We start from the raw sequence: 69,166 nt of genomic DNA, 5'->3' as shown, positions 1-69,166 counted from the left end.
CACGGGGCTGGACAAAGTCTCCCTGGTCCAGCCTGCAAGTGGCCTTCAGGAGAAGGCCGATTTTTTAACATAGAGTTAAAAAATCAGACGTATGACCCAAAGTCAGCAGAACCCACATAAATGTGCAGATGCCACAGAACCGAGACCTCACTGCAGCCTGGCAGAAACACCCCCTCTCCACCCACACCCAAGGCCTTGGGCATCCCCAGAGACAGCCGTGACCCTCCAGGTCCTCCCAGCACGGAGGGTGGGGGAGTCTATCTTTGTCATCGTCCCCGTTCTGGGATGTGTGTTGGGGAGTCGTCCGGCTCCGTAAGCTGAGAGATAATGCTCGGGACCCGCTCGTGCTAGGGGCACTTCCTGGGATTGGCACCCCACATTCCTCTCCCTGGCTGGCTGGCTGGGGAGAGAGAGGCAGAGGCAGAGAGAGATGGACAGAGACTGAGAGACAGACAGAAAGACACGAAGAGAGAAAGACAGAGACAAACAGAGAGACAGAAACAGAGACAGAAGAGACAGAGAGACACAGACAGAGACAGGCAGAGAGAGACAGGGCAGGAGGGAGGAGCTGGGACCTGAGCACCCCAGGGCCGGTTTGGGTACTCCAGCTCACCCTGCACTCAGCGACATCAGGGTAGCACCCCCTGGGTTTTCAGAGGCTTCTCTCCGGAGCCTGCTGCCTGGCCTTCCAGAATCTTCCGGTGTCTCCCATACACGGGGTGCAGGAGGAGGGCAGTGGTGTGTTTGGGTTTTGTTTCTGTCAAGCATTCTCTTGCCCTGTGGTGCTCAGGGCTCCTGGCTCTGCTGAGGAGTCACTCCTTGCAGGGTCCGGGGATCCTACGTGGTACTGAGCGGCCTCAAACCCGGGCCCTGCCCACCCCTGCAGCCTTCCCGAAGCTCCTGTCCACGTTGGTGCCCGTGCTGTCACCTACGCCTCAAGCCCACGCGCCCCACTCTGCACTGCCAAAGCCGTGGGGGGCTCTGGAGCCCGGAGTCCCTCAGCTTGGCAATAACTTGCTCCTGTTACAAGGGGTACAGTCCTGGATTTCCTCGTCACTGTCACTTTCACTGTCATCCCGTTGCTCATCGATTTGTTCGAGTGGGCCCCAGTAACGTCTCCATTGTGAGACTTGTTGTTACTGTTTTTGGCACATTGAATACGCCTCGGGTAGCTTGCCAGGCTCTGCTGTGCAGGCGGGATACTCTCAGTAGCTTGCTAGGCTCTCCAAGAGGGGCGGAGGAATCGAACCCGGGTCGGCCGCGTGCAAGGGAGACACCCTACCCGACGTGCTATCGCTCCAGGGCTGATTTCCTTGAGTTCCCTAAAATCCTGGTCCTGCAATTTCCCCTCACTACCCAGAGAAGTCAGGGGGCCTTTCTGGGAAAGTGCCGAGGCCCTTGCCCCGAGGGAAAGCCCCTCTCTCTTATGTTTTTGTTGGTCTGCGTTAATTGGCTGCTGAACTCGATCCCATTCCCGGCTAGTCGAGATGAAAATGTCGCAGTTTCTCTACAATGCCTACCAGAAATTGGTCTCAAGACAGAACTCAAGTGGGGAAAACCAGGCCTGGCATATCGAGTGTCTTCCTGCATCTTTTCACAACAAGGACAGGCTGAAAATGAAGCCCATCCAGGGGGGTGGGTGGACTGGGGATGCCACCTGGTTGCCTGGATCCAGCCTTTCCTGCAGGTGGTCTTCTATCAAGGCACTGGCACGGCTGCCGCCTGCTGCCGTGGAGTGTGCTGGCAGGGATGTGGCCCTCCTGCACAGCTGCAGTGTCAGACTGTGGCGTTTCTGCCCCCGGCTTTGCCCTTTGGGCTTCTGCACCCTCCACGAGCCACCACCCCTCAGCTCTCTCCAGCCTCGCAGAGGGCCACTCAGTGGACGTGTGTAGCTTCATTCTGGCAGCGCTGTTTTCCTGTGCCGCTCAAGAGCACCCTGCTAGGCCCCCAGCCCCTGGGCTCTGCGCCGGACGCCATGGGCGGGCAGCACCTGGGAGGCCTGGCTCCTGACGCTGGTCATTGTTGTCCTCGCATTTGTCTTCCTTGAGTTCCTGCCAAAGGTTTACATCTCATTGGCTCTAGCTCAGGATACATCGGCGGGAAAAACTGCCAGCCTGGAAATCGTCCGGGCACCTGCTCTGCGCCTGGATCCCACCCTCCTGTCCCGCGAGCTCTTGCCAAGTCAACATTCCCGGAAGGGAACATCTCAGGCATTGCTGCTGCTAAAGGCTGGTGTGATGGTTCTCTCCGCGAGATGAAAATGGGGCAAGCAGAGTCTGATGGAAGCAGGGCCCGAGGCTTGACGGGTGAGGCCCCAGGCTGACAGTGCCAGCCGGTCCCAGCTTGGAGCAGGCCTTCGCTCTGACCTGGGGGGGCTCCCTTGCTGCCTCTGGCCACGTTCCTCTCGTGCACTCCTGAGTTCCATGGCTGCGGTGGACATCAGCCGGGACGTACCCAGTCAGAGGCGCCTTGGCCCCGCAAGCTCCCTCACAACAGGTGACGGCTTGCCCCTGAAGGCGAGAGTGTCAGAACTCACCATCCGCCGGCTTCCTGGGGGGATTTCCGCTAGATCAGAAGCGGAATTGTTCTCTGCATTTATAATTATTCCTTGAGGTGCTCTGTGCTGATCTCTGAGCACTGTGCAGGGGAGGGGAAAGGATGGGGACAATTAGATAAAGGGAACAGAAAGAAGTGGGGCGTCTAACTAATGCCTGTGCAGGGGCACATTAGCGGTGATTAAGTGGCCCCCAGGGCCCTGCTGGGGACCGAGTCAGGATGCCGGTGAGGCCCTCAGAGACAGACAGAAGCCGCCTTTCCCTCCTGATGTGGAGTGGCGTGCATCGTTAACGTCAGACAGATGGGTTCGGAGCACTGAACTTTGGATTTTCCCAAACTTTTTACACTTGGGTTGAGCCATTTCGGAATGAAAGGAGACCCAGCACGGTGTGGACGGGCAGTTCCCCGAGCCAGATGCCACCCTCAGTCAAGGGGCCGAGCGGAGCTGTGCAGGCCCGAGCCGGGAACAGGGCTGAGTGGGGCTGGGCAGGGTCGGGCAGGGCTGAGTGGGGCTGAGTGGGGAGCAGGGCTGAGTGGGGCCGAGCAGGACTGAGTAAGGCTGAGCGGGGAGCAGGGCGGAGCAGGGCTGAGTAAGGCTGAGTGAGGAGCAGGGTGGAGCAGGGCTGAGTGGGGCTGAGGAAGGCTGAGTGGGGAGCAGGGCCGGGCAGGGATGAGTGGGGCTGAGCGGGGAGCAGGGCTGAGCAGGGCTGAGCAGGGCTGAGGAAGGCTGAGGGGGGAGCAAGGCAGAGCAGGGCTGAGTAGTGCTGAGTGGGGCTGAACAGGGAGCAGAGCTGAGTGGGGCCGAGCAGGGCTGAGGAAGGCTGAGCGGGGAGCAGGGCTGAGCGGGGCTGAGCAGAGCTGAGGAAGGCTGAGCGGGGAGCAGGGCAGAGCAGGGCTGAGTAGTGCTGAGCGGGGCTGAGTGGGGAGCAGGGCTGAGTGGGGCTGAGCAGGGCTGAGTAAGGCTGAGTGGGGAGCAGGGCGGAACAGGGCTGAGTGGGGCTGAGCGGGGCTGAGCAGGGAGCAGGGCTGACACACCCAAGAGCTGGGCTGCTCCTCCCACTTCTCCCTCGCTCCAGGACCAGTGGGGCCCAGGGCGTAGCCCAAGCGTGATCTTGGGGAGCTCCCCTGAGATTTCAGTCGCCCTAAGGGAGTGTTTCCGCCCCTGTGGGCGGTCGGAAGGGTGAGGGGAGCGGAACCCCTCCCACTGACTTAAGTTCCGAGGTGCCCTTGAGACTGGAGGGTGGCAGAGTCTCAAGGACCAAGAGACACTCTTGTCCTGTGGAGACGGCTGTGGCTGTGGCCGCCCCGTCTCCACGCTAGCTGAGGGGCGGACTGTGCTGTCAGCTGCCTCTCGGAGGCGTCATTCCAGCTCACTTGGCAGGAGCCGCACATTCCACGGGCACTTAGCAAAACAGCACATTGAAAACAAATAAATATGGTGCGCCCGGGAAGGGGCCGCGGGCAACTGTCCGGGCCCTGAAAGGTCCCTTTGTTAACATGCAGCACGGCCCCGGGGACGAGGCGGCCCACTCCAGGCAGCAGAGAGGAAAGCTCCAGAAGGCCAGTGGGAAGCGGCCCCCTTCCAGCCCTCGGTCACAGATCGGAAGTGAACTCGGACATCTCTGTCACGTCTGCGGTTTCTGGAATGGGTCGTCTGGGCCACGTGGCTCCTTCTCCAGCCCCAGGACCACAGTGCGTCAGGGGATGGTCAGATGTGACCCCGGCATGGACTCTCCCTGCAGGCCCTGTGGCTTCCCACGTCCCCGTCTTCCTTGTGCTGGAGCAGCTCTGGGGTCCCGGTCAGAAGGCCTGCGTGTCTGATGGCACCTGGGTGTCTTCAGGCCACCACGGCGGAGGGACCCTCAGAGCACAGTGAGTCCCCATGAAGCAGGGCCGTTGGCTCTGGGATCCCTTAATCTGCCGCGGGTCTGTCCACTCCATCCTCGTCCTTCTGGCCCAACTGTGCCCGGTGTGGACACTCATGTTTCCGCTATGGCCTCGTCCTGGCCATCCCAACTGAGACAGAGCCTGAACTCTCTGACGCCAGCCCCCGCCGTGCCCTCCACCAGCACCTTTCCTTCCTGGGGCCCCGGGCCCTTCCTGGAGGTTCCCTGTGAGGGTCCCAGGCTGTGCAGGCCAGGGATCCCCGGGGCCCACCAGGGCTGCTCTGGTGACGCTTGGTGCTGGGAGGGACTGAGCAGCCCCATGCAAGGCTGCACTGAGCCCCTGGCCGTCTCTCTGGCCTGGGGGTCCCCAAGAGGGCTCACGGGCCTTGGGCCTTCCTAGGGGGCCTCCTCGGACCCTGTCCTGCCCTGTGGTTCTCCACGTCTGCTTCTCCAGTGACTGGGTGCCCTCTTCACCTGACTTGCTCTTCCGGAGTCCACCAAGGTGTCAGCGTTTGCTCGAGTACTTCCTGTTCAGCAAGGATGTCCAGCACCTGTGGGCTGACCCTGTGCCTGGCTCTGACCCCAGTTTCCTTAGTTCTGTTGCTGGCATCCCCTCCCTCTCCCCAGGCTCCCCACTCGGGCCAGCAGGAGACGGTCTCTAACCCTCACTAGCCGGCCCAGTGGGTCCTGCCGTGGATGGCTCAGGGGCGGCTGCACTGCGCAGGGCCTGAGGATATTAGTTGCAATAAGATTCTTTTAGATCTGCTTTGGGATCACACCCAGCTGTGTTCAGGGATCACTCCTGGCAGTGCTGACAACAGAAGTGGGGGTGGCTATGCGCAAGGCAATCTCTCTCCTTGGCCCACAGTAAAATGTACCGAGCCGGTGGGAGGGGAGTGAGGGAGAGAGGGAGCATGGCTGAGCACACCCGTTACAGTCTATTGGCATAATTGTGTTGTCTTTTGGCTACGGTTGTTAATCGCTTCCTGACTTACCGTGCCCAATTTATAAATTAGATGTCATTGTACTCCGGTGGTTTCAGGCATCTGCTGGGGTCAAAATGTCCCCCAGATAAACGGGGAGCATCTGTACATTGTGAGGCTGTCACTGTAAGGAGGGGAGGGGGAGGGGCAGTGCGTTTACCCACAGGGGGACTCCTTCAGCACCAAGAGGAGACTGAGAAGCAGTCTCAGCTCCTGGGGACCAGACTGGACTCTGTGTGTGTCAGTAAATCCCTCACATTCCTCCCTTTGCCTGAGACCCTTTTGGGGTTGGCTGCCCCTCCCCCAGAGCTGGCCAGTCTGAGGGCCCTGAGGCGCAGGGAACCCACATTCCAGCATGAACCATGGGTGGATGTGCTGAGTCAGGTGTTGAAGGGGAGGTTTGGGAGAGAGAAGGATGCTAATCGGGGAATGTTTTAAATCATCACAGACAAGTGAGTGACAAAATTGTGCTGAACTTCAATTGGATTCAAATTCATTTTTTTCCCTTTTCCTTTTCTTTCGGGTTTCTAGTGTTATACCACTCGTAGTTTTTTTTCTTTCTTTTTGTTTTTTCGACCCCACCTAGTGGTGCTCAGGGCTCACTCCTGGCTCAGCACTCAAGACTTATTTGTGGCGATGCTGGGGGACTCTGTGGGGTGCAAGAGATAGCAGATGCAAGGCCAGTGCTCTCCCGGCTGTGCTCTCTCTCCAGCCCCAGCGCTTGTGGAGGGTTTTTTTTTTTTTTCTTTTTAGGTCAGACCTGGTGATGCACAGGGGTCACTCCTGGCTCTACACTCAGGAATTATCCCTGACGGTGCTCAGGGGACCATACGGGATGCTGGGAATCGAACCTGGGTTCGCTGCGTGCAAGGCAAATGCCCTACCCACTGTGCTATCGCTCCAGTCCCCAGCACTTGTGGAGTTTTTTTTTTTTTTGGTTTTTGGGTCACACCCGGCAATGCACAGGGGTTACTCCTGGCTCTTCACTCAGGAATTACCCCTGGCGGTGCTCAGGGGACCATATGGGATGCTGGGATTAGAACCCAGGTCAGCCACGTGCAAGGCAAACGCCCTACCCGCTGTGCTATTGCTCCGGCCCCAGCACTTGTGGAGTTTTAAAGAAGCTCAGGACCCAGGGAGAGTTCGATTGTTGAGTGCCTGCCTGGCAGGCCTGAGCCACCGAGTTTGGTCCCTGGCACCACCCCCCCACACGTCTGCTGGTTGGGATTCAGAGCCGCAGCAGAGCATCTGATGCCTGGACACTGCACCCCAGTGCGAGCAGAACCCCCAGCTGGCGCGTGGACATCACAGTCAAGGCAGCAGGAAGGGCAGGGAAGGAGAGCGGAGAAAGACATTCAGGATTAAATACTTGCTGGTGCAGGATCCCCTGGGGAACACAGCGCCTGAAATGCAACTCCGTCTTGTGGGGGGAGTTTTATGGCTCTTGCTATTGTTATTCAGAGAGAAAGCGACCAAGAATGAATTACTTGTGAACTTCGCTGCAGTGGCCCCACTCTTTTCTCTTTTCTGCAGGAGGCAGGATAATTGTCTTTCCGGCAGGCTGGTTCCCTTGCCTGGGGAACTGACTGCTGGACCATGCGGCTCTCACCGGGGCAGGCATGCTGGTGAGCCGCAGACCCCGACTGCATGGGCCACCCTGGCCAGCCCCACTGCTCGGGACCAGAGTTGTTTGCTCCTTGGCTGCAGGAGGTAGAACGGAACCGCGCCTACATTCGGCCCCCACGCGGTGTGAGGGCGTGATGTGGCACTCCCTCTGCACTGAGAAGTCGTCAAAGGTGCGCAGGTAGAGCTCAGTCTCCGATGCTGGGACTGGATGTGGGGGGGTGGCCACAAGGCCCAGGAGGGCAGGTCACATGACAGCCGGTGCTCTGTTCCTCCGACCTTTGCTCCGCACTCAGCCTACAGGGCTTTGGAGTCTGCGAATCTAGATAGAATGTGTTTGCACAGACAGGTCCCTTTAGCAGGAGACAGCTCAGGGGTCAGAGTGATAGTGCAGTGGGGAGGGCCCGGGTTCAATTCTCAGTATCCCTTATGGTCCCCCCAGCCCACCTGGAGTGATCCCTAAGTGCAGAGCCCAGAGTCAGCCCTGAGCACTGTCAGGTATGGCCCGAAAAAACAAAACAGAACAAAAATAAAGAGGAAAGTTCTGAATTGTAACAAGCACGCAGATGTAACCAGGATGCTGTGTGGAAGCCAGGCCCACTACCAAGTGCCCCAGCCCCTCTGAGGTCACCCTCTTTTCTGTCCCCACATCCTCCTCTCCTCCCCAGTGCCTTGGAATAAACTCAAGGCCGTGAGCGGGGCTGTGTGTCCTGTGGGGAGGACACTCGGGCTGCTCTGTGCCTCCCACTTGGAAGAACCAAGGCAGGCGTTACTGGCCACACCAGCCTTTCCATCTGTCCACTGCTCAAAGTCCCTTCTGGGCCTGGTTGATGGACAGTCTGCACGCGGGCGCCAGGTCAACATTTCTCTAGGGGGAGAAGCAGGCTGTGGTGGTGGGTGCGGCTTCAGGTCTCTCTCCTTGCAGCCCTGCACTGCGTCCGGCTCCCCTGACCCTCAGAGGAGGGTCAGAGGAATGCAGGGGCCAGTGGTGCTCCCATCCTGACTCATGGCTGACCTCCCTTCCAGGGGATAATTCCCACTAGCAGGTGCTTCTCAAGACCATGGCTCCTTTCTGAAAACGTGTTTATTTTGTTCTAGTGAGGCCTGAGTTTTCTACCCAAACACTATTGATTTCTCTCTTTCTCCCTCCCTGACATTGTGTCTGCCCTGTACTCGCACCCAGGGCTGGATGCTGCATCCAACATCAGGAGGGCTCTGAGTTGTTGATGAATTTAGGCCTTTATCCATGTAAGGTGGTGCTCAGGGGTCACTCCTTGTGGGGCTCCGGGGGCCATACATGGTGCAGAGGACTGAACCCATGTTGATCGCATGCAAGGCCAGTGCCCTCCCCCAAAATCCATGCTCTGAAAGTGTGGGACCCAGTGATCTCTCACAAGGCAGCCAAGCCATATGGCCTTGGGCACAGCCTGACAGCGGAGAATCCACCGCCCCCAGGGAAGCCCATGTCGGTGCAGCCCTTCTCCCCACACCCGGCCTGCATCTCTGGCGTGCATGTTCACAGATGCCCACAACTGTGGGCAGGGCCACTCCCCTGAGGCAGCACAGCCTCTGGCTGGTAGAGATCTGACAGGCATTTACTGGCCTCTGCTCCGCCGAGGGACCTGGAGCGGTTCCTTCTGCTGCCTTCAGGATCCAGACGTGACTTTTAGCCGTGTGTGAGTGAGTGTGTGTGTGTGTGTGTGTGTGTGTGTGTGTATGTATGTATGTAGAGTGGAGTATGTGTGTATGAAGTGGGGTGCGTGTGTATAGAGTGGGATATGTGTGTATGTATAGAGTGGTGTGTGTGCACACAGGCGCATGTATGGAGTGTGTGTGTGCCTGTATGGAATGGGGTGTGTGTATAGAGTGGGGTGTATGGGGGCTAGAGTAATAGTATAGAGGGTAGGGCGTTTGCCTTGCACACGGCCGACCCGGGTTCGAATCCCAGCATCCCATATGGTCCCCTGAGCACCGCCAGGGGTAATTCCTGAGTGCATCGCCGGGTGTGACCGAAAAAGCAAAAAAAAAAAAAAGAGTGGGGTGTATGTGTGCGTTTGGAGTGGGGTGTGTGTGTGTCAGGGGGGTACTTACTCTGCTTGGATTGTCTTAGTTTCTTGGGTCTGTGATTGAGTAGATTTTATTAGGTTGGAAAATTCTTGGCCATTATCTCTTCAAATATTTCTTTCTGCTTCATTTTCTCACTCCACTTCTGGGATTTCTGTTACACATGTGTTAAATTATTTGACATTGTAACATTTTTCCCTTAGACTATCATTTAAAAAAAATGTTATTTTACTTTTTCACATGGTATTTCAGTTTGGATCAAGTCAGTGGCTGTAGACAAAGTTTACAGATACTCTCCTTGCCTGCGTGGAGCTTACAGCAGGAATTTCTCTGCTGCTTCTTTTGGTGATAGTATTTCCATTTGAGTCCTAATTTTCATCTCACAGTAGAGATTCCCATCTGTTCCTGAATGTTGTCGCCCTTTCCTGTAAGGCCTTTGGCGCATGAGTCATCGTTATTCAAAAGTTTCCATCTTATCATCTTGACACTCTGTCTCTTGGCTGTGGGCTCATTGCTCACCGCCCTTGTGTCATGATCCCAGAACAAATGCTGGGTGCTCAGGTGGTGGGTAGTCTGGATGCTGGAAATGGTGTTCTGTGTCTGTGCAAGCAGGCACAGACCGTGCATGTATGTGAATGCACATGTGTGGGCATGTGCTATACACACTGATCGGTGTGTGAACACATGTGTGTGCCCGTGTGCCCTCAGCGCATGCCCAGGCACTACAGATGTGATGGTGCTGGGCCTGGGGAATCCAGCGGACGGGAAGCTCTGGGGGAATGGTGTGCAAAGGGGTCCCAGGGGGGTTGGTCGGGCATTCAGGGCTGTGGGGACTCTGTCCTCGTGGTCCCATGTCCAAAGCGTGATTCTCACCACCCACCTCTGGTCAGCAGGAGGGGGACACTCTGGTCTGAAGCTCGGCCTTCTCTGTTTCTGAGTTCAAGTGCCTTTCCTCAGCCCAGAGGCAGTTTCGTCTCTGCCTGGGGGGCTGCCAGTCACCCGCACAGAGGGTGCTTCTTCCCCCGATGCCTTTCCTGTGCCAGGCAGGAAGCAGGGGCCTGCCCCTGTCGGGGGGTTCATGTCGACATGGTGGCATGTCTTTGCCCATGGGGCCACTTTCCACGGTGCCCACTAGAGGCTGTGTCCAGGAACCTGTGAGGAGCCATTGTCGCTGGGGGTGGAGGGACTGTCCTGCTGCTGGTCCCTGCACACGCACACACTGGTCCTGGCAGGGCCACGCATGTTACGTCACCGCGAGGTTCCCGAGAAGTCTGAGGCATCAGGCGGCCGGGAAGACAAAGACATAGACCCGGGTCTCCCCCCTCAGGCCCGGAGTCCCGAGTATGGGTGTTGCAGGGGATACGTCCTGTCTGAGTGCTTGTCACCCGCACAAGTGTCAGGCTTGGCACGGGGAGGGAAGGACAGACAAGTTATTGCTGGGGTATGGGGGGGGAGGGCAACCCCTTCACCTGCTACCCCTCCCAGAGGCCTCTCATGGGCCAGGGGACATCACACCTGCCTCCACCTGTCCCCCGCACCTGATACACCCCAGTCTTCACACCTGCACAACACACACCTGTGAACAGCCCCTCCCCACACACACACCCTGAGAAGCCCCCATCAATGCTTTGCTTCTTGTCCAGGACCTGGCACAGCTCAGCAGCCAACCCTCGGCCCGGGCTGCTCACATGCCCAGCTCAGCAGCCAATCCGCGGTCGGGGCATGCTCACGTGCCCAACTCAGCAGCCAATCCGCGGACGGGGAATGCTCACGTGCCCAACTCAGCAGCCATCCGCGGCCGGGGCATGCTCACATGCCCAGCTCAGCAGCCAATCCGCGGTCGGGGCATGCTCACGTGCCCAGGACCGGTCACGGCTTCGCAGCCTTTCCGCCCCCTTTCTCTCGCACTGTGGTCAGTGTCCACGTAGCGGCCGCCAGACGCTGACCCCTTTAACGTGCGCCCCCCCCGGGTGTTCTTTCACCCCGAGTGACAGTTCTCCCTCCCTCAGGCGACACCTGCCTCAGGAGCGCAATGTCTGCCGCCTCCACAGGCCGGCCGCTCTGGGCTGGATGACACGGCGCAGGGCGTGGGGAGGTGACAGCGGGCGGGGGCGGGGCCGGAGGGCAGTGCTGGACATGGGCCCACGTCGAACCCGGGACGGGCTTCCTCAGACCTGCCGCCCTCAGGGGAGAGTCTGAGCTTCGTCCCTCACAGGAAGGCGGGGACGGGCGCGGCCGCAGGGACTCCCCCCCCCCCCGCCCCCATCTCCTGACCGGAGCCGGCAGCGAACCGCGTCTGGGTGGGGGGCACCGGGTCCGAGAGAAGTGGAACGGGGAAGCCGTGGGGGTGGTGTTGCCGTGGAGACGGTCCCAGGGAGAGATCTCCGGGGGGCGGGGGGCGGGCATGCGGCTTTCCGGAGGGAAGGCTCGGGGGTGGGCAGGGAGAGCCCCCGCCTCTGCCTCGAGTCCGCGGGGAGGGGGGCTCGGCGGGCGGACCCCGGGTCCCTGGGACCCTCGGGGAGGGGGGCTCGGCGGGCGGACCCCGGGTCCCTGGGACCCTCGGGGAGGGGGGCTCGGCGGGCAGACCCCGGGTCCCTGGGACCCGCCGGGAGGGGGGCTCGGCGGGCGGACCCCGGGTCCCTGGGACCCTCGGGGAGGGGGGTTCGGCGGGCGGACCCCGGGTCCCTGGGACCCTCGGGAAGGGGGGCTCGGCGGGCGGACCCCGGGTCCCTGGGACCCTCGGGGAGGGGGGCTCGGCGAGCAGACCCCGGGTCCCTGGGACCCTCGGGGAGGGGGGCTCGGCGAGCAGACCCCGGGTCCCTGGGACCCTCGGGGAGGGGGGCTGGGCGGGCGGACCCCGGGTCCCTGGGACCCTCGGGGAGGGGGGCTGGGCGGGCGGACCCCGGGTCCCTGGGACCCTCGGGGAGTGGGGCTCGGCGGGCAGACCCCAGGTCCCTGGGACCCTCGGGGAGGGGGGCTCGGCGGGCAGACCCCGGGTCCCTGGGACCCTCGGGGAGGGGGGCTGGGCGGGCGGACCCCGGGTCCCTGGGACCCTCGGGGAGGGGGGCTGGGCGGGCAGACCCCGGGTCCCTGGGACCCTCGGGGAGTGGGGCTCAGCGGGCAGGCTCCAGGTCCCTGGGACCCGCCGGGAGGGAGGCTCGGCGGGCAGGTCCTCAGGGTGGCTGGTCGCTGTCCCTGCTGCCCTTGTTCTGCTCCAGTCGGGCTGGGAAGAGGCGAGGTGTTGTCTGGCAGTGTGCTCCGCTCTTCAGTCAGCTAAGGCTGAGGAAGCCCCCGCCCGCCTGGTGGGATCTGTGAGAGCCGAGCTGAAGGCTGCAAAGCCACTTCCCAGCCAGGGGTAAGGGCCAGGGGACAGCGTGGCCCCTGCGTGGAGGCGGCCAGCGGGGGCCTCGGCCCTGCAGAGTCTGCTCACCTTCGACCTGACTGTTTTCCTCCCAGTGGAGAACGAAGGCGCGTTTTTATCCTCTTTTGGAAATCGCTGGATTTGGGACTCGATTGCCATTTAAAGTCAGGACGGAGGAGAGAATAATGCCCGAGCATTTACTGGGTGTTATTTCTGCCTCACAGTCGTGATCTCAGTGGGATTGACAGGCTCCAGCCTCACGGGCAGCTTTAAGACCTTAGAACATGTGACACCCTGTGAGAGCCACATGGAGGGGGCAGGGCGAAGAGTGCCAGAGCCAGTTAGGGCACAGGGCCAGTGAGGGGTCAGGGACCTTGAGGGGTATGGGGCCAGTGAGGAGGTCAGGGTCAGTGAGGGGGCAGGGGGCAGTACCAGTGAGGGGGTCAGAGTCAGTGAGGGGGATGGGACCAGTCAGGGGAAAGGGAGTCAGTGATGGGGCATGAGGCCAGTGAGGTGAGGGTCAGTGAGGGGGGAGGGGGCCAGTGGTGGGGGACAGGGCCAGTGAGGTGAAGGCCAGTGAGGGGGACGGGGCCAGCGAGGGGGTCAGGGTCAGTGAGGGGGCTTGGGGCAGCGAGGTCAGTCCTCTGTGTATTCAGGTGTTTCTAGGAAATTGGATACAGGTGTGGTGTTGGGGAAACTGAGGCAAGGGTGACTGAGTGTCTGCTCTTCTCTGAGCACTTTCCTGGAGGCTGGGAATGGTGGGGTCCTGCCCTGGCGGCTTCTGTGAGTGCTGAAGGGGTTAAGGGCCGACGCCCCTGCAGGGGCTCATCTGCCTCCGGCTCCCCTTCCTTCAGGGCCCTTCGCGGTTTCGGGTCTGTTGTGCAATGTGTGTTTATGACCAGGCGCTGGGCTGCTGGCCGGGCCTCTGATCTATAGCGGCACACCCAGGCCCAGCGGCCGCCCGTGCTCAGGATCATTCCCAGCTGTTCGCAACGGGCTGGAGTTAGGACCCGGGAAGGCGGCGGCGAGGTGGGTGTGGGAGAGCGAGCCCGGACGCCTGACCTCAGCGTCTCCCCACCCACGGAGCGCAGCAGAGGTGTAGACAGACCAGGGGGCGGCCACAGAACGCTGCTCCAGGGCTTCCCGCGGGGACCGAGGAGTCAAGCCGCTGTCCCGGCTGCCAGAGCTGAGAGCCAGGAGAGCCGCGGTGGCAGCGGCCCGGACGGGGCGGGAGGCCTCCACAGCCCCGGCCATGTGTCCAGGGAGCCGGGCTGAGTGCCGGGTTCCGGGACACGAGAGGAGCGGCCACTGCCACTGACCACTGCTTCTGCGGCCCCTGTGGGGATGGGCCCCTCTGGCCTCCGGCTGCAGAGATAGAGTCACGGCTGCCTGGGCCATGGGGACACTGTTGGCCGCCATGCTGGTCCTTTGCTGTGCCTGGCAGGTGCGTGTGGGGCCGGCACCAGGCGGGGACCCTGCCTCGGCTGGACCCCAGCTCACGGGCTGTTTTCATGTGTGCAGGTATGCGGGACCCGTGCCAGGCCACCCCCCCATCCAGGTAAGGACGCATGGGGACCCTAGGGGACAGCCTTGGTCCCTCCTGACAACTCTGTGCCTTCAGGACCCTGCTGGTCCCACCAGGAGGGAGGGGCCGGGCCCCTCGTGGTCTGGGGTGAAGGTGGGGACCTGCCGTCTCTGCCCTTTGCTGTGGCCACACTCCTCAGATTGGCAGGGAGCCCAGCTTGGTGCTCCGCGCCCTTCCCTGGACTGTGTGCTCCTTTGCCGGGAGCCATCAGGACTGTCCCTGACTCAGCCCCAGGGGAGTGGTGGGTCCCGGGGCCCCTGGGGGTCTTGTCTCAGTGAGCATCCTGGGGCCATCCATTTCACACCACAGCGTGTGTGTAGCTGGACACAGGTGGACGTGCTGTGACGTGGCAGGGGTTAGGGTGTTCCCACACCTGCAACCAGAGCCCCGCAGGGGGATAACCTTTCTTCTAGCCTTGTCCACTCTGAGCTGCCGCCTAGAGAGGGGAGTGTCCCCTGCTATCCCCACAAAAGGCCACCAGCCATATGTGTTCCGCTGATCTGCTAGCTGTGGGCATCCCCCTGCTCTCCCCGCTGACCCGCCGGCTGTGGGCATCCCCCTATTCTCTCCACTGACTGACTGCTGGCCATGGGCATCTCCCTGCTGTCCACGCTGACCAGCTGTGGGCGTCCCCTTCTCACCGACCAGCTGCTGGCCATGGGCATCACCCGGCTGTCCCCTCTCACTGCCTGCTGGCCATGGTTGCTAGCCCAGCCCCCCCTTCCTTCTGGTGCCCCAGCTCAGCTGTTACTGGGCAGGAGGTGAGGCTGAGGCATTGCCCACCATCCTGCCCCCGGTCACTCTGTTAGATGTACAGAGTGGGCTTCCAGGGCTGGACTCTGCCACTTTGTGCGCACGTACCCTTGTGAGCTCTCTGTCAAATGTGCACAGAGCTACACATATGCACACCCCCGCTCACACCCACCCCTGCCTGACTGTCACACATGAGCACACACATGGCCACATGAGACCCCCACTTCTTTCTCCTCCCCCACCCCTCTTTCTGCGTTCTCTGGTTCTCCCTATCCTCCCTCTGCTGTGGGGGCCTCAGCTCTTCCTGTGTGTTCACGTCCTGCCCTCCCCAGCAGCCCCTCTCAGACCCCATGGGCACAGAGGTCCTGTGACCCCCGCCCTGGGAGTTTGGAGCAGACTGAGGGCCTGTACAGGGCTGACCCTGAGGACCATCATGAGCAAGGCCCAGTGCTGGAGTTCCCCCACTTTCCTGCTCATGTGCTCCCCACTCTGCTGCTAGCTGGGGAGGGGGGACCCAGGAGCTCTGTAGCGCTCTGAGCCACGTCATCATCGCCTGCACACCTGCTGCCCGTGGGGACGCCTCTGTGCTGTGCGCAGGGCAGGCCCTCATGCCCTTGCCCAGGCATCGGGCCGGGGGCACCGAGCAGCCACTCTCTGCCCTGCCAAAGACCTGGGCAGCCAAGTTGGAGGTCAGGGAGGCTTGAGCACACCCGTGGGCAGTGCCCACAGCTCTCTGCACTTATGTGGTTTGCAGAGGGGGGCAAACCACGGGTGGTGACGGGCAGGCTGTGTCCTTCCTCCCTGCAGGAAGGCCGCTGGGGCTGCTCACAGGAAGGCTGGAGCTGTGTCCTCACGGGGCTCGGCAGGTGGAGTTGCGCAGAGCCGGAGGGGTCTCTGTGGACTGTGACCATTCTTTGTCGTGTTTCTCTGTTCTCCTGCCCACGTGGTCTTTGACAAGCAGGGGTTCAGGGAGCTCTGGGTGAGGGTCTGGGCTGTGGACACTTGGGCCTGTGAGATGTGGGGACCACGCAGAGCAGGGAGACGGTCTGACGCAGGACACAGGCAAGCCAGATGCCTCAGACCTGAGCCCCGGCGAGGGTACCATCCACAGGCTCAGCCAGCCAGCGTGAGCCCCTAGACATCTTTGGGACCAGTACTGTGGACACAGCCCTGCACTGCCCAGCAGACTCCAGGGATGAGGCCTGCCCACACTACTGTAAGGGAAAAGGGATGAGATCCAGGAGCCTGGAAGGAAACTGCAAAGAAGGGAAAACTGCCCCTCGCTCTCCTTCAGGAGTGTTGATATTCCTAACACCATACACCAAACTTTCGTTGGATCAACTAAACATCAGATGTGCATGAGCAGCTTTGCCTAGGGGCCAAGGGCAGCCGTGGCAATGAGGTGGCTCTCCTGTTTCATCGGGGGCTGCTGTCCACTCTTGGCAGACTTCAGTCCAGATGAACCGGTCCTGGCCACTTGGCTTCAGGGAGGAAGCCAGTCTCACTTGCCAAACAGCGAGATTTTCCTGTTGCAAGGTCATGGTAAGGTGGGAGCAGTGCACCCTGCATGTAGGTTGGGGCAGGGACCATGCGCCCTGAGTCCAGCTGCTTTGGTCCCAGAGCACTGGACACCGCTGCTCTCATCAAAGAGTTTCTGTCCCTTAGCACCTGGGACATTCTGCGTTTGATCCCTGTACCGCAGAAATAGAAAATGACAATGTCTATTGCTAGCATAGATGTTTGGGGAGATTTCAAATGTAAAATAAGAATTTCAGGGCTGGAGGGGCTGGAGTGATAGCACAGCGGGTAGGGCGTTCGCCTTGCACGTGGCCGACCCGGGTTCGAATCCCAGCATCCCATATGGTCCCCTGAGCACCGCCAGGGGTAATTCCTGAGTGCATGAGCCAGGAATGACCCCTGTGCATTGCCGGGTGTGACCCAAAAAGAAAAAAAAAAAGAATTTCAGGGCTGGAGAGAGCACAGTGGGAAGAGCGCTTGGCTTGGACTAGGATGACCCAGGTTCAGTCCCTGGCACCACACATGGTCCCTGAGTACCTCCAGGGGTGATCCCTGAGCAGTACTGGTGTGGCCTCCTCCAAAAAATCTGGGTTTCTTGGGCCAGAGAGATACTCAGTGGAGACCAGGTTTCATGCCAGTTCTCATGGTTCCCTCAGCACCAGCACCCCCAGGAACGACCGCAGAAGTAGCCGCTAGGCACTGCCAGGGGTGGCCCCAAAGCCAAGTCAGCAGACGACGAAGCACTGAGCTGTGCTGTGTCTTGCCAAGATGGGTGGTGGCCGCTGACCTTCCTGCTCAGCCTGCTTGGTGTTCTGGCCGGTCCTTTCACAGGCCACATGGGTGAGCTCTGCGTGTTCTCAACTGTGGCCACCAGCCCCAGCCCAGCCCTGCAGCCCACCCCTGCCACTCCCCTGGTCCTGCCTCCATCCTGACCCAAACGGCTATGCCAGGGCCTGGGCGTCTATGTTTGACCCTTGGCACCCCCCACCCCCACCCTGACGCCTCCTGGTGCCGAGAGCCCCTGCCTTGCCGTGAGTGAACCTGACCCTGCTGTCCCTGTGCCAGCCTTTTGCCTGGCCTCTTAGGCGGGCTCTCCACGGACTCCTATGAAGACGAGGACATGGAACATCTGTTCTCTGTACAACAGATGTTCTTTCCTTTCCGGTTTTTTTTCTTTTCCCCAGATGAATTGAATAACGAGTCAGTGATGATGTTTTCTTCCCTTCACAATGAAGATCCCAGATTTAGGGAAAAGTGGCTTTGTAGGAAAGGAAATAGCTTTTCTTCTCGTCCTGCTTGACTCGCCCTGGCTCGTGTGTGTGGGCATGTGCAGGGCGGGGGCCGTCTCATACATGCTAGATGGATAACATGCCGCATTGCTGGCAGACAGGAAAGAAGGAGAGGAAAGGTTTTGGCGTGGTGAGAGCCCCGAGGGTTGGCTCTGGTGGGCAGGTAGAGGAACCGCTGGCCGCTGAGGAGCATCAAGGAGGCACTGGCCACAGCCTCACCCCCAACCTTGAATCTGATCCCCAGGGGGTGGGAACATGTTCCCCCACATACCTCCCCTTTCCCCACCCTAAAGCCACAACTCTCGTCTCCAACAAGTTCCAGAGTCAAAGTAGCAATAAGAAGGGCAGGCTTTGTCTCCCTGACTCGCCCACCCCATTGTCACCCGCATGGGTTTTCATTTCATGTTGCCTATTGGCTGGACGACACCGTGTTGTGTGTGTGTGTGTGTGTGTGTGTGTGTGTGTGTGTGTGTGTGTGTACCAGATCCTCCAGGTCACTACATGCCAGTGGGTGCTCAGGTTACCTCACGAGCATTGCTGCCGTGGACATGGGTGTGTAGGATAGATGCGTTGGCATTCACATGCTCTCAGGAGCTAGTTCCCGGGGGGCCATTGTGGGACACTTTCTAATTGTTGGCTGAAAGTGGTGGGTTTCCAGGGGTGCTGGTGCTGATCTGGTGAGCCATCGCCAAGACGTGGCTATAGCCAGCCAGCTCCCCCCCCCCGCCCCGCCTCCCGCAGCCCCCTGTGTGCAGGAGGGAGCATGTATTGTATCGTTTTTTAGATAAAATTTATCAAGAATCTCCCCCCCCCGATTTTAGAATTTTAATGGCAATATCTATACATCACAGTGGATTTCTTCTCAAACAGACAATGTATAGTTTTAAGAAAATAAAGTCCTAGTTAATGTGAAACTAAAAAAAAAATAAAAAACAAGTTGTTTTGGGATTGGACCTAGGTCAGCTGCATGCCCTCCCACTGTGCGCTCTCCGGCCCCTATCTTGATTTCTTACTTTGGTACAGGCTCAGGAATGCTTCTAGTCAAATCTCTAACCTGTTTCCTTCAGATGCTTTTACATTTGATTGTAGTGCTTAGAATTCAGATGCTGTGCACCTCACTGGGGTCAGAGAGTGTAGCGGGTTCTCACTGTTCCCGCTCTCACTGCTGAGCACTTCTGCACTAAAGCAGCATCTGGGGACCACAGCCAGAGTCCAGTGGGGAGGGCGTTTCCTTGCACATGGCCAACCTGGGTTTGATCCAGAGCCCCTCCAGGAGTAATCCCTGAGCCCCACCAAGTGTGGCCCTCCCCCCAAATAAAAGCATCTGTACCCTAAATTAGATCTTTATATATTGTTGGTGATGTTCGTGGGTTTTTCTATCACTGCTCTGTCTGTACCTGATGCAGAATATTTTTTCATGTCTTTTGGCCATCTATGTCTTCTTTGAGGAAATTTCTGTTTATCTTGTCCCTGCATCCCACCCTTCACCATTTTTTGGATGGGGTTGGTTGGTTGTTATCTTGTAAAGTTCTATCAATGCTTTATGTATATTTAATATTAACTTTTATCAGATGAGTGGTGGGCAAACACTTCCAGTCTGTGGGATGTCTTCATTTTTATTGTAATTTTTTTTTTTTGCGGTACAGAAACTTCTTATGCTTGCTAAATTCTTTTATTGTTTGTAATAGTTTTTTAGCAACTAAATTCCTTTCTCATTTGTAATAGTTTTTATCTTCAGTATCAGGCAAATTTAATTTGAGAATAATGACTGTGTTATCTCTTTTTTGACAATGTTTTTACGACGAGCAGCACAGCGAGGGGTTTATGGATGCTCACTTTCTGGGATCTGGATCATGGTGATTTAGTGACCGAATCAGTGCTTGTTCTTCTTCGAGTGAGTGTTGGAGGAGGAATCCCAGACAACTGTGTACTGGTGGCTCGCAGAGCGGGTGGCGGTGCGGCCAATCCTGGGACAGGGGCATTGCCTGGGTCACAGGCCGCCTGGGAGGGTTCTGAGGCTTGTCGCAGAGGAGAGAGCAGCCTCTTCCCTGCAGCCGCCTCTATCTCCTCACAGCCCAGGGACCTCAGGAAGCGCAGAGACAGCTGGAAGTTGCAGGAGGGATTGGCTGAGGACACCAAGCCGGGGAACCTGAACTGGGAGCCGTGTCAGAACCCCCATGGCAGGCATATGGGGGAGGGCCTGTTCTTGAACCCGAGCTCAGTCCTGCTCGAGGGTCCTCACAACTGGCTGCCATGACCTTGACGCGAGTTTCCTGCCCTTCCCACCTGTCCAACCCTGTGTTGTCTTCGTGGGCACTGCTGCCCCCCTGTTGCCCCTCTGCTGCCCCAGCACCGAGCTGGCCTGTTGGTTCCTCTGAGGCTGTGTAAGAAAACTTTCATCCACTTTGGATTTTTTTGCACAGTGAAAGAGCCTGGCTCCGGGGGCCTGGGAGGAGCATGAAGCCAGCCAGCTCAGGTCCTGGGTCTGTCCCCAGTGCCTCCTGGCCTCAGCATCTGTGGGAGACCCCGCCACTGTCCCCCAAACCCAACCCTGTGCTTGGGCTTTATCCAGATCCCTCGGCTCGGAGCTTCTCTGCTCCCTGTCCCGGCGTGCCTGTTCTTCCCGTCCCGAAGTGTCCTAACCTCTCTGTTGTCTCCCCAGGCTTTGAGGTCCTAGCCTCCGCTTCCCATTATTGGCCACTGGAAACCGTGGACGGCATCCGTGAGCTCCAGGACACGACGGAAGGTGTGTGGGCGGGTGGGCAGGGGAGAGCGAGGCAGGGCAGGGGACCGGGGACTGGTGCTGCCGCACACGGTGCAGCTTCTGCTGGGACTCTCCTACGCCCCGTGTCTCTGATGCCCCGTGGGTGGACGGCTCTGGTCCTGTGAGCAGGTGTGCGCCCCCAGGCCTTCAGAGGCTGAGCTGACTGTGATTCAAGAGTGTCTTCGGGTCTGAAGCCCAGGAACCCGGCCAACCCTGGGGCCAGGAATAAGAGCCGAATCAGTGCTTGTGGGGTCAGTCAGGCCCCTTCTGAGCCCCTCACCCCCCAGCCAAGCCCTGTTCCAAGGACAGCAGCCTGTAGTGCCTCAGTTTGCCACTGTCAGAAGCCCCAGGTCTGCCTGAGAATCTCTGTTCCAATAGGCTTTTCCACCGTTTTTCCTTTCCTCTTGTGCTGGGGGCTGCTCCTAGATCAGTACTCAGGGCACTCCCTAGGGTGCTCCCAGGGGCCCTTGTGGCCCGGCTCCTGTTGCTGGGTGGCTGAGACGCTGTAATGCGTGTGTGCGAGGCTGACTCGGAGCACGGTTCTCTGCTGCACTGACTGCTCAGCTGCCACCGTCACTCCCAAAGGCCTCCCTTGGAGCACCAGAAGGGGCTTTCCCTGGGTGCTGGGTGCATACTCCAGGCCTCAGGGGTGGCGGGCTGACCTGGCTGGCAGGAGCGGGTGCCGAGTGGCTGCTTGTGCAGCCCTCAGGCGTGCGGCATCCGTGAGCTGCTGCCTCCCTGAGATCCATTCCCTGTTTTCTCCACCATTTGCAAACGGGAGGCCTTGTGTGGGTCTGAGCTGTGGGGTGCGCCCCCCCCCATCAGCAGGCCTCCTCCTTCCTGGGGCAGCTGGCAGAAAGCTGGCCTGTACCCCAGTTTCTCCAGATCCTCAGATCTGCCCTGTGGACTCCCCTGGGTGACCCTTTTCCTTGTCATCGTGTTGTTTGCTTCCTGAGGGCCTTTAGTTGAAAGCGAGGTGACAGTCATGGACCGGCCAGCCAAGCATCAGGAGGCTCCTTGGCCAGTGCTCGATGAGTGTCAGCCTGTTCTCCTGAGGCCTCTGACAGTGGCAAAGGAGCTCGGAACGCCCTACCATGGCGTGTCGCTCTCAGCCACACCATCACTCAGAGGCCATCCCAGCATGCCGGACCTTGTTCACCAGTTGTATTAGCCCTTCGTGAACCCTCCGTTCTGGATGCTCTGCTCTGAGCGTGGCACATCTCACTTCATCGCAGACCCCACAGGGCAGAAATGCAGCAGGCCCGTCAGCACATGCATGTGCAGCTCTGTTCCTTGTGGCTGAACCCTCTGTTGTCCTGTCATTTGTCATTGTGGTGTGCAGCTGTTCTCCTGCTGTGTCTGCTTCCATCCGTCCTTGTGACACAACCGTCAGCCCTTCCGTGGAGGCTCATGGGTCCAGGGCCTGTTTAGTTTCATATCTCTCAACTCAGCCGGTGGGGGGACTCGCAGTCAGGACACGGGCTCTGGGCGTTTCCAGCAGCAGCTGAACCCCAAGTGAGCGGAGAGCTGACACCCCCTCACCCTCATCTGGACTGGGGGGTGGGCAGGGCCTATCGGGTGCGGGATGGAGCCCACAGGCCACAGGAAGTTGAGAGATATGTGGTTTCTGTTTGTTTTTGTCTCACATGCTGTGCTTTTTCTTTTGTTGTTTGTCTAGCGTTACAAGCCTACAACCTCACTGTACTTCTTTCCCATAACGCCACCTTTGTGCGTGGCAATGACTCTGCCTACTCAAACTTCTCTGCGACCGTAGGTGAGCACCTGCTTCGTTTGTCCCCGGAGTCTCCCCAGTCCGCTGTGCTCGCTTCACGGACAAGCAGAGGCCGGGGGGCCGAGAGGTCTGGGCATCTGAGAGCAGCAGGGACTTGACATGGGAGTGTGTGTGGCACCAGCCACAGCCCTTGGGGAGGGGACGAAAGCAGACGTTGGCTTCAAAGTAGCTCAGCCCAAATGTGACCTCTTACAACATTGCTTCTGAAGTTGGATTTTTAGATTTATTTGGGGGTGGGTGGGGGCATGTCCTGTCAGTGCTGGGATTGTGGGGACCTAGGGCTTGAACCTGGGCCCTTTTACATGCCAGGCCTGTGTGCCCTGCTCGAGCCCCGTTCGGCCCCCACCTTAGGAGCTGTGGGTGCTGTTGTTAAGACTTTTTGATTCCTAGGTCCTCAGAGCAATGCTTGGTCCTCCCCTCTGCAGCCAGGGTGAACGGAGAGGCTGCACTCTTGGAGCCAGGCCCTGGCACAAGGCCAGACTTTGGTCTTTTCTCCACATGGAGCCCAGCTGCCAGCTGCCCTTCAGCTCCTTTTGCCCCCGATGATCTGGTTTAGGGGTGTAAATGCCAGACTCATGTGCATAGCCACCAGCTGTCCACTTCTTCCTGGGGTTTATACAGTTCCCAGCTACAAGTTAGAGATGAGAAGAAACGAGTCCAAGATAGCCGGAGTCCTGTGACCCTCTGTGCTGGCTGCCCTCCTGTGGGTCAGGAGCCAGGGTCACACGGGGTCAAAGGGACATGTTCCCACACTCCGGGGAAGTCTGCAGATGACTTTGACCCTGTTAATGATAAATGCACAATCACCTTGTTTTATGGCTTGTACTACCTGTTCTGTCAACCATACACCTGCCCTCACCCCATCAGACACGTGAGCTATGTGCAGAGCACGCAGCTCCACTGGGCTCACTGCCTGCATCTGTGTGTGACCCCTCACATCAGAAAATCTGGGTCAGTGGCCTCGGAACTGGAGGGAGTCAGTGGGGAGGGCTGAGCGCAGCTGTCGGGGATGGGCCCAGGGAGCAGGTGGAAGGTAGGCTGGGGACACTGGACTGTAGGGCCACTGCTGGCACTTACGGTCGTGACCCCCGGGGTCCTGGTGATGCTCTGGACCCCACGGGGCACGGTGGAGCCTCCTAATGGTGTCTCCTTACAGGAATTCGCCACTGCACCTGCACGCACAAGGTTTATAACGTAGCTATTTCTGATGAACTGTTGGTATTGACCTCATGTGACGTTCTGTCCATCAGCACACTCAGATTGAAGTTGTTGGTCTGTCTGACGCGTGTTTGTAAACGTCCAGCCTCATGCGTGGTTGCCGCCTTCTCCCTAGATATTGTCGAGGGGAAGGTCAACAAAGGCTTCTACCTCAAGGAGGAGAAGGGTGTGACACTTCTCTACTATGGGAGGTACAAGAGCTCCTGCCTCAGCAGCCCTGCACGGTGCGGGCCAGAAGGTAAGTGCGTGCTTCCCGCTCAGCCGCCTGACGGGAGCCCGAGGGGCAGGCCTGGGAGTCGGGCTCAGAGATCCCATTGTGAAAACCAAAGGTGGCCTGGCACGCTGAACCTGGGCGACTCTGTGGGCCCAATGGACTGTGGACGGTCGCCTGTGTCCGCCCCTGGGCCTGCACTGCACAGGCCCCTTGGGCCACCTCTGCTGCCTCCTTCTGCTGCCTGGGTCACTGTTACCTGCATCCAGGTCTGAGCTGAGCTTTCAGTTCCAGCCCAGCAGGGAGAAGAGGCTGGTTTCTGGGGAAAGGAAAACCTACTTCCAGTTCCGCGGTGCTGGGGGGGTCTCTGTCTTGGGGGTCCACACCGCCATGCGGCGGGTTCCACGTGCTGCACTCTGCATGAACAGACAGGAGGCAGGTGTACACGGGTCCTATTCCAGAAACAGGCAAGTTTGGAGAGATGATCAAGGTGCAGTCATGGACAGTCTTCCAGAAACTTCACCTGAGCCCCGCCTGGGCAGCTTGCATGCACCCTGTCACACACTCCCAGGTGTGGCCACAGAGACATCGGACAGAGGCTCTGGTCCTGCCTCTCGCTCTGGCCCTGCGAAGGACGGGGTCTGTAAGCCTGTGCTAGGTCACAGGGAAAGCAAGGCCTGGCTCTGCCGCTGGGTGGTAGCCACTCTCTCAGCAACTGGCTCCCGTGGGTGTTTGCTGTGACTCGGGGGAGTCTGGATGTTGGAGATCAGAGCCGTGGGGAGCCTGGGCTTGCAGGCTGGGTCTCTGAGTGCGTGCAGGCTGCTGACTACCCTGGGTGTGGCAGGCAGATAACTGCAGATGTTTGACCAGGTGCAGGCACTGAGAGACAGGAAATCCCACACAGCTATGGATTGGGGGGGGGGGGCAAGGGCCAGATCAAAGGGCTGGAGCACTTCCTGACATGAGTAAGGCCCTGAGTCTCTCCTCAGCACTGCATGGCCCCTGAGCACCCCAGGTGAGCTCTGCTGGGAGACCCCAGTATGGCCTCAGCTGCTCCCTTCTCCCTTGGTGTGGGCCAGCCCTGGGCCCCTGTGAGCTGGGCACGGTCTCTGTCACGTCCAGCCTTTGCGCTGTGTGCCTGGAGTCTGGCCACATAAGGGGCCTTTCTCTGTGGCCAGCTGTACGTGAGAACCCTGCCAGGCTGCCTCGCTTGTGGTTGTTCACGGGGCCGGAGGATCTGGGATGCTCCAGGGGGCTGCCCAGCTGTGGGCAGTGGAAGAGGCTCCTGCTGCTGCTTGGCTGCTGTCTCTTGCCCCTTCGCAGGGGCTACTGTGGTCAGGCTGGTCACTCTGCAATCGGCAACCCACCAGCCCGCCTGGGCCTGGGCCGCTGAGACCCTCAGAGGTGAGGTGGGAAGGTGAGACAGGGATTGTGGGGGTTCTCTGGCCTTCTAGGTGCCCTGGCCATGCCCCCTCCACGCTCTCCATGGCGCTTCTTTAGCATCCTCTGTGAGAGTCAGCGGCCACACCAAGAGGGCCACTGCTTTTCTAGTCTTCCAAACTCTACTGTGGGCTCTGTCGGTATTCTCAGCGGTTTAGCTTTGTTTTCCTAAAGAGTGTTTGGGAGCCGGAGTTGAGGATTCCGCTGTTTCCCGGGAGGACACAGACACTGGTCCCCTGCCCGTGTCCACTGATGAGGCTGTGCCCACTGACCCTTCTCCTTCTTGAGGCTGCAGACGTGGCTTGCTGGAGAAGCAGCGGTGGGTGCTGAGCTTGCTGGCACGTTCGCCCCGGAGACAACTCTCTCTCAGAGTCCGGCTCTCCTTCAACCACAGGCTCTCCTGGAATGTTCTGCCACTGTCCTTCCCACCTGGGGCTCAAGTGCTTCATGCTGTGGGGAGCTGTGAGGGGGTCCTAGAGGTCCCTCCTCGCTCTGCTCACGCCCTGGATGCTTCTGCTAGGGCGTCAGTGACCTCTCCTCCACACTTGCCCATTGGGCCTGGGCCACTGCTGTCCAGCACATCCCGAGAAGCTTGCTGCTTGTCTGGAGGCTGGACCAGGGGCTGAGGTCCCTTTGGAGCCCAGCAGCCTCCTCAAGAATGGTGCCCAGAGCTCAGCCCCCTCCCAGCCACGCCATAGGTGGCTCCTCTCGTGGCCAGGACTCCTGAGTATGCGCCAGAGTCCACTCCAGCTGCTTCCATCACTGTGTGGCTGTGGCCACTCTTCCTGGACAGCCTGTCTCGGGGAGACCTTGTCTTTGCAGTCACAGGACTTCTCTGCTTTAAATGATGCCTCAGACAGAAGCCACGGACACTAAGCAGGGTCAGGAGAACTTCCCTGAGGGTCTAGCTGCTGTCATATCTGACTGGCAGCCCTCTGAGGGGCTGCTGAGGTCTCCGGTTCCTACCTGGCAGAGCTGGCCATCTCGGCTCTCCTGCCTGGACCAGGGGTGATGCTTCCTCAGCGTGCCAGGCTCTACCAGGCTGGAGACAGTGGGCAGTGGCCAGAGAGACAGCACCCAGGCCAGGGAGCTTTGCTGGGGCAGGAGGACGGGCCCTGCCCTCCTGACCAGCTGCTGCACATGGGCCAGGACAGCTGTTCTGTCCCCCCACCCAGGACACAAAGGGGACACTGTGCAGCCTGGCCCTGCTCGTTCTTGTCTGCTCTCCTTCCTGGATTTTCTGGGAGTCTCTTGGATGCAGCGAGTGAGTCACTGTGCCGGGGTGGGATACCGTGGTGATCGCCTGCAGACGCAGTGCCAAGGCCTGCTCCAGTGCCAGCCTCACCCACGAGCTGTGTGTCCCCAACTCTCTCTCTGCTCACTTCTCTCCTGCACGCAGCAGCCGGGGTCATGCCTGCTCCTTGGTTGGCAGGACAGAGCAGTGGGCCCTGCCCCCAGCCGTGGCCACACTCACGCCTGCCCCTGCTGTAGTTGCAGGCCCTGACCGTTCAGATGGCAGACATGGCTCCCGCTGCTATTTGTCTTTTGACTTTGTTACGGTAAATTTTTTGTCTTACAGAATTTTATAATATTTATGTGCTCAAGTTAATCCATCTTTCTTCTGACATCTAGGCATTTTTTTCTCTTTTTATGTCCTGAAAAATAACTTTCTGCTGTCTAGTTATGAGATGGATTGGGATTTAATGCTCGTAAAAAAAAGGTACCAATTTGCCCAGAAAGCTGTTTTTTTTTTTTAACTTTTTCCTTCGGGGTTTTTCTTCTTTGTATTGTTGCTCCCAAGTGATGAAGGCCCCCACATCTGGGCCTTTCAGACTCAGGATATGCCCCATTGGTGGCTTAGACAAAAACGTAACTTTGCAGGTGAATGGAAAAAGGAGAAGCATGAAGAGCCTACCCACCTCATCCACCGCTGAACTGTTTTCTATTTCCTGGACAGGAAGACATTTATCCAGGACAGGATTGAATGAAAGACTTTTTTTAAAAAAAAAGTTCCTGCAAAGTGGAAAAAACTGGCTTCCCTGAATCCTATGGGGACTTGGTTTCATAACAGAGTCTCACAGCTTGGACTGTGCTGGTTTCCTGTGTGTGGGTGGTTCTGGGGGTCCTGCTCGCAGCTGGGGCTTTGGGGAGCCCTCGCTGTCTCTCTGTGGGGATGGAAGAATCCAGAGGAAACCCGGGTAGGGAGAGACCTGCTGGCCACATGCATGGAGATTTGGAGGAGAAGCTGCTGACGACTCCATGAGCCCGCTGCAGGGACTCCTGTCATTCTGTTGTTGATTAGGAGCCACACTCAGCAGTGCTCAGGGGTGACTCCTGGCTCTGTGCTCAAGTCTGACTCCTGGAAGTGTTCAGGGATCACTGTTGGCTGTGCTCAGGGCTCACTCCTGGTTCTGTACTCAGGGAAAACTCCTGCAGTGCTCAGGGCTCACTTCCGGCTCTGTGCTCAGGGTCCACTCCTGGAGGACTTGGGGGACCATATGGGATCCTTACGGGTCAACCGCATGCAAGGCAACCGCCCCACTGGCTGTGCTGTCGCTCTGGCCTGCAGGGGCTGCACGTGGGAGGCACAGCAGAGCCCTGAGTAACGTGGGTCTGAACTGGGGCCCAGCTGCTATTCACAGAGAAGGGTTAGCAAGGACCACAGGAGGCCCAGCAGGTGTCCCGCCTTCCGGCCTCTGCGACACTCCGCACTGCCCACTGCTCTCTGCTCCTCTTCATGGGATGCATGCAGGACTTTCCTGCATCTAACAGGAGGGAGTCATTGAAACTCTTAGGGCAGTGTCCAGAGCGATGGGACAGCGGCATGGCGCTGGCCTTGCGTGCAGTCAACCCGGGTTTGATCACTAGCACCCCATGTGGCCCCCGAGCCCCACCCCTTAAAAACCAAGAAAGCTCTTCAAAAAGAACTCGGGTACTCTGTTCATTCAGTCTTAGCTACTGTCATGGTGTTGTCTGAATTGAACATTGTTTGATGCCTTTTGTTGATTATTTGGGAGGGTTGGGGCATACTGGCAGTGCTTGGGGCTACTTCTAGCATGGTGCTCCCTCCAGGCAGTGCTCAGGGCACCTCACCAGCCTGCTGAGCTCGTCTTGGTTGGCAGCTGCTTTGGAATGTGAGGGCATGAGCCATCGCCGGGAGGTCCAGGATTGATTCCTGCAGCTCTGAGCCCTGTCTTCCTTTCCTTAGGGGTCACGTTTTCTTTCTTCTGGAAGACCCAAGGAGAACAGGCCAGGCCAGCCCCCTCCGCGTATGGGGGGCAGGTCATTTCTGATGGCTTCAAAGTCCGCGCCAGCGGTGGCAAGGGCTCCGTGGAGCTGTACATGCGTGAGAACTCCATGACCTGGGAGGCCTCCTTCAGCACGCCAGGTACGGGGACCCCAGGACAGACTCATGGCCACCAGGTTCAGGGACCCTGGGACAGATTCCCAGCTACTGGGTGAGGGGACTCTGGGGAAGATTTATGGCCACCAGGTTCAGGCACCTTGGGGCAGACTCCCGGCCATCGGGTGAGGGGAGTCTGGGGCAGGTACCTGGGCCCCTTCTCTTGGAGGGGACACCTGGGAAGGGACAGGGAGGAGGGAAGCACTGAGGCCCCTAGGGAGGCACTCCTGGCCCTCCCCACTTCACATCTGCTTCTGAGTCCCCCTCACGGCAGGAGGGGACAGAGCTTGGAGCACAGCAGGCAGCCCCTCCTTCCTCTCCTCATCAATGCTGAGGACTGGAAGCCTTCAGATGGGACGAGAGAGGAGAGAACGAGGGTTCAGCAGGGGAGGTGGGGCTTGTGGGCTGGCTGAGGGCACCTTGGGCCTCGTGCCTGGGCCACCTGGGCAGTGCACGAGGCCAGAGCCGGGCGTGGACTGGCTGTGAGGGCTCTGTCATTCAAGTGCCTCACTCAGGACAGTGGCAGTGGTGGCCGGAGGAGGCACCTGACCATGGGTGCCATCCCCTTTGTCCCCTCTGAGGAGGAGCCCAGCAGGCACCCGGAGGTCCCTGCATGTCTGCGCTCTCTATCCCTGAGGCCAGATATCCTCCCAAGCCCCCATATGTCGTTGTGGCTCTTGTGGAACCTGCTGTGGGATCTTGTGGTACCTGCTGGGGTATCCTGTGGTACCTGCTGGGGTATTCTGTGATATCTGCTGTTGAATCCCATGGTGCCTGCTAGTGTATTTTGTACCTGTTGTCATTTCTTATACCTGCTGTGATAACTTCTACCTGCTGTTGTATCTTGTGGTACCTGCTGTCATATCTTGTACCTGATGTTGTATCTCATGTACCTGCTGTCATATCTTATACCTGCTATTGCATCTCGTGGTCCCTGCTGTGGCACCTGCTGTCACATCTTGCAGTATGTGCTGGTAGTATCGTGTACCTGCTGCTGTATCTCGTGGTGCCTGCTGTCATATCTTATACCTGTTGTTGTATCTCATGGTACCTCTTGTGGTACCTGCTGTCATATCTTACAGTAACTGATGGTAGTATCCTGTACTTGCTGTCGTATCTCGTGGTTCCTGCTGTAGTACCTTGTAGCTACTGCGGTACCTCCTGCTACCTGCTGTCATTTCTTGTAGTGCCTGCTGTCATTCCTCCTGTGGAGGCTGTTCTCCCTGCTCTGTGGGCTAGTGGGCCTGCCTCTGTTGGGGACCTTCCGGACTGTGCTCAGGCCAAGAGAGCGGCAGTCACTGCCATTCTCCAGGAAGTGGGCCCCGCAAAACACGCCTCCTGCAGTGGGCTCGAGAGTGATCCTTTGAGGAGGTTGTTCTTCTCACGTGCTCTCCAGAGACTCCATCAGGAGAGCTATGCAGTCTCGGCAGCAGCCCTGGTGTCACTGCTGGGAGGCCAGAGCTGACTTCCCTGCTCTGGAGGCAGCCCAAGGCCCACGGAGGCTGGAGTACACTCGTGGGGCACTGGGCCTGGTGGAAGAGGAATCGTTGGAGCTGAGACGCTCCTTAGGCCACCCCCAGACTCACCGTGGGAGTCCTGAGTGTGCTTCGAGGGTGGCCCCGCCTGCCACTGCACTGCCGTGTCGAAGCAGGAGTTTCTATGAACAACCTCTGGGTTGAATCAGGGCCTTGGTGAGCACTGCGATAGTCCAGGCAGAATGAGAAAAAAAATGATCTTGAACAAATGACGACCATAGTGATGATGATTTCACCAGTCAAGATATCCCACTTCTCTTGGAAATAAGGATGATGGGCAGCCAGGCACCCTCTGAGAGCAGAGTAGGGTGGGAGGCCACGGCGCCTCCCTGCTCCCTCTGCTCTGGCACCAGCATCCAAACATCTCTGCCACGACTAGTTGAAAGGTGTTTTTCTGAGCTTTATTCTCGAGCTTTCTGGTTTTGGTTTCTATGCTTAAGTCTTCAATTCATTTCAATTTCATTTTTGTGAGCGCTCTAAGATAGGAATCCAATCTTCTTCTCTTGCATATGGATATTTGATTTTCCCAGCAGCTGTTATTTGAAGAGACTAACTTTCCTCATCAAGTAGTTTTGGCTCACTTGCCCAGAATCTTGTGTCCTACAACCTCACTATAATGTAATATTTGTTCTGGCAGGTGTTATTTTTTAATGAATTCTTTTGAGTTTTCTACACAGACAATCCTGCCACCTGATAATAGTTTAATTTCTTTCTTCCCAATCTGTATAGGTTATTATTACTATTGTTAGTCTTGCAGCATTTTCGAGTTCTTCCAGTATTTTGTCAGAAAGAAATTCTGAGAGAAAAAAATCCTTTCCTCTCGCTGGCCGTCTTGGATTTTTACTACTGGGCTTGTGCTCTGATTGATGCAAGTACCTGCCTGTTGCCGGATATTTTAACTGTTCTCTTTGCTTGCAAGCATTTAATTTGTGATCCTATTGAATGGCAAAGGGTCCATTTGAAACAGGTTTGGAATTTGGAGGTGGAGGCCTTGCCTCCCCTGTGCTCTGGTGGGTGGGTCCTCCTTTGAGTCCTCTGTCAGCTCCAAAGTATGGCCTGTCCTAGGGCCCATGACCAGTAGCAGGGCCAGTACTGACCAGTTTCCTGGGAGGAGGATGTGCCTGAACCCGGAAAAGTAGGTGTGTGGCTGCCTTCTGGGCCTTGACAATGGTTCTCTTTACCGTCTCCCAGGTCCCTACTGGACTCACATCCTGTTCACGTGGAAATCCAAGGAGGGCCTGAAAGTGTATGTCAACGGGACTCTGAGCACCTCCGACCCAAGCGGGAAAGTGTCTCATGTGTACGGGGAGCCCAGCGCCCACCTTGTGTTGGGGTCTGAGCAGGACCAGAGCAGGCGCAGCGAGCACGGTGCCTTTGACGAGTTCATCATCTGGGAGCGGGCGCTCACCCCGGACGAGGTGGCCATGTACTTCACTGCTGCCATTGGTCAGTGTGGCCGAGGGCCTGGGCCCCCCTGCCTGCCTCTCCTCTCTGCCCACCCTCTGGGGTCAGGTCAGCACTGCGGGCGTGGGGTGTGGAGGAGGTGAAGCTGGGTGAGATCAGTGTCGCCCTGCTGAGTCAGGGCACCTGAGGGCCGTGGCTGAGGACACAGATGCTTTGGGGAGGGGATGCCACCAATAACGTCAGTGCATCCCTCCGCAGGCCACACGCCAGACTCCCTGAGGCGGCTGTCGAGCCCAGAGCTCTTCTAGTTCTTGAAGAGCAGACTTTCCCACCAGGGACTGTGGGCAGAGAACTTGGGTTCACACATTCTCTCAGCATGATGAGTCTGGGGTGAGGGAGGTCACCCCTACCCCCAGCTGGTTATTCCATATAAATGGAATAATATGCCGGCAGACTTTTGTGTCAGTGTCTCCAAATCACAACTTTCTCCTCTGTCCAATGGATGGAAATACTCAATAGCAGTCCTGCCCCGGGGGTAGCAGAGGGCACTGACCGTGAGGGTAACGCGTGACTTGGGGCTGCGGCTCATGCCGCATGTGGTGTCTGCAATGCACTGGCGTTGTTTCCAAAAATAACACTTTCTTTCCTGCTACAATTCCATTTTCATTCTGTTCATAAGTGTGTGCAGTGCCTGTATTGTTACATAAATACTCTGCCGGAAAGGACAGTCAGCACGCAGGCACCTCAGGGGCATCCCGGATTGGCTACTGGGAGGCCCGGAACGGCCCAGGGCACTGGGGTGGTGCAGAACCTTCCAGAGCCTTCCAGAGCCGGCTGTCCTCACAAACATTCTGACCTTGAGCTCTTCTATTATTTGGGCCCTATTGGTGGAGTGATGGAAAACCCACCAATGACTTTAGTCAAGAAGAAATTTGTATTCATCTCACACAGGGAAAACAGTAGGGCAGAATTTAAACAGCTTTGACCCAGGCCTCAGAGAATGTTGCCAGGGTGGTCCGTGACAGCTTTTTGGTGGTGCTGGGACCCCCGTGATGTCCTTCCCCTGGCGGTTATGGGGCGCAGAAAGCAAGCACATGTGTCCTGGCCCCGAGGCTCCCTGCTGTCCCAGAGCAGCTGCTATATTTGGGGCTCTAGAATACACCGATGTGCCTTGGCCACAGTTCACCTCGGAACTGGCAGTGAGGTAGCCGGGCCCGGTGCACACAGAGGTGGGGATTCCCCGGTAATGATCGGGGCTGGCTGCAGCTCTCAGCAGAGGGAAAGATATTTCCACCTTGTCCCTTGCCGCGGACGAGCCTCAGGACAGCAGGGCCCAGGAGGAAGGTCAGCGGTGAGTGTTGGTCACCCGGACTGAGGTTTGTCATGTGGACACTGACCTGTTGTGCTGTTGTTTGCCCTGACGGCCCTCCCCACCCCGCGCACCGGTGGCGCATGGGGAAAAGGCTTCACTGCTTCTGCAGCCCCTGTGTCCCAGGACAGCAGCTGCTCAGTGGACCCCTCTCGCTCACGCCCACTCTAGGCGCCGTCTGGGTCTGGGGGAGGCTCTTGGGAGGGGCTTCCAGTATCACGGGTTCCTGGGAAGCACATGCCTGCTGATTTGCTGAGCCAGACTGAGCCACTGGCTCCCATTCACTCAGAGACCCAGTGTGAAGACGGGCTGTGTGACATAAAGTATGTACAGAAAAATAAAACTCCCCGAAGTTCCAGAAAGGCCTGTGTGGGCTCTGCACTGTTGCTCAGTGAGTTCAGAATGCGCAGGGCACTGCGCCCACACAGGTAACGGGGTCACAGGAGGTGAGCCCATCACCATGTGAAGAGCGGTCCTCACCGGTACTTTGGGCAGCGGCTCCTGGGACCAGAGCGTTGGCTGGAGCGCCCCTTGCAGAGAGGCGCCTTCTTCCCATGCCTTTAGCCCGAGCAGGGGCCGTTCTTGGAGACTGTCCGGATAGGGCAAACCTGAGGGAGGCCACACAGCCACGCGTCCTGTGCAGAACTGGGTCCAGAGTCACATGGTCAGAGAAACCGAGGCACAGTGAGACAACACACGACAAGAGGCTCCTCGGGGGCTGGGCCCTCATCGCTCCCACACTGACTAGTGAGGCAGGCCTCATGCCTCTCTCGGTCCTTCCCCTTACTCTGGGGCGCATGAGTGAAGTGTGGGTTTCTGGGGTATCCCCCTGTGTCTCCTCAGCCCTTGGAGTGCCTGTCACTGAGTGGGGAATAGAGCCTTCCGGCACCCTTGTTCCTGAGGTGTCCTCTCTTCCGCATCCCAAATTACACCCCAACCAGAGCACTTGGCCACCTGCACCTTCAGCCTACAGTGAAGTAGAATATCTGGTGGTTTCTTCAGGAAGTACTGAGATAAGAAATGGATGGTGGCAGAAAGGGAACAGCACATCAGCTAAATTTTGGTCTTGGAAGTTTTCATTATTGGTGATTATTTATAGTCAATCAAATGGAACTCTTAAAAAAATGGGGCCACATCTGATGGTGCTCAGGACTTACTCCTGGCTCTGTGTTCAGGGACCACTCCTGGCGGAGTTTGGGGGACCATATGGGATGCTAAGAATCGAACCTGGGTTGACTGCATACAAGGCAATAGCCCTCCCCACTGTACTATCTCTTCAGTCCCCCCGGATGAGACTTTGATAGAGTCCCTGAAATCCCCCCAGGGGAAAGGATCACCCCATCCGCCACTTGGCTTGTTAGCTCTCATTTGTCTTTCTGGGAGGGAAGTGTTGCCTCACCCAGTGACCAAGAGCACTCTGTATTTTCTCTCTGGCTAGTCCAGATGAAGTTGAAGTACATTTCCGTGTGTGTGTGTGTGTGTGTGTGTGTGTGTGTGTGTGTGTGTGTGGAGTGGTCACACCCAGTGGTGCTCTGGGGACTGTGTGGTGCCAGGGACCAACCCATTGCTCCAGTATGCAAAGCCTGTGCTCCAGCTTTCTGAGTGTCTCAGCCCTGAGGTCTGTTTCTTTTATTTATTTGAAATCAGTGAAAGCTTGTATGAGATCACATTTTTATATGATGACTTGTATTAACAGTGTTCACAGGCAATCTGGAATATAAACGGAAAGATAATGTGACCTGGGAAAAATCCATATACTCTACCCATTCGGCTGATTTATTAGCATTTTATCATTCCAGACACATTCTTATTCCAAACATTCTTAAACTTTCTTTGATGAGTCCAAAGCTGGGCGATTTTTAAGTTCAGTACTTTATTGCATAAAAGATAACCACATTTTAGTTATCAATTAAGCTTTTTTTTTTTTTTCCAGGAAAGCACACTTCCTTGTTTTCAACCCCACCAGGCTTCTTCACGACGCCCACGGCAAGGAGCCTGGTAAGCAGCTCATCTATCCTTGTCTATGGCTTGTTGATGCTTTTTTGCTTGGATCTGCTCCCAGGATTGCTAGAATTCCATTAGTCTGGCTCATTCTTATTGGCAATATTGTCTGGGAAGAAATAACAGATGGAGGAGAGCTAACTTCAGTCCTGATTCCCCACCTAAGGCTGACTGAAGAGAACGTTCTCCTATTTCCTGTGACCTCATGTGCCCAAACTCTCAAAGCTGCTAAGCTTAGCAACAGCCGGACCCTTCTGGAATGACAGGCCCACAGAGAATCTGGCTCCTCTGTCCTTTATCCTGTATCTGGGAAAGATTCAATTCTTCTTTGTTTTGGGACCACACCCGCCAATGCTCTAGAGTTACTCCTTGCTCTGCACTCAGGAATTACCTCTGGTGGTGCTCGGGGGAACGTGTGGGGTGCCAGGGATGGAACCTTGGTCAGCCACATGCAAGGCAAGCGCCCTCCCTGCTGCCCTATCTCTCTCTGGCCCTAGGACTGATTTTTTTTTCCTGCTTTTTGGGCCACACCTGGCAATGCTTAGGGGTTACTCCTGGCTTTGCACTCAGGAATTACCCCTGGCGGTGCTCAGGGGACCATATGGGATGCTGGGAATCAAACCTGGGTTGGCCGCATGCAAGGCACACGCCCTACCTGCTGTGCTATCGCTCCAGCCCCTAGGACTGATTCATATAGAGACACTCGGTGCTGGGATGAATATGTGTAATCGAGCCACTTTCCTGTGGGAGTCTCAGGGTCACTGAGTGACAATCTCTGGGCTCAGACCCCGGCGGCCTGTGGCTCTCTCGGGAAGGGAGCACTTCCTGAGGAAGGTATGCCACATGGCAACAGCCATGCCCAGAATGCTGTCAGCGATGCCTTGACAGTAGGCTTCCAGGGACCCCGAGGGTTCGTGAGTCTCTGGCATGGTGCTCAGCGGAGGGGCTCTTGGTTCCCTGCAGGTGCCCACAGATGCTTACCATCCCGTCATTGCCAACCTGACAGAGGAGCGGAAAGACTTCCAAAGTCCTGGTGTTGTCCTGACTTACCTCCACAACATGTCACTCAGCTTGCCCAGCAAGTCTGTGTCGGAGGCCACGGCGCTGAACCTCACGACGGTGAGGTGGGGGACTGAGGGGCGGCCACTGTGGGACACGTGACCACTGCAGGGGCCTGGCTCTCCCCTGGGCAGCAGTTCTGGACCCAGGTTGCCCGGGTCCTTTCTGCTCCACACTGACGCCCCGCGTCTGTCCTGCTCCCCAAGTCTGTGAGCCATGCCTGTCCCGTGGAGGGCGGGTGAGCAGGGATTGGTCTTCTTGTCTGATTCTGAAGCCTTGGCACCTGGGGCATCCTGGACTTGCCTGTAAAGGAGAGTCCAGCCCACATGCTGTGGGCAAGCTGGAGGTGTAGGGTCAAGCGGGGAGGGCAGGAGGAGCAGGGGCTCAGAAGGACGAGATATGGGGCAGTGGAGGCGGGTGAGGACTGTCCCTGGGCGACTTGGGCCACGTGCCTGGGGGAACGTGGGCTGGGGTTGGGGAGATGCACTTCTTTCTCAGAGAAGCCGGCCACTCACATTTGTATTCATATCTCCCCATGTGAAGATGTTAGCAGCCAATTTAACTTTCTGAGAACAATACTGAGCAAGCCAGACATGGCTGCGAGGTGACCCTGAGTAATTTCTCTTCTGTGAGAGGTGATTTCTGAGGGACGCAGGGTGCTTTGGTCAGCCTGGCCCCAAAGGAGTGTATACCACAGGCCAGGATCTGCTCATTCATTCTTGTGGTGGCATTTACGGGGGTCCTCTGGTATCCTGGCAGTGGAGCTCAGCATTCACTGTGACTTCTAAGTGCCACCTCAGGTTCTGTGAGGGGGAGCCTGAGGCCAATCTGGCCTAGTGTAGGGAACAGCAGGGGCATCTCTCCTTGCTGCTCACCTGGCCAGTAGCACCACCAGAAAATAATGCTGCCACTGACTGGGCAGAGCTGCCACCATTTCCCCAAGAAAATAACCTGTGCAGAGGGGTTCTGTAAGCACGAAGCCTGCCACACGGACAGCAAACACGCAGCCTGCCACATGGACGGGGCAAACATGCAGCCTGCCACAGGGATGGGGCAAACACGCAGCCTGTCACACAGACAGCAAGCATGCAGCCTGCCACAGGGACGGGGCAAACACGCAGATTTACACAGACATAGCAAACACACAGCCTGCTACACGGACAGGGCAAACATGCAGACTGCTACATGGATAGGGCAAACACACAGACTGCTACACGGATGGGGCAAACACGCAGTGTGCCACACGGATGGGGCTGATTCCGCTGGTTATCTCTGCAGCCTGGCCAGCTGCTGATAGGGAAGGGGGAGCCTGGCACACCCGGGAGACAGCTCACAGTGCCATCTGTCTGCCCTTAGACCTTCCTGGAGACAGTGGGAGACGTCCTTCAGCTGCCTGGCTGGACCGCTGTGTCCGAGGTAAGAGAACAGGATGTTCTGATCTCCAGCGAGCATGTCCGTGGGAAGCAGGTCGTGGTCCCAGTGGGGATAAAGCCACCCAGCTCGTGTCTGCCGAGTACCAAGCACCCATCAGCCCAGCCTCGGGGCTGTGACGGCTTCTTGGCTCATGTGAGACTGGTGTGAAGGGCCTGGTGCCCGGTGTGCTCAGGAACCAGCCTCGGCTCCATGTGGCTGGGCAGCCTGGGGAGCAAGGCTGGCTTTCCTCATGGGCCACAGGCCAAGCCTGGGAGTGATTAGCACATGTTTTACCATCACATTGTTCTTGGTTAGTAATAAAAAACATGTTTGAAGATCTCTAGAGTAACTAAAGAGCAGAATGTATATAAGATGTAACTCCACTTAAAAAAAAAAAACAACTTCTTTTTATCTCTACTCCAAAATGAGTGGAATGATTTTTCTCTTTAAAAAAAAAAACTGTTGATTTTACTCATTTAAAAAAATAGGTGATAAAGGTGAGCGACTGGATGAGTCTGGTTCAATCCCTGACACCACATAAGATCCCCTGAGCCCCTCTAGAAGTGGTCCCTGGGCACAGAGCTAGGAGTGAGCCCCAGAGCACAGCCAGGTGTGGCCCAAGCACTTCTGCTCCTCCCCCGAGTCCCCTCAGCCCAGGATCCTGACTCCCTGCTCCAGGCAGTCCTGCCTGCCCTGGGGGTCCCCCCACACCAAAGCTGCACCTGTAGAAACTGTGCTTCCCAGCCAACCTCTGGCCTTGTCACCCTCTGCACACCCCAAGGCCAGTGGAGGACCTGAACAGATGTAATTCTGCATTATTCAAATTTAATTTTTCAATGCTCTGTCATAAGATGTGAATAGTGACGAAACTCCCATTTTTGGCAGACCCTAACTAGCATTGAAGAGAAGGTAAGGCACTTGCCTGGCACACGGCCGACCCTGTTCAATCCCCGGCATCCCACGTGGTCCCCTGAGCCCACCAAAAGGGATTCCTGAGAGCAGAGCCAGGAGTGAGCCCTGAGCACCGCCAGCTGTGCCCTGCCCCCAAACGATTCAGCCATCCCCAGCAGAACACAGCCTTCGGAAAAGCACAGGACACTGTGCAGCAGACAGACACGTTTCCAGAAAGACAGGAGACGACAGGGATGTGACCTCAGGATGGGGGCCACAGAGTCCTGGGGCCATTGGTGGGGTCGGGATGAGCCAAGTCTGGGATCTGTGAGTGGTGGGTTCAGACAGACCTGGGCCCAGCCCTGCTACCCGTGTTCACCTCTGCCTCCACACCTTCCTGTAATATCTGTGACATCAGGGACGCCGTGCTGTCCTATGGGGGCAGAGGGACGGCGGGGTGAGCACATTCTTGTGGGGTTTAACACACCCACCCCAGTGTGTCTGATGGACCTGTGGTGACACTTCGCTTCTGTGCTGTTCCCAGGACAGCTCCGTGGTGCTGGGCTTCATTGACACCATCGACAAAGTCATGGGCCACATCTCGTCCAACCTGCACATCAGTGACTCCCACGTCGCCATTGCCGGCTCCTCCTCTGTGGCAGGTGAGCAGGGCTGCATGCAGGGTCAGCATAGGGGTGCGGGGCATCTTGTGGTACTCCAGATGGTTGCACATGCACACACATACACACAGACATGCACATGCACATGAACATACACAGGGCATGTATGTGCACATGGAAACATGTATGCATACACCTGAGCACCCACACTCAGATACATGCATGCATGAGTTTGCACATGCATTCAAACATGCACACAAATACATGGACATGTGCACACACAAGCATGCACATACATGTACATGTACAAGCACATGCACACAGAAATGAACACACACAAGTATGCACACCTGAGTGTACATGGACACATACAGACATGCACATGCACACATGTTCACACACATGGATATGTGTACGCACACAGATATGCACAGGCACGTCTGTGTACATAAGCATAAGTACACATGCAGTGGCCCGTGGATGGGGATCCATCGAGGCAGGGACTTTCCAGGGGCCCTTTAACTGTCAGTGTTGCATCCAGGAGGGGTTGTGCTGGAATGCTCTGTTGGAGAGAACGAGCTGTGGCACGGCCGCCCACCCCCAGAGGCGCTCTGACTAGAGTCCATCTGCTTCCTCACAGACTTTGCCATGGCCAAGCTCCTGCCCAGTACCATGAACTCCTCCCACTACCGTTTCCCAGAGCTTGGACAGAGCTACATCGAGATTCCCCAGGAAGCCTTTCATGGCCAAGGTGAGTGACGGGCACGTGTCGCTGCTGCCCTGCCACGGCTGCCTCGGGCCCTCTGGAGCCTGAGGCCATTGAACATCGATGCCCTTTATGACCCCTACCCTGCTCTCGTGACAAATCCAGACGTGTCCCCTCAGAGTGCCCGAGCCTGGCACACGGGCCTGTCAGGCCACATCCCAGAGCCCAGTCACCCCAGCACTGTCCTCGTGTGGGTCCTGGGGAGGGCGGTTCAGCGTCGGTGACCGGGCTCCACTCTGCTTGCTCCCAGCCTGGACGACCATCGTGGGCCTGCTCTACCACTCCATGCACTTTTACCTGAGCAACATCCCTCCGGCCAGCACAGAGTAAGTTGGGCCCAGCCCAGGGTGTGGGCGTGCGTGTGTCCCTGAGCCTGACGGTCCCGGCAGCCCCGCCTGCCATCTCGCTCCCACACGGTCCACGGCGGAGGGCTCACCTGCCCCAGGGTTGCCCCGCTGGTGTGCCCTTTGTGTCATGGGCGAGGTGAGCACGGGTCGCCAGAGTCAGGACGGTGCCGGCTGTGAACGAGGAAGCCGCAGACCAGGGAGCTCAGGGGTCATAGGACAGAGGGCTGAGAGGACGCTGGCTTCAGGCGTGGCTGCAGAGGTGCTGTCTGCCCATCACTGCCTGCTTGGCTCCGTCCCTGTAAGTGTAAGCCTATGGGAGCTATGACCGTGCAGAGAGCAGCCGGCCCCAGGGGGAACCTGCCATGGGGGCTGTGCTGTGTCTCCCTGCTCCCCTCCCCCTGCCCAGGGCTGAGGGTGCCCTGAGCCCAGACCAGGCAAACTGCTGCTCTCTGCAGCGCGGCCCTCTGGGGTGCTGTGAGCAGTTTCCCACCTCAGGCTGAGTGCCTTAACCAAGGTGTGCCTGTGTTTCCTCGCTCATTGGCCGGTCCCTTCTCCTGTCCACGTGCAGGTGGTGGCCCGGCTCCAGGCAGGCCTGCAAGTAGGGCACACAGCCCCCAGGGTGCCGTTCTACCCTCTGCTGCGGACACGCAGCCGGCTCACACGCCACCTTTAGCATCTGGTTCCCGCAGTTTCCACTAGGGCAGGAGGCTCTGGGCCAGTGGACGCAGCTAGTGCATGAGACGGGGCAGGGCTGGTCCACGTTTTTCTGCACCCTTAAGCCTGGGTCAGATAGCTGCAGGGCCCCTGTGACACTGAGTGTCTGAGGTCCGGGGGGCCGAGCCCCTGCCGCGCTGTGTGGACACTCAGGCCCTGGGTGAGCAGGCAAGGCGGGGACAGCCTTCAGTGGGGTGGGGAGTGCAGGCAGGGGAGTCTGGGCCCTGGGGAGAGCCACGGCCTGCTACAGTGGCCTGACCATGTTCCCGTGATGCTGACCAAGGCGCGTCCACTCTGCTTCCCTGTTAGGGGCTCGTGGCCCACCCGCACCTGGAGGACATCAGGAAGCTCCACCTTCAGTCCAGGAGGGGAGGGCCAGGAGAGGGTCCCCTGAGGCTCTCACTGCTGGGGAGGGCCCTTGGACCTGGGGCTTTGGGTGTGTGTGGGTGACTGCGTGAGACGGCACTGAGTCGGAAGGGCAGCTACCATGGCCCGTGCACAGTGGCCCTCTGTCCCGTGTCCCTGAGAGCGGGAGGTCACGTCTCCCTGGTTCCCGGGCACTGGCTGAGGCTCCTGATGGGGCAGCAAACACAACTCTGCAGAAGTTCTGTGTGGCGTGGGGAGAGCAGATGAGCTGGGGTCAGGCCGGAGGTCACATGTGCCTGCCAGGTGGGGGTCAGTTGGGGTGTGACAGGCAGACAGCCAGGCCTTGAATCCTAATAGCTTGGAGGCCCGAGAACTAACACAGTGGGAACCTGGGTTTGATCCCGGCACTCTCTCTGCCCCCCGGTGCCCCACCAGGAATAATTCCTGAGTGCAGAGCCAAGAGTAATGCCTGAACATTGCTGGGCGTGACAGCCCCTCCCCCCAAAAGAAAGGAACCCAGGGAGCTGAGCAGACTTGCCACCCCTCCAGTGTCAGTGGTCAGTGTGCAGACCACAGGCCCGGCCCCAAGGACACACCCAGGTCCCATGCCGGCCAACCCTGTGTGGGCCACGAGTCCCATTTAACCCCCTGAGTACCCAGGAGATATGCATATGTACCAGGCAGGATTCTCTAGATTGGTTGTGACAAAAAACCTTTTTACACGGCAGTTTATTGGCTCACGAGCACGGAGTGGGGCACAGCACACGGCTTCAGGAGTAGCTCGATCCAGCACCTGTGGTGGTCTCTCAGCTCTGCTCCTCCTCGGTAACACCCCTCGTGGCTGTAAGGTGCCACCTGGACTTGACCCCTCAGGGTTGACACAGAGAACCGAGTGAGAGTCTGTGCCAGCCCCTGCTGAGTCTGGTGGCCTCCTAGGACTTAGCCGCGTCCATGCTCACCTCTGAACCGTGAGCTCAGAGGCAAGCAGAGAGCTGGTGCCATGGACCTGCCGCCAGGTTTGTCCAGAGCTGGGCATGGAAGCTACGGGGGGTGAGAGACCCTTTTCAGCAACCTCGTCAGGGTCCAGAACCCCAGGGCTGTGGTTCAAGGCTGGCGCTAGCCCTCTCAGCTCTGCACCCCCTGCAGTGACCAGGCTGAGCGGCTGGGCAGGGTCCCAGCAGAGGAGCCCGCAGGAAGCCCGCAGGGGCCCAGAAGGCTGCATACACCGCTGTGACCTTGCTCCACTGCCCCGTGTGTGACGCTGCCTTTGCTTCCCAAGGATCGCGGGCGCCATGAGCTACGGAAGCTGCCTGCTCTCGTCTGCCAGCTCCCTCATTTCGCTTGACGTGTCCCCACGGCCGACGCTCTCCCAGAATCTGTCCGGTTTCCCGCTCGTCACTGTCCACCTCAGGCACAGACTGGTGAGTGCCCCAGCTCTGACCCCATGAAGACAGCACCATCCCTTTGACCCCACCCCGTGCCTTCCACGTGGCACTTGGACTTGCCACAGAAGGTCCCTCTGGTGGTGACTTGGTGGCTCTATGATGACGCCGGGGTCTGAGCCAGGAGCTGCCTGTCCTGCTGAGTCATGACTCACTGTCCCACCAGACGGTGGCCGGGTGGGTGCGAATCCCAGTGGGGCTCAGGAACTTTGGCCAGAGGCTCTAGTCACCAGCCAGAGGCCACTCGGGGCAGTTTGTGCCCACTTGGGTCTGAGCGAAGTAGCCGACTGGGGTCAGGTGCCGCCTCCACCTTGGCCCTGCCGCAATCGCCACCCACACCCTCACAGCACCCACACCCCCAGTCACCTCCCCACCTCCTGCCCCCTACCTCCCCTACGTGTCCCCCAGCCCCCATGTCCCCCAGCCCCCCCGCACCCCCCACATCCCTGCTCTCCTCTGCTGCTCGGGCCCCTTCACAGCGTCTCTACTTCTGTCACCTTGTTTGTGCCAAGGACCTGTCCTCAGACAGGCTTCTGGTTCCCCAACCCTGGGGGGCCACGTGCTTCCTCGATGGCTTCAGTACCCTGCACAGAGTGACTCCTGTGGGTGATGGCACAAGTCGTTCCTTGTGCCCAGAGGCCCCCTCTGCAAGGTCTCAGGCCAGCCCACTCTGTGGGCTTCCCAGGTCCTGACTCTGCCCCAGCTCAGGCTGGCTCCGACCTTCTCTCTGAGCCCCTCAGAGGCCCTCCCCACCGCTGCTCAGGCCAGGCCTCTCCCAGAGTACAGTTGTACTTTCCAGAAACTTCTGCCTTGGTGGCCTATTTTGCCTCTCAGAGACCACAGCTGCCCGCAGCAGAGGGCCACCTCCACTCTGCCCTTCTCGGGGTATGTGATTGATTGTGAGTGTGTATGTGTCTGTATGATTGTGTGCGTATGTGGGTGTGTGTATGTGTATGTGGATATGTGAGTATGTGGGTCTGTGTGTATGTGTGAGTGATTATGGGTGTGTGTATGTGGGTCCGTGTGATTGTGTGTGTATCTGAGTGTGTGTATGTGGGTCTGTGTGTGTGCATGTGGGTATGTGATTATGGGTGTGTATGTGCGTCTCTGTGTGTGCATGTGGGTATGTGTGTATGTGGGTCTGTGTGATTGTGGGTGTGTATGTGCATCTCTGTATGTGCATGTGGGTCTGTTTATATGTGGGTCTGTGTATGTGGGTCTCTGTGTGTATGTGGTCTGTGTGATTGTGAGTGTATGTGCCTCTGTGTGTGTTTGTGTTTCTGTGTGGTTGTGGGTGTGAGCGTTTGGGGGTCTGTACGAGAGTGAGCGAGTATCAGCTGTCTCCCAGGTTCACGATTTGTCTTTCTTGTGGTGCTTGGCCCTTCTCTGAGGCTGACATGGTAGATAGCCAGCTTTCCATTTGTTGGAACTTCCTGGCAGCCAGTTCAGCTGCACAGATAAAGGGTGGCAGCAGCGGGGAGCTGAGGACCCAGTGAGAGAGGGGTCCGTAACCCCCTTTGTGGCTTTGTAGGGGCCTGGCAGCAGCCCCAGGTCTCACAGCCTCGGGGCAGGAATGAGCTTTGTTTGACTGTGCCTTAGACATGCATAGGGCCCTGCCCCCGGGTTCATGTACAGACACCCCCGTGTTCTGTGTCTGCTGTGTGCTGCCCTGTCCGAGCCCTCAGCCATCTGCACTGTCATCGCCCCTTGGGGCTTCAGACGTGGGCCCGGGCGGCTGTCATGCTCCGTGAAGTGGGTGCCTCACCTCTGTGTCCCCTTTCTGGACCCCTTGCTGGTCTGTGGGCACACCACTATCCCTGTAGCATCTCCCTTCTTGGGTAGAGTGACAGGGTTGTGTGAGGGGCACGTGGGGACATGGGCTGCCCACTGAGAGCGGAGTAGCCACCTGGTCCGGCCCTGACCTGTGGTGCCGAGGGCTGAGGTTCTGCCCCTGTGCTGTAGCGGCAGTGGGTGGATGGCGGCTTCCGGGGAGCAATGTTGGGCCCTCCTGCAGCCGGGCGGCTCATGCAGCAGCGCGTGGGCCTTTGGAAACAGCTTTTCTTTGCAGCCACACCCTGGCCTGTGCTCAGGAATGGTTCCCAGGAGGTGCTGGGAGGCGGCTCTGGGAGAGGCCGGGGGCGGGTGGCACTTTCCTCCGTTGGCCCATGGCTGTCTTGGCATCCGGGCGAGGCCAGGAGACGGGCGCCCAGCCCCCTGCCCCCCACGCAGGCAGAATGATGGGTCTGCGGCCGCTGCTATTGCTGGAAACAGGCCGCTCGGGAGGTGCCAGTTTGGAGGCCAGAGAAAGAGAAAGGGTGGATTAAAATGCAAGGCCCGTGTTGATGGCTGGTTGCTGGAGCTATTTTTAAAAAAGAAAGTTTTGGAGTAAAGAGTCTCATCGTGAGGAGAGACGGAGAGGACGTCCACCCTCCCCAGAGCGGGAGGTAATTGAAGCTTGCCTGAGCCAGACCTTCTCCAGGGTTTTGGGGTTTTTCTTTTGAAGGTTGCTTTTGTATTTCTGAGGACGTTTTGGGAAGGCTTTTTTGAGTTAAAAAGATGCTTCTGGTGGGAACATTTCTCAGAGAGGCCTGACGAATGGGAAGACGGAGGGTCCCAGGGAACTGAGTGGGTGCAGATGCCTGGTGTGGGGGCAGGGGGCAGAGACTGCAGTGGGGGCACTGCAAGAAGCCTAGGGCCACTCATTCGTGACAGTCAGACACGCCACTGTCCTGGGCCTGAAATGTGGATGTTTGGAGGCGCTTTCCGAGACAGGCCACACGTGCTGCTTTTGCGTTCAAGCAGGCATCCACGGCTGGGCCCACAGCTGTCACTTACCTACGTCTGTGCTGATGAGAGACACTCTGACTCCTTTCCCACTCTGTGCTCTGGGGACCTAGAGTGCTCCTGCTCAGCTAACTATTGAGCACATGTGGACACAGTGCTGTATCCCAGAGATGCAGGTGCACACACGTGCACTCACACACTCATAGAAACCCACATACCCATAAACACACACATACTCAACCCCCCCACAGTCACATACATACACACTCTTACATGTTCATAGGCTCTCTCATATCTATACCCTGACACAGCCATACACACACAGACTCATACTCACATGAATACACACACATTCACACACACACTCACATACATTCACAGTTGCGCACACACTCTCAGCCTGATTCTGCCTGCCCCTCATCATATGGTGCCTGCAGCCAGCCCGTGGACCTGGCCAAACTCCCTGGTCCCCTCCCGCAATGGTCCACGCACAGGAAGCAGACACTCACTGTGCAGTGCTCACTGTCCTACCAACCTGGTGACAGATTGGGGGTGAGCAAGCCATGGTCTTCCCACATAGAGGCCGTGACAGAGATGAGTTTCTATTCTCCCTGTCAGTTATTCTCAACATATCTGTAAAAGGCAAAATGTTTGTATAGAGGACTTGACACATCAATGCCCAGAGAGGGAGCGGGGCTGCGTTCAGGCTCTGGGGGCTTCTGGTTGGTGATCTGCTTTGAAGATCCTCCCGCTGAGGGGAGTCCGAGAAAGCCCTCAGGGGGCCGCGCAGGAGCTCCTACTCTTCCTGTGAGACATCAGTGGCTCCTGGCTGTCGGCTCCCTGGGCCGGGGCTCTGGGCCGGGGCTGGTTCCACCTTGCACCCTGCGCCTCGCTAGGGAACGGGAGCCCGAGTGCCTTTCCTCACGGATGCTAGCAAGCTCTCCCCCAAGGCGGGACGGGAGAGGTCACAGCCAGTGGGGGGCAGAGGGTTCATTGCCTCCCGTCCTCCTGAGTGGGAGCAGGAGCAGGTGTGAGTGTGAGCAGGAGTGTGAGCAGGGGTATGAGAGTGAGCAGGGGTGTGAGTCTAAGCAGGAGTGAGAGTGTGAGCAGGAGTGGGTGTGAGGAGTAAGTGTGAGCAGGAGAGTGAGTGTGAGCAGGAGAGTGAGTGTGAGCAGAGTGTGAGTGTGAGCAGCAGTGAGAGTGAGCAGGAGTGAGAGTGTGAGCAGGAGTGAAAGTGTGAGCAGGAGTGAGTGAGCAGGAGTGAGTGTGAGCAGGAGTAAGTGTGAGCAGGAGTGAGTGTGAGCAGGAGTGAGTGTGAGCAGGAGTAAGTGTGAGCAGGAGTGAGAGGATGATCAGGAGTGAGTGGAGCAGGAGTGGGTGTGAGTAAGCAGGAGAGTGTGGACAGGGGTATAGTGTGAACAGAAGCATGAGTGTGAGCAGATGGGGCACAGTTGTGAGCAGAGTGAGTGTGAGTTGGAGCAGGAAGTGAGGCCTGTGAAGGCCCAGCCAGTAAGGAAGCCCCTTGGGGCACGGGGCCGAGCGGGGAGGGGGCTGCTGCCCATGGCTGTCCAGGAAGGAGCCGGCTGTGTGGCCCAAGCAGCGTTGGTGTAGGCCAAGGGCCCAGAACCACCTCCCGGGCCAGCGCGTGTGCAGTCCGAGCCCGCAGCTCCCTAGCACGCCCCGAGCTGGTTTTGTGCAGTCCCGCGGCTGCTCTGTACCTGAAGCAGCTGTTTTCCACAGGCGAGCGAGGGCTTCTCCAAGTCCCCGCCTGCGGGGGACTCTGCGTCTCCTGGTGCCACTGGGGAATGGGAGGAGGGTTTGATTCTGCTCATTTCATCTTGCTTTGAGAATTGCTATTTCACTTTTTTTTTTAAGCTTTCTTTTCAAAAGCAGAAGAGAATGTCCCGGGCAAAGCTTATCTATTTTCCATTAACTCGGGAATGTGTTTGGTGTGTGAGAGTTTAAGACCAAAGGAAATGCGGATGAAACGGCTGTTTTGGGGCTCACAGTACGGAGTAACAATTCACATTCTTGGGACTGTCTGTGGAGGCTCACCTCGCTCTGCTCAGAAAATTCTAGAATATCATTGGCCTTCTACCCCCACCTTCTTTGAGAAGGTGGAAGAATGTGGAGGCTCCCAGTTATGGGTGGTGTGTGGGGGCCAGGCGGGCTGTGAAGTAGATCCGACCACCCGTGCTGACCTGGCCGCTCCACAGAAGGCTCCTTGCGACCCCTGGGAGGGCCCTGTCCACCAAGCCCTGCCCACTGGCTGTCTGCACCCTCCCTGTGTGCAGGAAAGCCGCCTCCCAACCCGGGCTTTGGGTGTCAGAGGGCCCGCCTGGGTGCCAGTGAGGCCACACTGGGGTCCAGGAAGGAAGGTTTCTGCTTTTCTGGCCAGAGGTTAAAGCCTGCTTGGGAGCCCAGGACGGTGTTGTCCCAGATGTTTGGGTCATCCCGAGACTGGGCAGCAGGCCTGCCCAAACCACAGAGGGTCTGCTGGGCCATCTCTGCTGCACACATTTCCCTTCCTGATCTCACAGCACAGCAGGAAGATGCCGTTTGTGGCACATCTCTGAGAAACTCGGAACCAGGTCTGTAGGGAGAGTTTAGGGTTCAGACATTCCTTGCGCAGGAGGCACTCAGACAGCAGGAAAAGCCTGGAAGGCAAGCGGACCCCTGTCGCTGGAGTTGTACACCGTGCCCAGCTACCCTGAGGTGCTGGGAGCAGATGCATCCCCACCTCCTGAGTGTCTGGGACCCCATGAGGTGCCCAGTACAGGGGGTGGGGGCTAACCCAACCGAGGCAGTGCCGACCGTGAGGGAGGCAGATGCAATGAGGAGCATGTTTGTGGCTGCACTTGAGAGACCCCAGAAGCTGGTCTCAGGCCAAACGGCAGCTATACACCAGCTCCTGAGCACCACAGCCATGGGTGACCGGAAGCAGGAATGGCACTGCAGATAGTAGCCGCAGAGATGCTGTGACTGAGCACAGGACTAGGGCAGAATTGGCTCCTGGCAGCCACTGTCCTTTTCCCACCTTTGTGGGTCCAGTGACATCTCATTAGAGACAGAGCCTGTGGTCCCCGCGCATGCATCTAAGGGCCAGTCGGGCCACATGGCAGACCCGACCTCCACCCCCGCCCAGTGGTACCAGCGTGTGTCCCAGCCACTCTCTGGAAGAATGAGGCTGCGTCCTATGATGTGGCTGCAGAGTTCTGCCTGGACGCCGGCTCTGTTCCTGGGGCAGTGCTGGTGCTTGACAGAGTGTGGAATATTTCTCCTCGCGTCCGAACTGTTTGCATTACCGCCAGCATCTGAGCGACGAGGCCTTGCTACACTGTGCTTGCTATTTTTTATTTTAATTGCTCTCATCATCTTGCTTTGAATTTCCTTACTGGTTCGTGACATTGACAGCCTCTGCTTGTCCTCCTTCCCCATCTGGCCTCCTCCTGGATAAAATGTCTCTGCGTAGCCTTTTTGCCTGTTTCCCGACAGCTCCCATTTTCTCAGAGTGGAGTTTTGAGGATTCTTAATATATTCAAGACGTGACTTGGGTCAGACACTTGGATTCTAACTACATGCCCCTGGTCTGCAGCTTTTTAATCCACCCCTGGGGTCTTTCATAAAACCGAAGCTTACATTTCTTACAAAATCTGATTTATTGATCTTGAAAAAAATTTGGTTAATGTTTTTGGTATCAAGGCCAATTCCTCTTAATAGGGCTCTAGGTCCTAAGATGTTTACCCTATGTTCTCAAGGTTTTGTTTTTTATATTTAACGTTTAATCCAGGATCTGTTTTCAGTAAAATTTTGTATCAGGGAGATTTAGGTTGAGGTGTTTATGTGCACATGTGGCCATTTGAGCATGCGCACCTATATCCATATACCTTTAATCTCATTCACATGTGTTCAGAGGCATGTTGTTCATATGTGTGTGTGTGTACAAATACACATAATACCTGTGCATGGGTTTGTCTGGATACAGGTGTCCACATGTGTGTGATTTGCTTCTGATATCCAGTTGCTCCTGTACTTTTGTTGGAAGAATAACCACTGAGTCCCTTCGCTGAGTGCAGGTTCTTCACGGGGAGTCAGTGGCTGTGCTGTGGGGGCTGTGGTCTCTGGTCTTCCCTGTAGCTCCCCGACCTGATTGCAGGAGTGTGCAGGCTGCAGAGGCACCCATGAGCCTCTCACCCCCGTCCTCCTCCGTCCCAGCTCCTTTGCCTTCGGGTAGTATTTCGGAGTGACCTAGTCTGTGAGACACAGTTCTTGCTGGGGACCTGAGAGCCCTCGAGCCAGGCCTGTGTGTTATCCAGGTCAGTGCTTCCATCCCAGGAACATGACAGTCTCTGAAAACTTGTGTTTTCTGTGTTGCCCTCACCAGCATCTTCTAGGCATTAGCGTGTGGATCCTGGGCACGCTTGGCCAGATTTAACATGCGTCTTTTGTTTCTGAGCAAATATAAATCACATTTTGATGTCAGTGTCCGCATACTTACTGCTAGAATACAAACATGACACTGAGTTTTGTATTCTGAGGCCTCGGTGAGGGGCTGGGGGCTCCAGCAGTGCATGGCAGTCCTGGGGCCACTTCTGGTGTCACTTGGGCAAACCTGGGCCAGGTTATTGGAGACTGCCCCCTCCATGCCCAGAGCTGCTCTGTGGCCACACGGTGTTGGGGAGCAGCATGGCACTTGTGCATGCCAGGCCCAAGATCTGTCCTTTGAAGTGTCTCTCGGGTCAAGACCTCCCGTGGCTTTGTCTCCCTGAAGGTGATATTGAGCCCCTTGAGGGACACGGGCCTGTCCCAGGGGGCCATGAGGGTGTCCAGTCATGGAGGTTCACTGCTGTGGGTGGGCCTGGCACCCTATCCCCAGGGCCGGGTCACTGCTTGATGACTGCCGTCTTCCTCTGGCACCACTGCTCCAGGAGCATGCCTGTAGCATGCTATATACATGACATAAGTATGGTCACAGGGTATATATATCATGCTACAGGAATGTGCCTTGACTGTGACTATAACATGCCCTGTAATACACATGCTTGCCACAGAGCTTGTTCCACTCAGAGACATACCTTCAGCACGCCTGTAACTAGCAGCACTCCCTGTGACGTACCCGGGTGGACCGTGCAGGGCCTACTCCTGCGGGGCCTGTCCATGCTCAGCCTTCGCCAGGGAGGATCCTGGCTCTGGGTGAGATCTTGGCCAGTCTGGCCCACCCTCGGCCAGGCCACACAGTCACTGGGCCTGGGGCCCGCCCTGCTGAGGAAAATTCCTTCAAGAGTGATTAGGGTTGCAGCTGGAGGTGGTGTACGGATCCCTGGGGAGAGGAGGGAAGGAGGGAGCCCCCAGTCCTGCCTTGTGCTGGCTTGTGGCAAACACATGGGCGTGCAGCTCTCTGGGGCCTGCACCCTATAGCCCGCGATGGCCTGACCGTGCTGGGACGAGGCTCAGATGCTGACGGGTGTGAGGGAGCCTCCAGCTGATGTGCCAGGGCAGTGCCAGGCTCCGGTGTTCAGGTGCTGCCCTTCCAGTGCTCTGTGACTGGGATGTTGCGTCCCCCAGGACTGGAGACACCTGAGTCTGCATCTGGCCATGGTGGGAAGTGGGGCCAAAAAGGCTGGTTCTGGCTCCTATAGCCGCTTGGTCCTATAGTCATTTTTGGGGAGGGTACTGGGGACCTTCCGATTCTCAGTCCCCCTGGGTTCAGGGTGCAGTGCTGCCTGGGCCTATAGTGGAGCCAAGGGCCACCCCGGGCACAGGGGGTTTGCCCAGATCCTTGTCCTCCCTGTCCCCTGTCCCATATGTCCTGCCCCCTCCCCTCACTGTCCCTGCGTGTTCAGCCCTGCACCATCTCTGCCCCTCCGAATTCTCTCCTGGAGTTGCGCATCAGTGGACTCCACCCGAGTGCTGGTCCTCTCCAAGCCTGTGGGGTGGGAGATGGGCAGCGCTGAGGTCAGAGGGCAGCTCCGATGATGAGCCTGGACAGCCCCTTGGGGAGCACCGTGTGCTGGCAACCAGACACGCCTAGGGCAGAAAGTGCTCATCCCCCAATGCTCAGTGGGTGGGGGTCGGGGATGCGGCACTGGGACACTGTCCTTTGGTCCCTGCAGAGGGTGCGATGTCTCTGTGCCTTGTTCCTCACTGCAGCAAACATGCTGTCAGGCAGTGGCCATGGACATGTCCCTGCGTGTGCCACCCACCGAGGAGAGTGGTGGTGGCAGAATGGGCTTGGTGGTCTCAGCAGCTGGCACGGGGAGGAGCCGGGGGTCTGTTTTGCCAGGCGAGCCACATGTGTGCGAGGCCTGAGAGATGCTGAGGGGACCCGCTTGCAGCTGCACCATGAACCCCCTTTCCTTGCAGACCCACCGGCAGCTCAGCGCGGCCACCAACCAGAGCAACCGTGTGTTCCTGTACTGCGCCTTCCTGGACTTCAGGTACGGAGGGTGGCGACAGGGTGCTGGGGGAGGTGCTGTGTCACCTTAGTCCTGATACAGCCCAGGGCCGCCTGCTTCTCAGGCCACGCAGGTGCTGGGGCCCGGACACCCCCATAGACTTGCACAGTTGCCCCCCCAGACCTGCACAGCGTGGTGCTGTGTGTGCTCTGTGGTATGCGTGTGCTGCAGTACGGACGTGCTACATTGCGGGTGTGCTGTGGTGTGATGTGACATGCTGTGTGTGCTGTGGCAGGGATGTGTTGCAGTGTGGGGTGCTGTTAGTGTGCTGAGCTGCCAGCTGCCCTTCCAGGCTCGAGACCCCCTCTCTCCCCTGTGCTGTACCAGTCCTCACTCCAACCCGGCCACCTCCCTGCCTCCCCGCGCCCCCCCCCCCCGCCCTCTGCCACCATCTTAGTGCCAGGGTCCGGGCAGGGACTAAAATTGGGCTCAGGGTCTCTTCTCGGGTCCCAGATCGGTTCTCACCTTCATGAAATTAAAACCTTTTCTCCACGCACTGGGGCTGCCCTCCTCAGTCCGGTGCTGTTTTGAAGCGGTTTATTCCAGATAGGTGGGGATTTTCAGAGACTGTGCCACTATGATCTCTCAGGAAATATTTCTGTGATCTGAAATATTCTTTATTTAAATTAAATTCTTTTGAACTGAATTTGGGAGTAGGTTTTTTGTGTGGCCCAGGTTGTGCCTCTGGGGTGGTGTTCACGTGTGGGTTTCTGCCGCCTCCTCCCTCTCCCCTCCCTCCATCCGGAGTCCCTGCTGCCGGGCACCTTCCTTAGGAAGATCTGGGGAAGGAGCTGTGACCCACCAGTGCCCTTGTCCATCCGTCCTGGCCTGGGTCAGGCCACATGGCCCACCTGGCTCAGCTGTGGCATCAGTGCCTGCGTGAGTTCTTTCCCTCTTTTATTTCAACTTCCGTGTCATCCTGTTTCTCCTAGCTCCATTGAAGTTTTAGTCCAACCTGACTTTTTCTGCTTTTGGTGAGGATGTCTAGGTAATTCATACTGACCTAGTGCCACTGGCATCCTTGGTGTCCCACTTGCCACTGTTTCCAGTTTGCTCTCTGCTTCTTGGGTTCCCTTTCTCTTCAAGTTTGGGGTATGTTTTGTGGCTAATTCGGCTCCACTTTTGATCCCTAAGGACAGCTTGTGGTTGCTGTGTCTTGAGGCCTAAAGCACCTGCTCAGCCCATGTTGTTTTGCTCTCCGGGTTGTCACTGTGTGACCTTCACAGGTGTCCCCACTGTTCTTTGACCTTGTGTCCGGGCCAGACACCTGCCTTGCTGTCCCGAGTCCCTGCCACGGTTCCCCTAGCCAGGGGAGGCCAAGGGCCACCTTCCCAGCAGGCCCCTCTTAGAGTCACCTCCGAGTGACCCTCCCTGCACTGCCTACCTTGGGCATAGTCCCGGAGGCCACATCTCTCATCTGCTGCTGTCCTGCGGCACAAGACAGGACATTAAAGCTGAATCGAGAGCAAAGGAAATGGGGGCCTTTGCCCGGCTGTCTCTCGGAACGGGTCCCAAGGGCCGGGCTGGAGCCCAGACGTGCCTTTAAAAACTCAGAATGGCAATTTTGGGGGAAGAACCACTGAAACGCCGTCTTCCCTCCCTCCCTCCCTCCTGCTCTGTTTAACCTGAAGCCACAGCCAATGACAGAATCTCTCACCAGAAACCAGCCGTTTCCTAGGCGCTAGGAATCAGCCCAACTGGCTATGGCTTGTCCGACTTGTGCAAAGCACCTTCTTTGGAGGCACTTCCTGGGGGGGCATGCTGCGGGCAGCCTGGCACCTCCTGTGGAGGGGGTCCTGAGGGCAGCCTGCTCTCGCCTTCCCGCACTTGCCCTGACTTGCAGCTGCTTGAGACCGAGCATCCAACTGGCAAGTCCGCCCTGGGAGTCGTGCGACTGTGCCGGGCTCCTCACACAGTCGTCCTCTGCAGGGTTTCTGACTCTGCCCAGCTGTCCCCCATACAGGCCCCCGGGGGCACACGTGCTCTTTCTCCAGGGGGCGCCGTGGTGCATGTGGTTCGCCTGGCCCAGCCACTGCCACATTCATAACATTATCCCTGCATGGCGTGAGGAGACCTGACAGTGCTGGGCGGGTGCTGAGGACCCAGGTGGCCTGGCCCCTGCTGCTCCTGCAGCCCGCTGGCGCGTGGCGCAGGCCCTGCTGACTGGCCTGTATCCCCAGCTCCGGAGAGGGGGTCTGGTCCGACAAGGGCTGTGTGCTGATCCAGGGGAACCTCAGCTTCTCCACCTGCCGCTGCACACACCTCACCAACTTCGCCATCCTGATGCAGGTGGTGCCCCTGGAGGTAAGAGCTGCAGCCTGGGTACACCTGGACACACCACGCCCACTGATGCGTGGGCAGAACGTATGGGCGGGGCTAACACGTGACCGGGTGAGTGGGCGGGACTGACACATGAGCAGAACAGGTGGGCGGGGCTGACACGTGGGCTGGGTGAATGTGGGCTGACAGGAGGGCCGGGTGAGCCTGACACGTGGGGTGGGTGGGCATGACTTAGGTGGGAAAGGGCTGACCCACAGGGCAGAGCTGGCACGAGGGTGGGCTGTGTGGGTGGGGCTGACGTGGGCAGGACACCCGTGCGGCTGCCAGGGCCTAGGGGTTGTGCAGGGCAGGCCAAGCGCTCAGGGCCCCCCTGCTCCTGGGGGAGCTGCTGCCTGAGGGACCCTGGGTCCGAATGAAGCCGTGCAGGGCGGCACAGTACTGGGTCCTGGGACAGTACTGGGTCCTGGGACCTCTGGACTGTGCGCTGCCTGTGGGTACTCGGGCCTGGGAGTCCAGGCAGTCCTCGGCCTCCTGCTGGCAGCCTCCTGCCCCCTCCCCGGTTCCATCCAGAGGTTCTTCTGTGAAGGGCCGCGGCCTGGCTGGGAGCGGGGTTGGGGGTGAGTCTGTGCCCCGACCTCGGGCACCCGGGCCAGGAGAGGAGCAGGCACTGCCTCTGGCTGCCCCGCCCCCAAGTTGGGTTTGTGGTCTGTGACTCAGAGCAGCCAGGCAGGCTTTTCTGGACCTTTCTAAATCCAGCTGGCCCCAGAGGAAGGGCACAGACTAGCCACCCCCCGCCCCCCGCAGGGCTGTTGAGTGTCATCTCATAGCCCATCCACTCCAAGTGTGGGATGCGGGGCTTGAGGGTGCCCTGGGCTGGGGACAAGCTGGGGAGAGATGGGAGGGTCCTTTCCCAGATGCCACGTCTCTATAAGGAGTTGGGGACAGTCCCCGGCCTGCCCTGCCTGAGAGACACAGCATCATCATGGCGCCTGGGGCTATTCCCCAGACACCCTGCAGGGCCCTCAGGGCAGCAGCTTCTGGGCGTCAGCATCCCCCTGCATCTGCGGGGTGTTCCCGACTGTGGCGGGGACAGGTGCCCCTCAAGCCCCATGAGTGTGTGTCCTGTGCCGAGGACAGTGCTTGGGCCATGGCAGTTCTGACGGTGACCCGGCCTCTCCCTTCCCAGAGGGAAATTTAGGTCCTGCTGCGTGGCTGGGAGGATCTCGCTGAGAACCTCGGTGGCTAAGGTGGCTGGGCCACAGCAGGAAGGGGTGATAGGGCGCTTGGAGACCATGTCTCTGAGGAGAGGGACTGCGGAAGGAGGTGGGGGTCAGGCTCAGGAACAGTGGGACATGGCGGGCAGCGAGGGAGGGACCACACCCCCACTCCATGCACCCTCGTCCCCTATGGCCACCCCACTGCCCGCTGTCCTCATGGACTCACTGAAGCCCGGGGCCTTGGGATGGCCTTGGAGTGTTCAGAGCCTGACACAGAAGGCGGCCTGGTGTGGGCCTGCCCCCCACTCCTGCCAAGGCGCTGACCCCCTATGCTCTTGCACAGCTGGCCCGTGGACACCAGGTGGCGCTGTCTTCCATCAGCTACGTGGGCTGCTCCCTGTCTGTGCTGTGCCTGGTGGCCACCCTGGCCACTTTCGCTGTCCTGTCGTGAGTCCTGCGCCCGGGGTGCTGCAGAGAGAAAGGAGGGCCGTGGTGGGGGGCTCCAGAAAGCACCCTGGCTTTGGCCAGGACAGCAGTGCGAGGCGGGGCCTTCCCAGGGTGGGGCAGTGGGTCTGGAAGCCCCCCGGGGAGGAGGTGGAGGGGGCACGACCCGTGGCCTCGTGCAGGTCTGTCAGCACCATCCGGAACCAGCGCTACCACATCCACGCCAACCTGTCCTTCGCTGTGCTGGTGGGTCAGGTCCTGCTTCTCGTCAGCTTCCACCTGGAGTCGGGCACGGTGAGCACGCGCTTCCTTCTCAGCGGGAGACCAGCTGTGTCCCAGAGCCAGCCTGGGTCCTGACCCCTCTGGCTAGGGTGCCCGAATTACATGCCCCGACCGAGTCACATGACTGCAAGGGGGAGTCAGGACCCCTGGGAAGGGTGTGCAGCCAGGTGGCTGGACAGTACCAGGAGAGGGAGACAGGGAGGCCGGGAGGGGCTTGGCCCAGGACAACCGTGTGCTTTGCCACAGACCCCGTGCCGCGTGCTGGCCGTGCTCCTGCACTACTTCTTCCTGAGCGCCTTCGCCTGGATGCTGGTCGAGGGGCTGCACCTCTACAGCCTGGTGATCAAGGTCTTTGGCTCCGAGGACAGCCAGCACCTATGCTACTATGGGATTGGCTGGGGTAGGTGGGGGCAGGGAGGAGAGGGTGGAGTGGGCAGGGGAGCTGGTGGATCCTGCACTGGAGGGGCTGGGGGAGGAGCAGGAGCAGGTGGGTGGTAGTGCAGGGGGAGGGACGAGGAGGGGATGATGTGAACTTACCTGAGGAGAAGGACAGGCAAACGCATGTTCCCCGGGGTTGCCGACTGGCGGTTATTGGGGCACAGACGTCAGCCTGTCATGTCCAGCAGCTGTTCTAGGGTCTGCCAGTGCCTCTCCTGTTCGCTGTCTGTGCCCGCGGGGTTGGGGGCTCTGAGGAGAGCTGCGGGTCAGTGGCTGTGGGGCTACTTGCTCTCCTCGAGTTCTGCTGTGGTGAGGGTTGGAGTCATCCCTTGCCCACAGGATGGCCCGTCCCCCACTGTGCTGACAGCCTCGCTGCATGACATGGTGGTTCCAGGGCGAGCGCCTGGGTCCTGAGAAGGAGACACACTCAGCTCCAGGCTCCCCTTCCACCTCTCACTGCGTGGCTGGGCGGTGGTTGAATGAGTGACTCGGCCACGTGGAGCTGTGGGGTCGAGATGCCCAGGGCACAGCAAGCTCTCGGCTGACGCCCTGAGCAACTTCCCCAGGGCAGAGGCTGCTCCCACAGAAGGCAGCTTCATGGCGGTGGTGTGGGGGTCCCTGTGCTCATGTGTGCAGTGTATGATGGGGTGTGTGCACACATGCAGCCTGTGGGTGTGGTGTCATTTGCGTCTGTGCATGTGTGTGGGAGTGAGGTTGGGTGTGTGCCTGCACACACATGTGATGTAGGGGTGTGTATCAGCACATGTGTGTCACATAGGATTGTGTGTCATGTGATCAGCACATTCCTAGTCTCTGGGTGCTAAGTCGGAAATGCTGTGACTTGATTTCCTTTCAGGAAATCTGTGAAACAGGTCAGCATTGATTTGGGAGCTGGCAGGGTGACACACTCGGGCCTCATCTCTCAGGTTACTTGCCCATAGAAAATCCCTTTCTTGAAATAAGATTGGCGCTTGGGCAATTGCCAGTTCGGAGCTTTGTTTATTTTCTTGTCACCCTCAATTCCAAGGGAAAATTCATCAGCTCCTCTCACAAGTCAGGACCAGGTGTGAGTTCCAGGGTAGCGCAAATCACTGGTGTCAGGCTTTTGCCTCCTTTTCTGTCTCTGGGATCTGAGTTTCTTGATGTTGGTCCCAGGGGCCCTGCCTTGTCCCGGCAGCCCAGCTGCCACTACCCAGCCCCCAGGGTCCCTCAGTGGTTCCTCCGGCCACATGTACAGACTCGATGGGACCAGGTTTCTGCTCAGCTTAGTTTGGTCGCCTCTGCTACAGGGCAGGAGTTGGTCACTGGAATAGAGCATAGTGGTGCGGGCTGGGTCCTGAGAGTGGTTGGGGGCATGAAGACCCCCCACCATACCACCAGCGCCCTCAGGTGCCAGGATGCCAGGGTAGACTCCCCGGTGCCACAGTTCACACCTCAGTCATTCCTGGCTTCTCGGGCAGTGCTGGCCCCTAACTGACAGCTACAGAGTCCTCAGGTGCTGCCAAATGTCCCCCTGAGGGACAAAACTGGCCCTTGTTGAGAACTATCAATTTACACAAAATGTTATTTAGAGGAAAAGGCTTGTAAGTTGTCACCGGTATTGACGTTTTCATCGCAGTGAAATGTTGGACTATTGCGCATGTTTCACGTGTGTCTGCTCCATCCTGAGACTGTCAGGCATCTGCTTTCCACCTGTCCACAGAACTGACCCGTGTGCGCTTCAGCCATACCAATCCCCATCGCCTCTGGTCACCACAGTTTGCTGTTAGACTCTCAGAACTTGGTTTGGTTTGTGTCCTGTCTCTTCAGGGGAGCTGTACTGTTCTGTGGCAACTGCCGCTGTTGGCATGCCCACACACGGTGCCTCGGCTCTGCCCACATGACCATCGTCTTCCAGATGACAGCCATTCTCTCAGCTGTCAGCTGTCTTTTCACCTGAAAAAGACAAGCTTTCTCTTGCTGTCCAGAAGCCATTCAGCTCTTTTTGCTTTCATGTCCCCCATGGGCCGAGGGTTCCCAGAGCCTTTGCGAGGCCCCACGGCTCCTTCATGTACCCAGTGGGGTTCAGTTTTACATCTAAGCATTTAACCCGTCGGGCTCGGTTTCTGTTCCTGGAGTCTGACTGTGGTCAGGGTCTTCCTCGAGAAGTCAGTGGCCCCCCTCCCCCTTCCACTGTTCACTGAAGAGACCGACTGCGCTGCACAGTCTAGGCCTGGTTCTTGTTGATTGGTTGCCCCATAAGCATAGGTTTATTTCGGGGCCCTCCACGCGGTTGCACGTGTTCCCTTTTCCCAGTGCCACAATGTCCTGATTGCCGTTGTGGTGTAGTTTGATGTAAGGGAGTAGAACACAACCCTTAGCACCTGAGCTTTTCGTCCTCAAAGCAGCGAGCACCACCTCTCATACATGTCATTTGTTACAGTCTGCTGTGTATGAGTCACACCCATCCGTGTACGTGTGTGAACAGTGTCTCTCTGTTGCCATGCAAGGCTCCGAGGCTGTTCGCACTCCTCAGCACTTCGGGAGTAGTTCTTGGACACACCAGGTACAAAGTGAACAGAAAAGCAGGAAGGCCGGAGCAGTGATTGGCCCCTCTCTCTGCAGGGTTTCCCCTCCTGATTTGCGTCATCACGATATCATCTGCCATGGACAGTTACGGGACAAGCAACAAGTAAGTGAAGTGGCGTCTTCCAGGTGGCTGCTGGGAGCACCGGCCCAGGGAGGCCCGCACAGTACCACCCGCTGTGGGCAGGCCTGGCAAAGGCGGAGATCAGCCGAGTGCCCACCCTCCCTCCATCCCATGATTGACGCGGGGCAAGGACGTGGTAGTGCCCTGGGAGCACCCCGGGGCACATCCTTCAGCTACGTGATTTCCTTCCTTCACGGAGAAACGGGCTTTCCAGGTGAAGCTGCTCCTCACTCAGCCCAGCAGAGAGAGCACTGCGTGGGTGCCGCAGAGGGAGTCAGCGGGGGCCTCCAGGCTGAGATGATCTGGGGTAGAATTGCTAACCCTCAAGGAATCCAACCTTTTCTTCTTCAGTGCAACAATGTGCTGATGACGGAGCACTGAAAGGAAGCTCTTGCTGGGACATGCTATAACCAGGGTGAGGGCCAAACTGTGGTTCGGCCCATCCCCTTCGTTTAGGAGCTGGAGCCTTTCCCTGTCAGCACTCACGGCTCCAGCCTTGTTATTCTGGCTCAGGGGCAACACAGGGTCAGGAGGTGCAGCCTGACGTACAGGGGTGGAGCCTGCATGTGAATGTGGGCGAGCGCGAACTTCCCCTCACACAACCCCAGCAGACTCGGAGGAGCATGGAGGGTTGCACCACAGGGAGCAGCCCCGCGTCATGTCACTCTGAACGGCCCTTCCAGTGCAGAGGGGCTGCTGTGCTCCTGAGTCACCTCCTCTGAACCTGCATTCCAGAGGAGGTGCCTCAGAAACCTGGGGGCTGGCTTGGGGCTCACCTGATGCTTTGCTCTAGGCTTGGGAACTGCCAGGAGGGGGTGCCTGACCCACTTGTCCCATAACTGTCCACGGCAGCTGCCCCTGCTGCGCCCCCGTGACCCATTAGGTCAATACCCATCAATCCTCGATACCAGGAACCTTCCCATCAAATTCTCTCGTGCCCTTCATGAGAGTAGAACCCACTTTGGGCTTGCTGCAGTGTCACGAGCCAGACTTTTCTCACCGAACTCGCAAAGTCCCCTTTTCCCTGAGACGCTCTGCAGCCCTAGAAAATTCTTCCCAAGAAAGAGAATTGGGTCACCAGTGGTGAGTTGGGGCGATGATATTTGTAAGACCAACTGTCGCCATGTCTGTCCTGTGGCCTGAGCGCCCGGGCCACTGACCTTCCTCTTCCTCCACAGCTGCTGGCTCTCTCTGGAGAGTGGTGCCATCTGGGCCTTTGTGGCCCCTGCCCTGTTCGTCATTGTGGTATGTTCCCTGCTGTGAGGGCACCATTGGGGGGGGGCAGCGTTGGGGCTAGGCAGTGGAGGCTACCAGGTCCAGCCTCTTGGCACTGTGGCCCCGACTTCTCGGGAAGATGCTTCGAGTGCCCCCACTGGGCAGTGCTCGCTCTGCGGCCCCTGCTCTGTCCCAGCCCCACTCTAATTCCTCTTCTTGGTCCAGATGGCGCGTCCCAGGCTGTGCCAAATGTCTGGGCCACAACTGCCCATCTAGCCGATGAGCCCCTGGGCAGTGACACACAGTCATGGGCTCAGCTGCAGGGGCTCCGTGCCTTGCCGTGCTTGGTCAGGAACGTTCCCCCATCATACCAGCTCCCAGGTCACACCAACCCACCATTGCTCCCAGCTGCTGTTGCAAACCCGCAGTTCCCATAAAAGTCTGGGATTGTGTTCTGTTATTAAAGGCCGCCTCTGGGAACTTCGCACCCCTCCCACATCTGAGGGGGCTGAAAGTGCAGTGTTCTGATTGGCTGGTTTCCATGGCATATTCAGACTACAGTGGCTGGTCTCCACTGGGCACGGCATGTTCTCATTGGCTGCTCTTTACTGGGTATGACCAATTTTGATCGACTGGTCTTTCCTGGAGTCTGTGGGAGCCGGAGCCTGTGGGACCTGGAGCCTGTGTTTCTCTGGAGCAGCAGACGAGCCTTCCTCCCACGCCATCTCCTGTGCAACTGCAGGTGGCTGTGGGGTCAGAGGGGTGCTGTGTCTCTCCCTAACCACAGCCAGCAGGAGCCTTGTGCTTCCGGGAGACCATGCGTGTCAGATGAAATCACACAGATCCTGCCCCGGAGAGACAGGAAGACAAATAGACACTGCAGAGCCTTCAGAGAAAAGGGAACAATGATGGATTGTCACAGCCAGTAACACGAACACTTAACTGCTGTGGAGACACAGCCGTCTCACTCTCAAATAGAAAACACGAGAACCAGAGCCCTCAAATCTCTCTCTCGTGGTTACTCACTCATGGCATCTGTCACTGGGAAACCTTTGTTATGATTTGGTCCTGTCAGGACCGCGTCACCGCTGGATCAGCTGTGCTTCTCATGTTTACCCCTCCGGGAGCATGGGGCTTCCTGGCCTCCCATGGAGCCAAGTCATTCGGACTCTGGGCCCCATGGTTGCTGGGGGAGGGCTGAGTCTCTCATCGACTCCCTGATTTCTCCAAAGTCCTGGGACAGGTCTCTCAGCTGGGATTTCTTGTGTGTCTGGCGTTTGTGTGAATCCACATCATTCTCGTGGCCCGGCCTCTGGTCCTGTCAGCTCCAGACCCCCTGCCTGGAGTGTTTAGGTGTTTTTGCACCAAGTATGGGATGTGGTGTATGTTAGTGAGGAGAAGGAGTGTGGCCTGCAGAGGGCAGATGCCTACCAAGTCCTGCCCCCTCAGCATGGCTGTGACTGGAAGAAGGAGATTCAAGATTCGAGAAAGAAGCTAAGAAAGTGACTCCAGGCACAGAAGTTCTGGTTTTCTCTGAGAAAAGCCTGAGAGGGCGGCATGGCTGGGCCTGTGGTGCTTCCACTGGGCCCGTTCCTCACCTCTCCCCACCTCGTGACAATCTGTGCTGTCCCCACACTTGGGCCTCTCTTGTGTGCTATGGGTGTCCCCTCTCCTCCGCGGCCGACCATGCGTGGTCCCCACTGGTTCCCGAAGCATCTGTGCCCAGGGGCCTTGCTGGGCTGCCGCAGGTGTGAGACAGCCATCATCTCCTCAAGATGGACTGTGCCGGGGGTCACTGCTGACACCCCACACAGAAAACAAGGCACCTCCGTGAGTAGGTCCTAGGGGACAGTGGGGCTCTGGCCACTGACCGTCTGCCTCGTGGGCCCAGGAGCTGAGAAGACCATGGTGAGGACTGGAGGGGTAGTTCTGGTCTGAGTGGAGAAACGGGTATCCACAGTGTGCTTCAGAAAGGCCCCGGAAGGAGGCTTTGCAGGGTGGGGTGCAGGGAGAGGTCAGTGGTCTTAGGCTGTTCCAGAAACAAAGGATAGTTCGGGCTGCACAGGAAGTACAAGGGTCAAGGTCTTCACCCTGCAAGGTCTCAATCCCCCCAGTACTGCACATTCTCGGAGGCACCTCTGGGTGTGGCCCAAAGTCAAGCATAAATAAGGCACAGGAAGGCCAGCACAGCATAGCTCCTGTCCTCAGGGGGAGGGGTCCTACTCAGCCCCTGCCAGGACCCTGGAGCGCAGCCGCAGGGGCACTTGGTGTCTGGAGCCTCTGACAGTCCGGCTGCCCCGGGGTCATGGGCACCCCTGGCAGGCTCCTAGCAGGAGGCCGAGCTGTAGTGTGAGGACGAGGCCGGCGGTGTCTGGGCTCTGCATCACACCACAGGGAAGATGAGGCTGGTCCTGGATATTACAGGCTCTGACCCACTTCTCCCTGCGGACTGCTGGGCACAGAGGGCCTTTGTCCCCTTTTGGGGGCATGGCGTGGCTCTTGGGGTGCTGCATGGGGGTGTGCAGGTGGGCTGGTGTTCAGGATGCGGGGTTCGGCCTGACCCGGCCATGCTCCTTGTTCAGGTCAATGCGGGCATCCTCATCGCTGTGACCAGGGTCATCGCCCAGATCAGCTCTGACAGCTACAAGCTGCGTGGAGACCCCAGCGTCTTCAAGTGCGTGCCACAGATCATTTGCTGCCCGAGGGTTCCTGACCAGACCCACCAGGGTGGAGGGGGGCAGGGCAGGCAGCAGCAAAGGAGACTGAACCACGGGTCCCCTTTGTGGGACCGCAGGCCCCTCCCATGTACCAGACCTGCCTGCTGGTGACAGAGTGGCCCCGCAGGGGCTGGGATATATCCTTCCCACCCAGCGTGCCCACCCCCTCCACAGGCTGACCGTGAAGGCGGTGGCAGTGCTGCTGCCCATCCTGGGGACCTCGTGGGTCTTCGGGGTGTTTGCTGTCAACAGCCGGGCCGTGGTCTTCCAGTACCTGTTTGCCATCCTCAACTCCTCCCAGGTAGGGTGCGGGACCCGCATACACCTGTCGTGCATGGCCCAAGGGTACCTAGGACCTGCCCATCTGGGGAGCCTGCTGGGGGCTTGGGCGGGGAGGTGCTAAGGGAGCCATGCATGGGGCCGGGCTGGGCCTGAAGCTGCGCTCTGGCCCCACAGCGCAGCCCCCAGCACAGGGTGCGAGAGCCAGGCTTTCCCAGGAAGGTTGTCCTGGCTGCAGCCCCGGAGCCTGTCTACCTCCCGTGTCTCAGTGCCCCCTCCCACCCTTCAGGGCTGCTCTTGGGTAACATCTGTCCTGAGGCTGACAGGGCCCCCGTCTCTACATGTTTGGGGACACCTCACTCTGCGGTTGCATGTCATTGTCATCACCCCAGCCCGCAGAGGAGGACTGGGTGGCTCAGCTTGTCTGTCACATGTCCTCACCTTTGTCCAGCCCTCGCAGGTTGGCCTCCCCTGAGAGGCCATGCCACGCGCCTCGGAGCCTGGGTTAGATCAGGCCCTGCCACCTGACTCCTTGCCAGCCCCAGGTGTGGCTGTGCCTGTCTCAGACCTGGCCTGTGCGGGACCAGACGCACGTGACTGATTCTCTGTCCCCCTCCTCCCCAGGGCCTTTTCATCTTCCTCTTTCACTGTGTGCTGAACTCAGAGGTAGGTCTCCGGAGCACACGGAGAGGAGGAGGGTTTCCGGAGAGCGCAGAGAGGCTCCTACCATCAGAGATGGGTGGGGACTTGCTCCTCCGAGGCCTCGGGCTGGGCCCCCGGGCAGCTCCTTAAGCAGGAGGCAGTTGCAGCTTCTCTTTGCTTCCAAGGTGAGAGCCGCCTTCCAGCACAAAACCAAGGTCTGGTCCCTCACCAGCAGCTCCACCCGCAACGCCACTGGGAAGCCCTTCACCACCTCAGACATCGTGAGTGCCCACCCCCCCCCCCACCCAACCTCTGCTCTCATCACCGGCTGCTGCTCTGCCTCCAGGCTGCAGAGCTACTGGCCAGCTTCCCTCGGCCTTGTCCCTCCATCCCCTGCAGGGCTGGGGTTGTGCCAGTAGTGGGTCGGGCCAGATGGAGGAGGTGAGACTATGGCTGCTGGTTTTTCTCGCCCTTTCCACACACTGAGCCGATGTCACTTCCCTCCCACCATGTTTCTCAGCCTCAGCACTTCCTGTGTTGACTTAGGGGGTGACAGGCCCTAAGATTGTCACCCAAAAGGGAGATTCTGGCCACGCCGAGGCCTCCGGAGGCAGCAGTGGACAGCCCAGCGCAGGGTTCCTCTGTGCCCGGGGCTCCCTGCCGAGGCCTAATCATCATTTTTTTCCTCCCTTCATCCCCCCCAGCCTGAGTGCCAGCAGGAGGCTTCTCCCTGCACCACTGCCTCCCAGAGGCCCTCAGGAACGCTGTGTGAGCTGCCATGCTCTGAGGGGGGCTCCCGGACAGTTGCTTTGTGGCCCCGCCCGCCTCTCCCCTCCGGTGGAGGGCCCTGGTGGGGAACTTTGCCACACTCATGTCTCTGTGCTCACAGGTGAATGGGGCGCGGCCAGGCCTGACCCTGCCCAAGCCCAACCCCTGGGACAAGAACAGCCCTTCTGCCCAGCGAGTGGACCTGTCGGCTGTGTGAGCAGCTGCCGCCTCTGGCCTGCTCAGACCACCCAACACAACCCAAGAAATGCTCGACCACACCCACAGACACAGCTCCAGGGCTCTCGGCCGGGGCCTGCCTGAGACCCCAGATATCACCAGCACCAACGGCCCGTCACCCAGCAAGCGACCAGGACCTGGACACAGCATGCGGTGTGGGGGAGGGGAGCGGTGTTGCTGTCTCGACTGGAGGATGGGCAGCAGAGAAGAGGGACATCCAACAGGCTCCTAGAGCCAGGGGTCAGGCAAGCATCTGCCGACGTGGGGGTCATGGCAGCAGAACCCCCACTTCTCTGTGGGGCCTGTCCTGCACCTCCCTGACACCAGCACTACTCAGGCCTGTCCCTGGCAGCGGCCACTTAAGCACCAGTCTCCGGTCAGCCTCCTGGGCACTGGCGAGAGAGCCCCCAGCTCCTTCCCTAGCTCCCCCAAACCTAGCCGCTGCTTGCTGTGTCCCAGCGGGACCTGGGAGTTGGGCTTCCCAGCATCTGAGCGGGGACCCTGGTCAGCACCTTCCTCCCTCCTGTGATCTGTCTCCAGGGGACAGAGCAGGGGACACTTGCCAAGCCTGGAAGGGGCTCTGGGCGCTGGGTGCCGAATGGCACCTTTTCCTGGGCTCCACGAGAGCTGCCAGTCTCAGAAATGTATGGATGGCATCAGCCAAGCTCTTTCTGATTGCCGTGACCCAAGAGCACGGGCCCACCTCCCCGTGCACCCCCAGACGTGCCTATAGAGGCCCCCCAGAGACCCGGTGTGCTGGGGAGCTGAGTGCGCAGGGCCTGTGCGCAGACGCAGAAGCCTCCCCCAGGTTTCCTTACACAGACGGTCCTTCGTGTCAGGGCAGCCTCAGGCCCATGGTCCCCACTCAGCACACCCATGGCGTCCCCGTCTCCTATGCCAAAGTGGCCTGTCGCCCCAGTGGGCGCAGCACCTCCAGACTTCTGCACTATTTTGCTGTCCACACGGTTCGGCCAGAGGTTAAAGGTGGGAAATATGTGTGTGTTTTCAGTAGTATATAGCATGGTAAAGAGGGTGAACGCCACAGAGTATGTGACAGTACATTGTGATTTTTATGAAATAAAATCTTGTTGATGAAAGAGAGAAGAGAGGGTACACTTTTTTAAAAAAAATTTTACTATTTTTTAATTTTATTGAATCACCATGAGATAGTAACAAGCTTTCATGTTTGGGTTACAATCTCACAATGATCAAACACCCATCCCTCCACCAGTGCACATTCCCCACCCCCAATATCCTGGGTATACCCCCCTCTCCCACCCTCCCCCTGCCTCCATGGCAGACAATATTCCCCATACTCTCTCTCTACTTTTGGGCATTGTGGCTTGCAACACAGACACTGAGAGGTCATCATGTTTGTTCCATTATCTGCTTTTGGCATGCATCTCGAGAGGGTACACTTTAAGATCTTTGAGTCTCTCAACAAAAAGTCCAGAGAGAAATGTGATCCTGTCCTGGGGTTCACTCAGCTTCCTGGTATGCAGCATAGTGCCGGGGGCACCATGAACCTTGCTTCTGGGGTGGTGTGCGCCCAGAAGTGAGCCTGGGGTGTGGATACAGCCTGACTGTACCACTGTTGCCAAGGAGGCTAGTGCCAGCTTGCTCCCTCCCCCAGACCTGTCCCTTCTGTGGATTCCCTGAGCTGAGCTGCCTTGGGGGACCTCTGGGGGCCTCCTGACATCTCCTGGTGCCTCCCACTGCCTCCTGGTGCCTGGGCACCACTCCCATCACAGAGTTATGTGTTTATTTTCTAATACCCATATATAATTAACAGACAGCTGTATCCTTTATGTCTTTCTGATTATGGCTATTCATATTATTTTTCAGGTTAAATTTCCAAAGCTGTGTCTCTGCATCACAAAGTAATTCCATGAGTCTTGAAACATTTGCCAAAGTTGCGTGCCAAAGTGGTTACTGGATCAATTCTCACTGCCAGTCGTAACACTGATAATCTCATTGTTCAAGAGTTTTTCAGGTGATATCAGTGTTTTTATTACCAGCTTAATGTGTATGAAGCTTCATAACTTGCATTTCCTTGATTGCTACTGATGTGGAGGTTTCCAAGTCTCTCTTTTTCTCATCTTTCTCCTAATGGACTTAGTGTTCTGAGCACACATGGAGATGTCCCGCTCATATGTTATAGTACCCACCATGGGATTGTGACAGTAGTTTCAGACCTATCCTGACCCCCCACCCCATTCCATGCCTTTAGCGAGGCGCTCATGTGGGCACACAGAGTTGAATATCTTTCGTCATTTAGATTTAAGGTCATCCTTCATTTCTGAAGAGGACTTTCGTATTCTGGGGTGCTCCCAAGCAGTGCTCCTGGGGCTCAGGGGCTGCTTCCAGGGGTAGCCTGACTTCCAGGGAGCTACCCAGCAGTGCTGGGAGCAAGTCTGAGCCTCTGCTTGTACCACATGATCTCCTGCTTTCTGAGCTATTTTCATATTTTTGCTCTTAAGAGCTTTCATCTATCTATTCATGTTGTCTATGTTATTCATAAACTAAATTATTAATCTACTCTTAAAACTTTAATAGACCATTTTGGGGAGCAGTTTTTGGTATGCTGAAAACTAACAAGAAGTTCATTGGACGAGCTCGTGCCTGGCTCTCCCCCACCCCTGCACAGACCTCGAACCATCCCTGGCATCTTGCCTGAGCACAGTGCCCGTGAGGAGTGGGAGCTGCTGCCTGTTAACGGGAGGCCCCTGTCTGTGTTAGTCCGTGCGTCTGTGTTGTCTGGTTCCAACACTGCCCAGAGACCCCTGCCGTGAATCCCCCTGCGCCGTGCTGCTCACACTCTCCCTGCTCCCAGCACTGTCTTCCTCAGTGCTTCGTGGAGCGGAGCCTCGCCGGCAGGCCTCTTCCCCCTCCAAGTGGGCTTGCACAGTTATCCTTCAGCGCCTGACAGATGGTTTTTCACTACTGGGCCATTAGTCGGACGTGCTACTCTGTTACTAGTTTTGAGCAGCACCAGGCCTATTCCCTGGCAGTGCTGGATGGAACCCAGGGCTCATGCCCCTGAAATGCAGGTCAGCTCTTTGGATTCTATGCTACTCTTTATCACACACTCTTTTTTTGGGGTCACAGGGGCCACACCCAGCGATGCTCAGGGATTACTCCTGGCAGTGCTCAGGGAACTATATGGGATGCTGGGATCGAACCTTGGTTGTCCTTGTACAAGGCAAGTGCCCTCCCCACTGTACTATCTCTCCAGCCCTGTCACTCACCTTGAAGGACATCCTTGTCACTCCTAGTCTATATGACCACCCCCGACTACTGAGTACTCGCTTCCCCCAGCAGGTCTCTGGTGTCTGCCTCATGTGTTCTCACACACAACCAGGCTTGCTCATCGCTTAGGGACTGGAGTCTCTCTCGATGGGTCACGGCTTGCTTGACCCTGTCAGCTCCTCTCCCCAGCTCCCTAGTAACTCTGAAGTCTATCCTGAGGGCAGCTTTGTTGAGTGGAAAACCAGCGAGTGACTACTTTTTGTCAGAATCGGCATTGCTTTTCCTCTGAAACATTGGTAGGTATCATTGGTTAGGAAAAGAAATTCAGAAGTCGGACAGTAAATAGCCACTCAAAAGGCATGTCTGACATTCCCTTGTCTGATTAGGAAAATGCAGGATTCTTTTATATTTAAATTTTAATTTTAAACCATTTTTTGGTTGAGTTTTTATGTTTTCTTTTTTCTTCTTTTGTTTCTTCTTTTTATTTATTTTGATTGACACCTGGCATGCTTTGGGTTCGTTCCAGGCTTTGAGTTCAGGGATCACTGGGGGACTATATTCAGAGCCAGGAGTTGCAGGTGGGCCACATGCAGGCAACCGCCTAACCCACCATACTGTCTCTCTGACTCTTGTGCTTATTTCTGATGTTTAACAGAATATGGATGTTTCTTTCTAATCTCAGTTCCCAATTTTTGGGAATATTTTTAGACTGCAGCTCTGATTATTTTTTATGTCTGTATTATATCCATTGGAAACTCTTCTTCACTATTTGGAATTCTGTGCTATGTCCTTTGCTTACTATTCTTTCTCTTTGATATTTTATAAATTAAAAAATAATTTTTCAAATATGTATTTTCTGCAGGATCAGTTCTATGTTTCCTGTTTCCAACCAATATTTTATGTAATCTATTGTGATTCAGATTTTATCACACAAAGCACTACAAAGTGCTTCTACAAAGAGTTAAACTCTTCTCTGTGTGATGCAGAGTAATGTTCCATCACCTTTTTAAGAACTAGTTTGACTAACTTGTACTTGTTTCAGTGAGAAGTCTTCTCTTGGGATATTTTCCTATGTTTTATGATGTTTGATGGGACTG

General features: G+C 57.7%; 1 protein-coding gene across 1 annotated transcript; it reads left to right on the top strand.

Moving 5' to 3' along the window:
• Positions 1-13,613: 13,613 nt before the first annotated feature.
• ADGRD1 (adhesion G protein-coupled receptor D1) lies at positions 13,614-65,803 on the top strand. Its single transcript, XM_055147160.1, has 25 exons — positions 13,614-13,917; positions 13,995-14,031; positions 20,281-20,364; positions 23,508-23,630; positions 28,252-28,431; positions 31,173-31,427; positions 34,688-34,752; positions 35,719-35,874; positions 37,171-37,230; positions 38,663-38,780; positions 39,379-39,489; positions 39,755-39,830; positions 42,211-42,352; positions 51,521-51,594; positions 53,793-53,916; positions 55,453-55,556; positions 55,736-55,847; positions 56,082-56,235; positions 58,878-58,944; positions 60,141-60,207; positions 62,760-62,851; positions 63,069-63,195; positions 63,798-63,839; positions 64,001-64,096; positions 64,705-65,803. Exons 1-25 carry the CDS (start codon positions 13,870-13,872, stop codon positions 64,798-64,800), a joined length of 2,610 nt encoding a protein of 869 aa, XP_055003135.1. The 5' UTR covers positions 13,614-13,869; the 3' UTR covers positions 64,801-65,803.
• Positions 65,804-69,166: the final 3,363 nt, after the last annotated feature.

The sequence above is a fragment of the Sorex araneus genome, chromosome 9 (assembly GCF_027595985.1).
Source record: "Sorex araneus isolate mSorAra2 chromosome 9, mSorAra2.pri, whole genome shotgun sequence".
Taxonomy (NCBI): Eukaryota; Metazoa; Chordata; class Mammalia; order Eulipotyphla; family Soricidae; genus Sorex; species Sorex araneus.
This window is presented reverse-complemented; position numbering and strand designations above follow the sequence as displayed.

Bases quoted from the DNA above. Each gene is read 5' to 3' on its own strand.
- ADGRD1 (XM_055147160.1), top strand. From the start codon at position 13,870: ATGGGGACACTGTTGGCCGCCATGCTGGTCCTTTGCTGTGCCTGGCAG. The intron at 56,236-58,877 runs GTAGGTGGGGGC...CTCTCTCTGCAG, and splicing joins CTACTATGGGATTGGCTGGG to GGTTTCCCCTCCTGATTTGC. The intron at 58,945-60,140 runs GTAAGTGAAGTG...CTTCCTCCACAG, and splicing joins AGTTACGGGACAAGCAACAA to CTGCTGGCTCTCTCTGGAGA.